Source organism: Tetrao urogallus (genome assembly GCF_951394365.1).
Source record: "Tetrao urogallus genome assembly, chromosome: 11".
Taxonomy (NCBI): Eukaryota; Metazoa; Chordata; class Aves; order Galliformes; family Phasianidae; genus Tetrao; species Tetrao urogallus.
In genome coordinates this window covers 1723616-1794348 of record NC_136824.1, presented here as the reverse complement: position 1 = coordinate 1794348, position 70733 = coordinate 1723616, and the positions used below count along the sequence as shown (strand labels likewise).

Below are 70733 nucleotides of genomic sequence, written 5' to 3'. Positions count from 1 at the left end.
AGGTGCAAGAACGGGTGAGTGAGGGATGCTTTGCCCAGCACTGGCTGCAGGCAATGCTCGTACCTACGGGATGTGCTGGGGAAGGGCAGCAGGCCGGGCAGCGTGGGCAGCGGGTCCCACCCAGCTGGGCTTGTGCCTTCCCGGCTGGGGCTGCTGCTCTGTCTAGACTGGGTGAGAACTTGGCCTCGTGCAGAGTCTGCAGCCCGGGCGATGGGCGAGTCGGGGCTGGGCTGCGGCTTGCAGCCCTGTGGGCAGGAGGCTGTGTCTCTCCTGCAGAGGTCTGGGACCTCAGCGAGCTCTAATTGCCCCGAGCACATGGCAGCTGCTGCCTGGTGATGAGAACTGCCAACCTGTTGGTGATGTGGCCCTGGTGCCATCCTCGGGATAGCATCCCAGGGAAGGGGGGGCTGTCCCCACTGCAGGGCATTCCCACAGCAGGGCACTGTGGCTCCTGGCACGCTGTGTCCCTGTGTCCTTGTGGCATCCTGCTGTGGAAATCCTACCCGACCCTTGTCATTATTTTAAAAATTGTCTATCCTGAGTCATCTTTGCTGGAGTTTTCCTTGTCCTCTCCATCCCAGAGGTGGAGGAGGGAGCACCCAAGCACAATGCTACATGCACCTACTTTGCTGCTGACAATTTTGGTTGGCAGGCTAAAATCAGCAGAGTGGCATCTTCTAAAAATGACCTATAATGGCAGAGATCTCCTGTGCTTTACTGAGTTTCAGTCCCAAAAGGATGTGTGAGGATGAGTTAAGCCCCAGAGAACTGGGATCTCTAGGAAAAACAAACACAAACAGCCTCTTAGCTATTGCAACTCCACTATCAAAACCCCTTTTCAGAAAATGTTTAGTTAAAGATTTTGTTTGGAACAAACATTGTTAAAGCATGACCATTGGGCTGCTTATTGGAGCCAGATGTTCATTACAAAGACATTTGGGCCCATTCACTGATTCTGCATGCCCTGATAGGCTGGGGTGAGCAGGAGGATTTGGGAAGCAGTGACTCAGATCCTCAACTTGCCCAAAAATGCACAACCCCACTGAAAGTGCCTCACCCTGTGCCATTACGGGGAGTTATTTGGTAATGGCCAGCATCGTTTTTGTCTTTGTCTTTCTTATTTATTTATTTTTTTCTTTTTTTTTTTCTGGAACGGTTGGCTTCTCTTGAGTTGTCCCTCTCTATTTTTCTATTAATCCTGCATACTTCTTGAATGCTCTTTTAGGAATACTTCTCCCCAAGGGCTGACTTTCTTAACAATTACAAAACGAGTATCTGTTGACCTAATCCTGCAAGCTGCCGGGGTGTGACCATCCCACGTTAGCGGGTGGAATTGTGCCCTCGGAAGACGTGCAGAAATCCGACCCCCGTTTCCACCCTAAAGGCCACAGAGCTGAAAAAAAAATCCAACTGCAGTTCTGCAAAGCTGATTTAGGTATTTCTTTTTGGAATTGTTTGGTTGGTTTTTTTTCTGCCTGGCTGTTGATTACTGCTCCGGCACAAGGCAGCGATGCGCCAGCCTTTCTTTCTTGCAGACGAGATTCTGATGCACAAAACCTTGTATTTTTTCCATCCTGAACAAAAGGGGGAAATGGAGGAGGGACATGGAGAACAGCAAGGCAGATCCTCACAGCCTCTCCTGCCCTGGTGGTACATCATGTTTCAAGGAATGTCTCCACATTGGATGTGAGGCACTGAGGGATGTGGTTAGTGGGCATAGCGGGGATGTGTGGGGTTGGAATAGATGATCTTGGAGGTCTTCTCCAGCCTAAATGATTCTGCAGTTCTTTGAGTGGGCATGGGGGGTAGATGGGTTGATGGTTGGCCATGGTGATCTCAGAGGTCTTTTCCAACAGTAACAGTCCTATGGTTCTATGATTCTATGGGAAAACTAAGATGAAGGATGAACTCTTGAAGTGATGTGAAAAGGAAGTCTGCACCATCACAGAAACTTGAGTTTCCTTCTAGCAGCACATCGGCTACTGAAATATTTCTTTCACCCTGCAGCAGAAGTGTTTCAGATGGCTGAAGGGCTGGCGTTGGCTACTGGCACCTCTGGTTTCTCAGAGGTCCATCACATTGTGCCTAGGCAGCACGGCAAACTTTGCTCCGTGGGACAACTGTCTGGGGCTTGTAAGAGTTTCCACTGCCCCGATTCTCAGTGATGTGACTCAGAGCTGTAAACATTGGCACCAGCTGCTCTTCCCACTGAAAGCATAAATCCACTGAGGGAAATTCGTTTTCTAAAAATAATCTGATCAATGAAGGGGCTCTCTCAACCCCTCTCCCCTCCCTCATAAGGACTTCCTCAGCAGTACACTGGGTTACAGGAGGGATGCCTCTCAGCAGGACCCCACTGACCCACTCTCAGTCCTCATTGAAAGACACTGGAGTTGCAATATAAGGCCATGTGAAAATATATTTAGAGCTTTGGTGTGACAGAGAGAACTGGGATCACAATCACTGCACGTCGAGGTGAGCATGGCTCTGGTGCATACAGAGGTTCCTAGGTGCAGAAGAAGATTTACAATTTTGGTGTGTTATTCATAAGAATGGTGCCTGCAGGTGGCCAGCGCTGTGAGCTGGTGACACCAGGCTGGGAGCTCTCAGGTGCTTCCAGCCTGGCTCCCTGCCTGCTCTCAGGCAGTCTGGGAAGGGTCAGGCAGAGGCAGAGTCGTTGGCTGATGCTGTGGAATGCCAAATATTACTGTCTGCATGCTAGTAATTTTGGAAAGTCAGCAACAGTCAATCTATAATTTGCTCTTTGCTTAATAATACTCCCCACGACTCACGTCGTGTTGCAAAAGGCGTTGTTCAGATCCTGCTGTGATTAGGCCATGCGAGAAGCTGCTAGAGTAAAACTACTGCTGAGCTCTGCACCAAAGTGTGTGGCACGGGTGGAGGAGCAGTTTGACTCTGACTGACTTCATCCTCCAGAGTTCTGTGCTGGGTATTATCCTTTGCCTTTGGGTGCACTGAGATATTTTCAGAGTGATGCGTGCGTGGTCCAACTGCTGTGAATAGGACATGCTGCTAACAGTCATCTTTGTCTTCCTCCTTGCTCCTCCTAACACCGTTTCCTCACTCTGAATCTACCCCTACCTGCTGCAGGATCAATACCCTTTTAAACAAATAGCAAGTGACCAGCTGGAGCCAGGATCCATGCAGCCATGTGTTGCTGGCTGCAAAGCAGAGCTATGCCACCACTGCTTTCTCCACTGTTGATTGCAATCCCACAAATGTACCTTGGTGCTGCATTTCGTTACTGCTGCAGCTGTTTTCTCCTTGCAGACTGCAGATGTGACCTGTTCAATCTGGCTGTTAAATGGGCATTTTGAAGCATTGCAGAACAAAGCTGCCTGCTGGAAGGAGAGGTGCCAACAACACAGTTGAGGCCACAATGGAAAGAAACTTGGGATAACCTGCTGGTGCCATGGGCTGATCGTTTCATAGGGAGGCCTGCAGGGCTTCCTTCAGGCTGGCATATACACTTCATCCTGGACCGATCTCCTCACCTTGCTCTGATCACATTGCCCTGTACTTTGCTACCTGAGACACTGGAAATGTATTATTTTAATCGACCTGCTCATTTTTGCCTACAATTGGCCTAGGTCAGTGCTGCACAGAGGGCACTTGCCCCTTACCGTGCCTCACAGATAAGGGATTGATGCTTTGGGAAGGGGAACGGTGTCTGCAGCCAAACAGGAAGGAAGAAAAGAGGGAATATGGAAAGAATAGGCAAGTTTCCAAAAGGGAGATGGGAAAGAAAGGGATGTCTGCAGGGAGAGGAGGAGCAGGAGATAGGAGCAGCCATAGGGCAGTAGAGATAACCCGGTGATGCAAGAAGGTACCCTTTGCTGTCCCCAGGCCCATCTGCTGGGGACACAGGGCACGTCCTGAAATGCAATTAAAATTTAAATGTGTGGGTGCACAGCGCACAGAGGGACCGTTTCCATCCAAGTGTGACCGCTGCCGTGGCACTGGCACTGTCCTGCTCCCAAGTCTCACCAGAGATAATTGGTTTATTTTTAATGAGGGCTGAGATTCTAGCAGAATCAAAGCAAAGGGTTTTTAAGATAAAGTAAAAAAAAAAAAAAATAGTTACTAAATTGAGAAACGAGGGCTTGTGATCAGTGGAGACCTCTGGGAAGCTGACATAAACGCATGCTGGGGGTTAAAAGCAGAAGGGAAACAAAAAAGAACTCTATTATTTTTAACTTGTTTCCCCATAGCGAATCAGAGCCGTTCAGCTTGTTCTTTCTGAGCACACGGCCGCAGCTCCCAGCCCGCCCACTGCCCCCGGCTGATGCCGCCGCAGATTTGGGCCGAGCTCCGCAGCGAGCAGCCTCAGCCCTTTCTTCTCTAAACATGTGTGCTTTGAAAGGGAAAAGGTTGCTGCCAGCATGTCTGACTCCTTCGTCCTGACAACATCCGACCATCCACGTTATCAGCCCTTACTGGGACCTATCAAGAGACACAGTTAAACAAGCTCGTGTTTATCTGCGGGAAGCTGTATTAATTGCGCAGTGGGATAAAGAACTGGCCGGCACCAGGCAAATCTCACTGGCATGGGAAAGGGACAGAAGCCTCCGCTTAACAATGGGCTGCAGCAAAAGAAAGTCGCTCAGTGCTGGAGGCTTTTTTTTTTTTTTTAGCTTGCAGACTGCAGTATTTTGTTTAATAGCTCTTACTCCCATGTTTTGTTTGCACATTTTTTAAGTAAGAAAGCTGATAGCTGTGCTGTGTGTGCTTGGGGCTCACTCTGTGCTGAGGGCTCGGGGACCGGGCTGGGTTCGGTTTCCCATGGGGATGCTGGGGATGGGCTGCAGAGCAGTGGTGCCATGTGCCGAGCTCAGTGCTGCAGGGACTGAGATGCTGGGCTTCCAGGGGAGCAGGACCTGTTGTCATCCATGTCTTGGAGCAAGTAGAAAAGGAAGGGTTTGGCAAAAACCCGCCAACTAATCAGAGATGTCCTGTGTGGTTTGTGGGCTCCTGGTTTTGGGCAGTTGTTCATCAGCTACCAAGAAAATCAAGGTGGAAATGACAATATAATGCCAAACGTGAGCTTCCTGCAAACAGCCAGGAGGCATGGGAAGGAACTGCCTAAGAGAGAACTTACGATGGCTGAAACCCATTCAGTTTGGGCACCATTTGCTTATCAGAGGGATGAAGCAAAGCGCAGGCTGCCTGCTGAGAGGAGAGGGAAGCCCTGGTGATGCTGGCACAGGGACCAGGACAGATGCAGGATTGCCTCCCTGCGAAGAACAGGGCTGTTGGTGATGGGCAGCGTTGGGCTGTTGGTGACAGGCAGCGTCAGGCTGTCAGTGATGGGCGGTTTGGGGGTGCTGGTGATGGGCAGTGTTGGGCTGACGATGCTTTGCTCATAGGAAAGGAGAAGCTACCAAATGAATCACATCCCTTCTCTAATCTCATTTTCTTTTGGGGGTGGATTTGGGCATGTTCCAAAACCACAGCCTAATTTAAATCAGTAGAAAGGTGACCATAAAGAGCAGAGAAGCAAGAAAACTGGGAAAAATGGAGAGAAATATTTGTCTTCCCATGAATGAATGTCTGTCCTGATGATGGGAAATGGCCACATCTGGTGATGGAAAGCAGAGGTTTTGTTGAGGCATTAATTGCTCGCTTTTTGCCTGGGACGTGTGAGCCATCCTGAAGGCCGGGCTGTGATGTGAGCGGGGGCTCCGAGCGGACGGCTCCCCATCCCTGCGTCTGCTGCCCTTCCTCAGGGATGCTGACAAACGTCTTGGGGAGATAGCGAGCAGCTTGCAGGAAGGAGCCTCTTCAAAGCCTTCCCTCCCTTATCTCCCCACTGGAGTTGTTTTGACAGCGGCTAGTTAGAGACAGGAGCCCTTGCTGGGATGAAGTCAAGATCGCAAGAAAAAAAACAAACCCAAGAGACTGCATCAGCAGCACACGCCATAACTCTGGCTTGGAGTGGGCAGATGGAGTCTGTGCGATTGCTGCCGGGCCAGGGAGGCTCAGCCAGTCTAAATAGTGCTGGAGGTAACGCGGAAGGTCACCGCTGTAATCAGTTCTGTGCTGCAGGAGCTCAGATCCACAGTTCTGCTCTAAAAGGCTCTGGGCTTCATGGTGATTTCTGTCACACAGATGGCAGCAGCTCTGTGTCCTTCCTTCGGTTTCCCTGTGTCATGGTGCCCAAAGGGGATGGCAAAAAGGATTCCGATGGCCAGGAACAGGGTTTGGGCTTGACTGGCTACAACCACTGGGTCCCTGCACAGACACCCATCTGTGCAAGCACTTCCATCTATAAATGCAGTTAAAACAATAACAAATCTGCACTTCTCTTTTTAAAGCTTTTGGCAATATTTTTAGACCCTCCAGCTATGTAATCACAGCTACATGACACAGAGAGATAAGCTAAGTATTTAGGAACGCAGACGGATCTGGGACAGGGCCCAGCCAACCCCATACCCTCTCTCTGACGGTAGCCAGCAGGAAATGAATCTGAAATTTTTGCAAAAAGGGCAGTAAGGATGATAAGGTCACACAGCTCAATGTCCTGCATCCAAACACATCCCACCACTGCTCCCACTTCTGGGCAGGGCAGTTCTCCTGGCCCCACGGAGCCTTGAACCTATGCAAGAAGTCTTGTGTTGTGATGTTGGATGCCTTGTGGTGTTGGATGCCTTGTGGTGTTGCATGCTGCAGACCTTTGGAGACAGCCAGCACATCATCACCAGGAGAGGTGCATGCCCCCCAGACTGTGCCTTGAAGCCACCTCAGATCTCATAATGCTCATTGAGCTCCATCCCCAGAGGCTTCCAGTGCAAAAGGGTCAGTGGAAGTAATCCTCCTGTGCAAAAGTCATCAAGTACCCTGTGAAATGGTTGAAAAAGTGCTGTTTCCAAGATCAGAGAACCATTTTAGTTAGAAGGGACCCTGAAAGGCCAGCTGGTCCAACTCCCCAGTGGTGAACAGAGACACCCACAGCTGATCAGGTGCTCAGAGCCCATCCACCCTTGGATGTCTCCAGGGATGGGGTATCCACCACCTCTCTGGGCTTCCTGATAAGATTTCTGTAAAGATCCCTAAGGCCTTTGGGTGGTCACAAAATGTTGGCTGATGCCAATGGATCAGTTTTTCCTGCCGGATTATTTCATGTGTTTGTATTACATTCAGAAAGACCTGACAGATGCAATCACAGGCAGAGCTCTCCCTCACGTCTCCTTTGGCTCAAGCCAAACTCTGCTCAAGAAATTCCCCAAATTATTGAATTGATACGTTCTTCAGTGGGAGTTACGCCCTGCTCGTAGCATCCTCACAGAAAGCAGAGCGTGCAAACACAAGCTTTGCGCGCAGGAAGGAAAACACTATTCAGTTTTTCTCTATTTTCAAGTAGCATTGGAGCATCCTTGATGCATCTATAAATAAGGAATTATTATCTAAGGGAACCTTTGCATTAGTGGTTACTATGGCAATGAATCATTCGGTCTCTGCTGGTGCCAGATCGAGCATGAGTGCGCAGCGTTCATCCAAACAAGGCTCAGCCGCGGTGCAGTTAGTTAAAGACTCAGCAGATGTTCTAAAGTAAATTCTGCTCACAGCTGGCGAGGTGCCATTTTCTAATATCTATGGTGGATATGTAAAGACTACCGAATTTCTCCATTAAAAAAAAAAAAAACAACCTTTTGTTAATTGTCTGTACCAAGCCTGGCTAATTAATTGCACGTGGATCTGCCCCGATGTGCAGGGAGAAATGTAAGTGAATCCATTCTGCCACTATTTCCAAAAGTATAATGACTGCATGTTAAAGCTGTAATCACTGCCTGTAATGGCTTCCTAGTCGCAGGCTGTTTCATAGACTATGAAAATATGCTGTGTGGAAATAAACCAGTTGTGCATCGGACAGAATTAAAACCAAATGCTTGAACTTCTAATTAAAATTTTTCTTCAAGTTGCAGAAAGGAAAGGCTTAATTACCATCGAAACGCTCTCCTTTTCTTTCTTTCTTTCTCTTTTTTTTTTTAATTATCTTCTTCCCCTTTTTGTGTCGTTCAGCACATAGCTGTACCCGTAGTTTTTGCACAGCCCATGTCACTGCCCCCAAACCCAGGCTGGCTCCCCAATACCTGCCCATGTGGTCCTCATTCGCTCCGAATTTACTGCAAACACATGGAGTGCTGCCTGCACGTTCCAGATGCTAAGCAAGCTTCAGGAGAATGAAAAAGAGACGGAGAAGAGTGTGTACATGGGGGATAAAGAGAGCTAACGGAGATCCCGTTCCTGGTGGAGCCCCACATGGCTTTGCATCCTGCAGGAACAGCAGCGCTGGGGTCAGGCGGTTCTGTTCTTTCTCCCTATCTTTGCACGCTGTATAACAGAGGACTTTTTTTGAACTTTAACATTTGGACTTCTTCGCAGGCTGCTCTTTAGTGTGGTTTGGGAAGGACAAAAGAAGACTTTTGTTGATTTGGCATAAATTATACAGTGGGTATTTTTGGCATCAGTGTTGGAGCTTGATGCTTTTTTGTTGGTTTGGCAAAATATACCTTGAAATCACAAAAATATGCTTCTAATTACAGAATGTATGTTGCAGTGATGTGGGACAGCAAAGTAAGGAACCTTTCAGTATTTATATTAACCGAATCAAAAAATTAACCTCTTCCTGTTGAATGTTTACAGCTGGAACATGGTCAAAGAATCTGAGGCTGGAGCTAGCAGTGTCTGATACATTCCTGCCTCAGCAGCAAAGATAAGTAATGCATTATTTGGATGCTGAGCCTTCAGCAGGCCAGTCCTTGCTGTTGGAGCTGGATTTTTGGAGGGGCAAGTAGCATGGACCCCAGATTAAACTGTTTTCCTTTTCCTGTGCTTTTCACAGCACGATTGGGTTGGAAGGGACCTTAAAGCCCACTCAGCCCCACTCCCTGCTCTGGGTTGGGTGCCCCCCACCAGATGAGGCTGCCCAAAGCCCATCTGACCTGCCTTGTGCACCTCCATGGCTGGGGTTTTATGAAACCCTACATGAACAGAAGTCTGGCAGGGAAATAAAAAGGTAAAAATACAGTGAGAAAGGGTTCTTGTTCCAGCTGAGCCCCCTCCTGCCATGTTTGTCACTCGAGCATTTCATCAGCTTGCTGGAGCATGACAGCAGAAAGCAAAGCTGTTCTCACTGCCCAGGTAGGGCAGGGGGCAAACAAGCAGCTCCCACAACCCGGGCAAAGCCTGCCTCTGTCAGAGCTCTGCTGCCCGTGGCCCTCCAGCAAGAAAAAACTGAAGAAGTGTTCCATGGACTCAGAGGGGACCCAGCTCTGCAGGGGCAGCACTACTGCTGCTGCAGCAAGGATCATCCCGCAGGAGTCACTGACCCTAATTAACAGCGTATGTCATGTTTTGCCTGAAGAGCTTCCTGCGAGTGGCTCTCCCAGCGTGTCTGTCTTGTTTGGAGATGCTCACTCTGGAATTACCATTAAGTCGTGGCACTGTGGAATTGCTCTGAATGGCTGCAAATGGCATTTAACCCTTTGTGCTGGGCAGGTGGGGTGTGAGAGCCACAGAACTCATCGAGGTGTTGGATTTGTGCGTGCTCTTTGTATGGCAAGAGAGGTTTTTCTGTGTTGCTAAACCAGATTCAAAGTACTGCACAGAAGTGCAAGAACAGCCAATTTAGTGCACAACTGGGCAAGATTGCAATGGTTTGCTTGAGAAAGCAAGCAGCCAACACTTGGGAGTGTCACAGGAAAGCCACTATGCACCCCTGTGTCAGGCCCCTCAAACCCCCCCACCTCGCCCTGCAGCGTACGGGCAGCAGAGCACAGGAGCAGTGAGCGCGGAACCCGCAGAGGTTGTGTCTGTGCAGCCTCGACCTCAGCAAATCCTATCGGCTCTCACGTCATAAAATATAGAAAGGAATAAATGCTTTCCCCTTCCCATTTCTGTAGGAATAGTTATACAATTCCTGTGGTAAAATCTGCTCTGCTGTGCTGGTTGCTAAGATAATCTGATCGTGTTTTGAACATGGGGGAAGCAGTCTTTTTATTACTGTATATAATGGCTTTTCCTGTTTCTTGGTCATGATATTTTAGGTCTCTATTCTTATTCTTTTCTGTTTTTTTCTCCACGTTTCTCAGTCCTTCTGAGACATCCGAGAGTGGCCGGACTGCCAAAGGTAGTAAGAACAAGAGGACACTCAGGGAACACACATAGATAGATTGCTGCCAAAATTTGTCCCCCTAGAAGACCCAAGAAAGTTGTGGGAATGGCAATTTTTCTGTTAGTGGTGTCTTTTTCCTACAAGGGAGGGATGCCATCAGCAGCCACCACATCTACCCCCAGTGCCGGTGTTTGCCATGGTGTTTGCTGTTGGAGGAGTGGTTGGTTTTCCCATTCCCCCCATGTAGGGGGGGACTGTGGGCAGGGGGATGGCCGCCCTCTGGGGTGGACCCTCTGTTCATCTGGATGGATGAGGTGTTCTTGTTGAAATTTCAGCCTTTGGCATCCATCCTTGCCATCAGCGTGGGCGATGGATGGTGACACTGTGGAGGGATCTCAGCTCTCTGCCGCTTTCTCCACTCGGGATGATTTCTCATGGAGATAGGAAGAGAAAAAAGAGATGCGTTTCCCATTCTTTGAAGAGAGAACTTTAACTTCCGCGGATAAAATAATGTGTAAAACAATGTTTGGGAAAACTTCCAGGGGGCTCGTTTGGGCTCTGCAGAGGAACCCTCTGCATTTGAATCCTGATGGGAAGATAAGATAATCCCCCAGCTCTGTTTAGTTATGGTGTGTGGTATAAACAGCACTCCCCATCTCCTGAGAATGCGGCGTATCTGGGAAACACTGCGACCATCAGTCAGGGCAACTGGGATGGACTGCGTGTCCACATGGGAGCGGGGACTGTCCCCATCTCTGCCAATGGCTGCTGGTGTTTGGGCACAGCCTTAAGGAGAAGACCTTGCTCTGTGCAGCGCTGGGCCCTGCCTCCTCCTGCAGCTCCTTACTAATAAGTTTTAAACTACTTCACAGAGAGGTCAGAAGTATTATCCTCATCTAACGAGAGGGGAACTATGACTCATTTCGCTCTTGACATTTCTCTCTCGTTGCCCTTTTGTTACAGAGCCACCTCTCCACAGAGGTCCCTTCCCCTCTGGCATATCTGCAGGCGGGTGCAGCAGCAGCAGCAGCACCGCAGTGCCAGATGGGGACCCGCGAGCGCAGCAGAGCAGTGGTTAAGGCAGAGCCGGAGGGATGTTTTGCCAGTTTGCCTCTGTTATTTTTTGTTTGTTTGTGTGTTCAGCAGAGCACTCTGTTATCTTCCGCCCGTCCTGACGCCATGCTTTTCCTGTTTAAAATTCCTACTTCTGATTTTCCCTTTGGGCTTTTTTTTCTTTTTTCTTTTTTTCTTTTTTTGCTTCCTCAATTGTTCCAGCTTTATGTTCCCAGCTCCAATGACCAGACGATAGCTATGGATGCATTTGAGATCTGGTGCCTCTGCCTCCCTCAGACACTGCTTCCCTGGGAGCAGCTGTCAGCACCTAAAGGTGCTGTAAGAAGGAAGGGAACAGATGGTTTAGCAGGGTGATAGAACAAGGGGAAATGATTTCAAGCTAAAAGAGAGGAGATCTAGACTGGATATAAGGAAGTTTTTGCAACAAGAGTGGTGAGGCAGTGCACAGGCTGCCCAGAGATGTGGTGGGTCTCCATCCCTGGGGACATTCCAGGTCAGGCTGGATGGGCTCTGAGCTCCTGGTGGAGCTGTGGGTGTCCCTGTTCATTGCAGGGGAGTGGGATCAGGGCCTTTAAGGGGCCCTTCCAACTCCAACGGTTCAGTGATTTTATGATTCACTGCACAGTACTTCTTTCATCCCTCCTACTTGCAAGACCCAGGCAGTATTCCTCTGTCTTATTTAACTACATATTACCTATCCACCTTTCTTTGCAAAGTGGGCTCACAAAGCAAATATATGGAGAACAATTTATAGCCACAGGTATATTGCACTAGACAATAGAACTGGTGCACCACTATACGCTGGTGAAGCACAAGCAGTGCTGGAGCTTGGGCCGTGTAGCTGTGCTGTGTATGGTGCTGCTCAGGGCTCACCTTTGTGGTGAGCACAAACCCTTTGCAGTTCCAATCCATCCCCAGATGTCCAGCACTGGAGGCTCTGGAGAAGCTTGAGACTATGAGATCAGCAAGCAGAAGGCACATGGGAGGCTCAGGGAAGGCAGGACCCCTCTGGGTTGTGGCACACGTGGCTTCAGAGCACATCCCTATCCATTGGTGCTGGAGAGGGGCTGCCTGCAGTGAGTGGGGTACAGAGAGCTGTGTGGGGCTCTCTGGGAAGGACGCAGTGCATATGGGAGGGATAGAGGACTGGCTCTAAGGATTTTCTTAGTTGATCAGTCATTCTTTTTTAATGCTCGGGTTATTGCACACATTTCACACATCGTTTTTGTTTTCTATAGAACCAAGTTTCAGGAAGGAAATATTCCGTAAACGTATTTTTGAGGTTAGGCACCGTGGGTTTAGAAGGTTCCTCAGACTGCATCACCAGTCCTGGGTATGATGCACAGCTCTCGCAGATTCGGTACAGTTTTGGCTTCCAGAGGCAGCAGTGACTTCTCCTCTTTGTGTCTGACGATGTCTGTGATGGGTTTAGGACATCTCAATGGAAACAGCATGGCACAGATGTGTGAAAGGCTCTGAGACTCCGCTGTCCGCGAGTGAAACAAGACGTAAGCAGCATTGTTCTCCTAATCCAGGTTCATCAGAAAGACGGGCTGCCGTGGTTTGCAGCTCTGTGCCACGAATACCAACAGGAATGCCAAGGAAGCAGTTCTGTGCTGTGCTCTCACACGCACACAAATACACTCAGTGTTTTGTAAAGATGCTCTTTTGTCCCTCTCTGCATGGGAAAATGTGCTTCCCACCCAAACATAAATTGCTCTTCAGACTGCAGCTTAGAATTCAGAAGTCTGCACTTTTAGTGGCGCGCTGTGCAGACCATTTTGGCACCAGCTCTGAGCAAACACACCAGAAAAAAAGCACCTTGGGTGAGGAGCACAGAAGCAAACAACCTGAGTTCACTGTAATGAACTTTTTTGGAAGTCCCAAAGAACATTTTCACTGTGGGGACTATTTTAAAACACATTCTGGGAAGAGAGAGTTGGGAGAAACATGAAAACCCCCAACACAAACCAAATGCAACAAACGCAACTGCTAAGATCCAGGAGCTTGTTCCCAGATGGTGAATTAATGCCAGGGAGCAGCAGCCCCAAGGAGCTGTGATCCCCTCACCCAGACAGTCCCAGGCATTTCAGGCTCCCATTCCAGCACAGTCCCTGATTTGTGGCGTTGAGCTTTTTATAGTTTTGCTTATCCTAGCATTTAAGGTATTTTCGAACTTTCATACACTTTAATTTGTTATGCTTGGAAGGAGATGTTGGGTTTAGCACATAAAAAGGGTATTTTCGTTGGAGATGTGAGGACCAGTTCGGTGAGGAGGAACTTCTGACCGTGGCGACCGGCCATCCCGCAGGTAGGGCACAGGCAGCCCTGCAGAAGCCCCCAAAAGATCCTGGGGGCAGGGAACACCGGGACCACGAGCAAAGCCCCAGATCTGCTGTTTGCCTGGGACCCAGCTGTCTGGAAGGGATCTAGAGGGGATCCATATCAGGTGAGATCACTGCATCAGTGGATCCCATCCAGTCGTCACTTAGCAGCCTTCACCAGCCCTGAGACGAAAGGTTTTCACCTTGCCAATGGGAAAAAAAGACCATTATCAATGACAGTAAGCTACTGGGGATCGTTAACACAGAATGAAGGAGGAAGCCCAAGGCTCTTCTTGCAGGATAAATCTGGGAAAAGATCAAGTCTAGAGCCTGTTCAATGGGGTGAAGAGCTGACCCCAGCCAAAGACAGGTGCTGACCCAACCAGCAATGCTCTGTGATGGGAATGTGGTTGAAAGGAAAGGAGCAGGGCATTGTGCCTGTGTCCTGCCAGCATCACGGGCACCTGGCACCAACTTTCTTTGCAGGAAACTTGTCTTTATATGTTTGTTTTGCCTTATTTCTAATGGATTCTGTGGTGGTTTAGACCCTGCACTGGGGAATTCTGTCTGCTTTCCTTCTCTGTACCATCCTGGTACACTAATGTCTCTGACTGAAGGATTCAAGCTGTGCTGTGGAACATCCCTATTATTTCAAAGGGACAGACCCTGAGAGGCTTTGGGAGCTGCTGTAAAAAAGCCCCGCATTACCCATTCTGCCATGAAGCACTGAAAGGTTTCCATAGAAAGTTCAACGGAGAGAAGATCATCATTGCGGGGAAAGGGTCCAAACTGAGCCATAAACACAATTCATTCCACTGCTCTGCACTTCTGTGGCTCCGTCCCACATTCTTTAGTCATCTCCTTGCACGGGGTGCCTGAAGTAGAAGTGCAGTTGCTCTTGGCTGCCTCTGTAGAGGAGGAATGCAGGTGAACACCTCCAGGGATTAATTAAGATCTTAAGCAGTAATTAAGGTCTTAGGCAGTGCCCACTGGAGATGCATACAGCTCTCCACTTACTGGGCAGGGAACCTGTACTCACAGCCCTGTGAGATGTCTGGGTATGGTGGGTTGGCTCTTGGCTTCTGAGCAGCACGTTGTCATAAAAAAAGAAAATGCCTCGTGCCAACCCAGCGCTCATCTGGTCTCAGTGCAGTGCAAATGCGCAGTGTGCTTTGCACAACTGTTGCAATTTGCTAAAAAAGAGATTGCTACAGCTTCAGTAGTACACTTCTTGCTGGGTAGAGCAGCCTGCAGTGATCCAGAGCTGGCCAGCGGTTTCCTTCTTGCCTTATGACTCTCCAAATTCCAATTATTCAGGCTCTTTCAGCAGCTATTCTGCTGCCTCTGCATCAGGATGATTTGCACAAAGCCATCACACCTTTCCAGCAAAGCATTCATTATCGTGCCTGATGAACACAATGACAGAGATTGCAAAAACAAATAAACAAGAAAACGAACCTTTAAAGTGGGACAGGGAGTGGTGGCTCTTGAGAAATGATCTTCCATGAGATTAAGAAGTTGCTGCATAAAGATGCACTTTCCCTACAATGCCATTATAATGCAGTGCACCTCGGGCCAAAGAAACAAACTGTGCAGCTATTTTAAGGAAGTGTGTTGGTTTGGGAAAGTCGCAGAGGAATTCCCTTGCTCTCTGCCCCATTACCAAAAAAAATTGTGTGGGTCCAGATTCCAGTTCTGAGCAAGTGCGGTGCTGTGGCTGAGGTCAAAAGAAGCCATTTCCCATTTCTTGATTTGAATTTTCCAGCTAGAGAGCAAGCAAATACATACAAATGTATATGGGATGACCTGTATTCATGCAAATTCCTTCTGCAGGTTTCGTGAAGGATCAGCCCATGAGTACACGAGGATGTTGGATCGGGGTTTGGATGGGGATCTTGCTGAACAAGCACAGAGCAGTTACAAGGCTCTGGGGACAGGAGTGGGAGACATTCAGCCCTGCTCATGTTAGTGGAAGCTTTGCTGCAGGTTAGATGGACTGTTAACTCTTGGAGTTCTTTCTTTACAAAGGATTTTGCTCAGTGAAGAGCTGGTTCCAGGCCAGTACAGGATGATCGCTTTCTACATGCCAAGTGTGAAAATAGGAAACGTTCCACACAGGTGAACTGCCACACACTTGGTTCTCCTGTCTGCACAACGTTAGCCCGTGCTTCTGGTATCATTTGGGATGAAAAGTTCTCCTTGACATCTAATAATTATCAGAATTAGTCATTAGCACTGTCGTCATTGCAAGGAGCTTTGCCACTGATGAAGTAGGATGGGACCAGGACTGGGGCCAGGGTTAGATCAGTGTTAGTGCAGGAACATGTTTGTTTCAGATTTAGCATGCAAAAAATAGAGAAAAGAATGTATCAATCTCCAGACTTTTCTTGGTCTGCTTTCAGAACGGAGTGTCCAAGAGCCCGCCCTTGCTGAAGGATTGTCACTGCTTGACCCAGGATCCAGGCTTTATGTGCACTGAGATAACAGAGTGGACAAAGAGTCCAGTACTCTGTTGAGAAACATGAAGTTTAGAAAAAAGAATGCTGAAAAAACAGTGTTTTTCCCAAATTCCTCCACATTTTCACAAGCACTTACTCGCACACCATTTCTCCCTTATGAACTGAGATGTGTTATTCTATTGGGAATGCACACAGGAGCCTCAGCCCATGGCTCTGCAGTGATTGCTGCTCCGTGGAGCTCAGCAGGAGGAGGTGCCCCATGTGAGGCACAGCCCTGGGGAGCCCTTCTGTCCCATTCCCAGGCGGTGGTGTTCTATGGAGTTACTGGAGATGGGATGGATCATCCATCCACTGGCTGCTTCCAGACTGCTGTTTGTTTGGGAAAGTCACACTGGAGATAAGATGTTAAAACACAGATAACGGCGTTTCCTTGATATGAGTGTAGTTCTCATAGGCTGCTTTGAGTTATGCCCTACGTGCCTCCACAAGGCTTCGTTTCGGGTCTCTGCTGAAAGTGACAGGAGAGTCCTGCAGTGTTGACATTTGCTCTACAAAAACATTTCCAGCTCTTCTTAGGGCCTTTCTCAGCAACAGAAACCAGTCCAACCACTTCCCCACCAACACCGTGTTCCTCACCAGGAGCAGATGGAGCTGGCAGCCATCGTGCCTCTGCCTTTCTCTCATTAACACCTCTTCGTCTCACACTGGGGAAATCTGGAACTTCCATCCTGAACAGAGGGCAAATGGAGCTGTGTGGAGACCCACTCTAACAATGTGCAAAGCCCATGCAAAAGAAAATAGAAAAGCCTTCCTTCGGGCCCTGCTGTCCGTTATGGCAGCCGTGGGGTGTAATAAACTTTTAAGCAGCACTGAGTGATGCAGAGCTCTGTTGGCAATGTTATTCCAGTAACGAATGCTCTATCCCAGCACCCACAGAATTATAGAATCCTTGGACTTGGAAAGGACTTTTAAAAGTCATCTGGTCCAAATCCCCTGCAATAAACAGGGACATGCACAGCTCCATCAGGTAGCCCAGAACCTGCTCCAGCCCAGCCTTGAAAGTCTCCAGGGATGGGGCATCACAACCTCCCTGGGCACAGGGTCAGGCAGCTGAGTACCCAATCCTTCCCCAACCAACAGTAGGACAGGGGCGTTTTGCATGGGGGAAGAAGACACTCTGTGCTCTGCTCTCTGCCCCTGGTTCAGGCTGAGCACAGGGACATTGCTTGGAGAAGAGGCTGCGCGGCACCAGAGCTATGGACTGATTCATGTTAGGCAGAAGCCTTCTCTGCATTGTCATTAAAAGAGTGTGTGTGAGGCTGATGGACTGTGCCATGCAGCTTTGAAATCCGAGCGGATTCCTCCAGGCTATGTTTACGCTACAGCATAATTTGTGTGTGTGAAAGAGCCTCTACTTCTATTTCAGCAACATTACAAGGATGGAAGTCATACCCTCCGACAGCCTCTTTGCTGCTCTGCGGGGATGTCTCAGAGCCTGGGGTGTCTGTGCAGGAGAGGACCTGGCTGAAACACCACAGCAGAACCATGTGCTCAGCAGATGCAGAAACCATCGCAAAGAGCAGCTCCTGCCTCAAAGTCACACACAGAGCCTCATTGCAGTCACAGCCCAACCACAGCCTTGAGATGCAGGCAGGCATCACTCAGACACAAACCTGCATCTGCTTCCAAAACCATCAGCACATGACAGCTCCACGTCCCATTGAAATGTTATCCTTCAGAGGGATAATGTCCTTTGGAGGGACGAAGAGCAGCAGCTCCATGAACCCAAGTGAAGATCCGGTCCCTGCATGTGATTTAATGGGGATTCGGGTGACAATGTGGAAGCACAGTGTGGACAGACAGCCCCAAATCCTTTTAAAACTGGGAGCAGACGTGGAAGTCATCTCAGATCCAGCAGTGACTGTGCTTCCGTTCTTTTTACATTTACAGTAATGGATCTGTGGGCTTCCAAGTGTCCTGCACTATTGATTGTAGATTTTAATGAGCCTTAAATTACCGAAGGGGTTTGTGGGTCGGATGCCTTAAGAACAGGAACTGTTCCCAGATGCTGAATCCGGGGTTCAAAAGGCCCTCCTGAAGCCACGCAAGCAGGACACCCATGGCCCTGCTGCCAAGAGCCTGAGTGCCCTTGCCTTGCCCTACTTATCTGAAGAGCCTGTCAGCATGTTCTATAACCAGTGGAAACCACTTTAGAGCCGGAGCCAGACACCGAGGTGCCGGGGTCCACATTTCATTTCTTTGCATGGGAAAGTTCTGCAGCAGAAGGGCCAGACCCTTCTCTGAGCAGCATTCTTCTGCCTATCTTATTCTCAGCCCTTAGCTGGCATGTTTGAGGATTGACACAGGCTGTGCAGTTTGTAGATTTTTTAATTTTTTTTCTAGGAAAGAGAAAAATGTGGCCATTAACAATTGTTGCAAGAGGTTAAGCTGTAGCAGTTTTTAGTGCAATGTGAGAATTTTAATGGTGTGCTTGCAGAGAATTCAAGCTCCACTGTGGGAAGAGTGTCTCAGCACTCTGTAACCCAAGCTCTTCTGGATTCACCTATTGGATAAATCCACTCCTAGCACAGCCTTGCCCTTGCCACACCGCTCCCCACATCTTGCCCCATTTCCGTCAAATTTTTCCTTCCTGGAGAAGTCCATCAGTTCTGCATTATGCAAGCAGGACCAGCAGCACTTCCCCATTGGGAAGGATGGAGGAGATGGGCATGAAGACTTCAGAGACGTGGGAACAACAGCCCACCAGAACAGCCTCTGAGCAAAGCGGTCCGACAGAAGTGGCCACAGGGTCTCCCCCAGAGATGGGAGAAAAGAGCTCTAGCTCACGGAGGCTCTGCAATGCAGGCGTTGCTTTGTCAGGAGAATGTTTTGCTAAGGACAGGTTCTGCTCCTTAAGAAACACTTCAGATATTATTACTTTACACAGATTCCTGGTTGGGGAAAAACAGTGTTTAAAACCAGCCAGAACTGTTAAAATTTATGGTATCAAAATATATTCTGTCAAAATATTTATACCATAAACCAGCATCGTTAACTGTCCCCTCGTGCTGCTCTTGGGAAAGAGGGGAGAGGAATCTGAGACGTCTGATGTGTAAATTCCTTCGTTTATCACTGTTTTATTGCCTGGCATGGCAACAAAAAGTGGCTTTAGAGTCTGAATGAATCTGGATCTGAAGGAATTCCTGTTGTCAAACAGCCCTTCTGTGGGCTGCAGGGGTGTTTTCTGAGTGACATATTTCCAGAGGCACCTACACACATACTTGGCATCCCAGCCCACATGCCAGCACATGTTGTGAGCCTACAATTACCCTCCAGGAGTTGAGTAAGCATGCTCCCATTGAATTGTCTGGCAGCGGGAAGGGACGTGAGGCTGTGGATGAAGATAGGAGGCTGAAATACATCTGCATGAGACCAGGATGCTCTAAGCTTCGTGGCTGTGCCTTGAGGTTGTGTAAAGTTTGTGCACAGCTGGGTATGGATCCGGCACACCCCATGAGACCCCCATGCTGCCTCTGCTCCCCCACTTAATCCAGCAGTCCCAGGGATCTGCCCATCCCACAGCACTCAGCTCTCTGCTACCTCATTGCTCCAGGGCGAGCGAGCAGTGCTGCAGTCCGTCATAAAAATGAATTGTTCTGCTTCCTGGAATTATTACTTTCCATCGTATCACTTCTCAATTAATTACCCGTGCTTTTGGATGAAAGGCAGCAGATAGACAGGAGCGCATTACGTGCGTGATTGAAGGCGCGGGGTTACGGTGTCGTTCTCTTTTATTATCTCACCAAAGTTTGGGTCTAATGGAGTGGCTGTTAATATTCACGTTCATTTGACTGTGAATGCCTGGAAAAAAAGCATCTATGGGTTTATTTATCTTGGCAAAGGCAGTCCGATACATACAATGCATCTTTAGTTTTTGTAACAAGTTGAAAAACAGGCTGGAAACCGGGATGTCTGGAGAGCACGGTGAAGGGCGTCTGGGCAAGAGCCCCCACTGCAGAGGAGCCCAAGGGAGCTCCAAAGGAATCTGAAGGAGACCAAAGGATCTCCAAGGAGCTCCAAAGGTATCCAAAGGAGCCCAAAGAAGCTGCAATGAGCCCAAAGAACTCCAAAGAAGCTCTAAAGGAGCCCAAAGGAGCTCCAAGGCTGTCCAAGGGAGCCTCAGGGAGGTGCTGCAGTGGGTCCCAGGTTGTGTTCTCTCTCCTCTGCCAACCCCATGCCCCAATTCTGCCTCAAAACCGGACAAATGTGTGTTCTTTTGCATCATAACAAAGCAGTTCTTATTCTCTGCCTCGTCCTTTCTGTGCTATTGGCATTTCTGGGTTTTAAACTGTTCCCTGTAACCGTGAGGGCTACAAAATGTCTTCTGAAAAAACTGAAAGTTGAGATTCTGGTATATTCACAGGTCTCCCAGGACAGAGGCTTTACAAAAGCCATCAAATACGAGGATACGACTGAACAGTTGGCAATAGCAAGGTTTTCATGTCCAAGTGTTTGTGTGAGTGAAAGCCCAGATTCTCATTTGTCTGAACATTATATGGTGTGATAAGGTAACAAAGTGCATGAAAAGCATGGCCAAGAAAAAGCAGCCTGCCGTTTCAAAGACGGGAGGAAGGCACTGTAAAAATGTGTTCCATTAAGTAAATGTAAGAAGGATCTTCCATGTCAGGCAGAGAGCGATTTCTGAGGCATAAGCATGGGGGGAGGCATCCCTTGTAGCATGGGGATGTGCAAGGCACCCTTCAAATAACCTCAAACTTCTCAACCTCAGGTGCAAGTGGGTGATCCAGGCAAACTGTTCCACGCTAGTAAATGAAGAAGAAAATGAATCTGCTCTTTCTTTAGAGAGATGATGAAAACCTGCAGCTCCTCATAGGTGGCAGCAGCGGCTGCATGGCTCCCCAAAATCCTGTTCCCACATTGATTAACCTCAGCAATACTTGCTGTTAGTGATCTGCAAAGCCAAGTTCTGTTGTTGCTCAGGAACGCTTGTAATGGTTTAAGCAGGCAGGGTTTGGATGTCCTCAGGCAGCAGATGTGTCAGGAGTTAGCGATCGCTCGTAACTTTCTGGCACCGTAGCAGTGCCAGAGCTTTTGTTGTGAAATCCAAAGCCACGTGAACCGAGTGTCACCGGCGGCACGGTGAGGTCAGGCTCAGGGAACCGAGGGCACACGGGACAGCCCTGAGCTGCTCTGGGCCGGGCTCCGACTTGCCCGTTTCCGAACCGACCGGTCTCAGGCACTGGCCTCAGCCTGCTGGAAACTGAGGCTGTGCCCAAGTTTTAAGAAGAACCATTAAAAAAAAAAAGAAACAAGTGAAGCATGTGGAAAAGGGGATCCAGGAGCTTTTGCTCTGCTCTGTTATGGCACGGGGCATGGCAGCTATCTCCTGCAGCACTCCTTTGAGATGGCTGCCGTGCCCCGTGCCATAAGCCTAACCCTCACCCTCACCCTAAGCACCCAACTGCTGGGGACATGGGTGACATCCCCAAGTGCTCAGGCTCTGTCCCTTCGTGGTGAGTTTGAGTCTTAAGAGGAAACCTGATCTGAAAAAGCTCTGGCTGCGGGCTGAGCTCGCATTTTTCCTACAAAGAGGCTCAGTGGGACCAAGCCAGCCCTTCACAGCCTGATGTATTTTCTGAAAGGACGTTTGTGCACAGATAAGAACATTTCCAAAGCTATTTATGTCTCAGGCAAAGGGCCCTGCAGTGGGAGAGGACCTGCATTTTATCTCCAGTGGGAAATGAGTAAAATTAGTTTTCCAGGGGGACAGGGTGAGACTGGATGTCGAATAGCCCGTCCCCATGTTACAGATGGAGCCGGCTGGAGGTTGGGCTGCACTGGGCAGGCTTTGCATTCCCCCTGTCCCAAACTGCCCCACTTTGGGTGAGCCAAGATGTTTAAGCAGGAATAACCTGCCAGCCCCCAAAGGAAAACTTTCATTTTCAGAAGGGGGGGATTTTGGCTATCCACTTCCAGCTTGAAAAGTAGGGCCATGTGAATGCTGCCCAATGGATGTTCTTCCATCACCAGGCTGCAAGGTTTAGTAGCAGACAGCATTCGGCCTTACCCAGTCATTCAAAATACATCTTAATTGAAATCAAACTTGGCACTTTCTTGAGATTTGGCCATCGCTAATTATGCCTGCAATTAATGGCCTATTGGAGGCTCCAGGAACGGATTAACTTGAGTCTGCTCCAGGGTCAGGGCTTGGCTTTGAGAAATGTTTTGAGATACCGTTCTTAGGGAAGATGTTTGACTGGGCTCTTCATTTAGGACATATCCTAATGGGTGCTTGGCTCAAGAGAGAACTAACAGCTACACAGACTATTTAAACGTGACCTGCAGATAATAGATTGGCAGTGCATGTTAAACAAAACTATGGGCTTCTGCAAAATGGAAGCAAAACATAACCATGCACCCAAATCGTTACCCCGAAATACAGCGAGACACCGAGCAGTCAAAAAAGCTGGTAGTGGTTCTTTGCTGTCCCGCTATTAAATGTGATGTTTTGCTTTAAAAAAGCTGCCTCTTGCTGGCTTGATTTTTCTAGTGTGATCTTACAAAGCATGGCCCTTCTGCTCTCCTCGAAAAGGCAGGAAGGCATATTAAGAGCACTGATAAAAGGTAAACAAACCAGGAGACACAGAGTTTCTTGATATGCTCTAATTGAGCTCGTTTCCTTGCTTCGGCTTTGAAAAGGAACAGCCATGAGGCATTCTTGAGAGAGCCAAGTGAACTGCTGTTATCTCAAAAAGGTCTCCTTCGTGTCTCGCTCATGGGGCTCCAAGTCTGCTCCGGCCACTGCCTGGAAGTCTAAGAAAAGAAGTCTATGGCCGCTGATAAAGCACCCATTTTTAGGCCTTGGGAAGGATGGGGTTGTTGACAGTTCATTCCTGCGAAAATTCAGCGCGCTCCAGCCCCCGATTGTAAATGGAAGGGATCTATGGCAGCACTAATGCAAAAGGTATGTGATTAGATAGTCCCGCCCGCTATCTGCCCGGCTTCCCGCCGATAGCCGGCCCTGCTGGTGCGAGATGGGAGCCATCAGCATTGCCAGACTGACGCCAGGCCCTTCAGCAGCCGCCTCGCAGATAAGGGGAGAGGGCTGCGAGCCTCACGTAACACAATGTTTCCCCAGTGGGTGAACTTGAGCATTTCTGACTGCATCTTGCGCAGACATCTTGCGGAGCCAGGGAGGGGATAAAATATCATTTCAGACTCTGAGGAGTCCAGAAGTTGGCTGTGAGAGGTCCTGTCGCGGTCGCTGCTATCTCCCAAGCTTCAGCCTTCTCTTGGCTGAGACCAGAGTGATGCCAGAAGGAGCGGCACCCTCGGTTCGTGCTGGTGCTCCATGCTCATGGTGTAGCCTGCCTCGAAGCCTGAGCCCCTCTGGGACAGAAACAGAAAGAAAACTTGCCCTGCAGGGATCTGGATGGTCACAGCAAGAGGTTTCTTCCACTGTGAGCTTCGTTTCGTCCTTGGGGTGAACAATCTAGTGAGTAATCCTCCTAAAGGCTTGCCCATGTGGACACTGGGACTTTTAACAGCTCACGTAAGGCCTTCATAAGACTTTCCTCAGTGAGACATGTTGCAGTTAGGATCTCAGGTACACCAGTTCCACTCAGTGCGCCAGGAAATGGTTGGGAACCACCTCCACGTCGTTCCATCACATGGCAGCTGTTTCCAGGAATGCGCTGCAAGCGCTAGGTAGACCTGAGCACCGCACAGACATTGTGTTTCCTTCTTAAGTCTTATCTTCTCCCACACCCTCAAGGAAACTTAGAGCTTATTCATTCATTAAAACAGAAGGGAACTTTCCTCTAATCTTTTCCTAGTGACTCACAGGCTCTGTGGCTGCCATCAGAGGCGTGACTGGGGTGTGCGTATGTTAACACAACCTGTCTCTGGTCTTCCCATTTTTGGGTGCAGTGACCAGTGATGGGAGGCATACTGGGCTTCCATGCCTGGAGCCAAGCACCATGGCTAGAATACGATTCCTGGGGCTTATGGTGAGGATGTGTGTGCCAACCTTTGCCCCAAGCAGCATCCTTCTCTAGGAAGCATCCCATGGCCCAGTGCGGTGTGACACCACAGGCAGGGAGCTGGGTGGGATGCAGAGCACAACGTGTGCTCCACCAGAGCTCTGTGTGGGCTCATGTTAGTCATTGTTTGCAAGCATCTGAGTGATGGCCAGGACTGATAGACATGTCTGTGGAGCCTTGAAGGCTCGTAACTGTCGGCACAAAAGAGCCTCCTACTGAAAATCCTTAACCCTAAACCCTCAAAGCCAGGAGCCTTTGCTGGCAGCTGTTTGCTGCAGGTGCCTGGGCAGTCCTGCAGCTACGAGTGAGTGTGGAATTCATTTCAAGCAAACAGAGCTGCAAACAGGAGAAAAAATAGGTTGACATTTGCAGCAAACATTGCACTCAGTAAATAACAAGCCCTGGCTCCTTGCGTTGCATTTATGTGACGCTTGTTTTGTTCTCCTCTTCCTGGGTGCTTTTCTTCCTCTGTTTTTTTGCAAAATTTTCTAGTACTTGTTTTTGTTGTGTTTTCCATGGAGAAACCATACCCAGTGAGATGACTGTGAGGTGTCACATGGAGTACGTGTCTGATTTCTCCCAGCTTGCCAATCCAACAAGCTGGAGATACGTCTGAGTGGTTTCTTACAACGTAAAGCTCAGGTGCAATGAATTAATCCTGAAAGAAACAAGCATCGTGCTGGCGGATGGATGGATGGCATGAGCTTTGACATCCTGCTGGCTCCGGGTGCATCATCTCCTGCAGTGTCCAGAGAGCAAGAAAAAGGGAAAACCCATTTCTCCCAAGGCTGCTGCTCTGTGTGAGTCCTGGTCATCACACGGAGCATTTATCTACATGTGCTGGGCCAGGTTCTAGGAGCAGCTGTAGAGTTCAGATGCTTTCAGTTCCCACTGGAAAGGAGCAGGGCGATGTATCTCCTGGGGGATCTGTCCTGACGGACACTGCAGCCCGCCCTACAACTGCTGGCCATCCTGGCCACGCTGCTGCACGGCGTGGGCCTCGCGCTTCTGGGAGCACACTAGAAACCAAGTTTAAACACGCAGACCACTGTTTATTTCAGTGAATCATGCATGCTTAGCACCTGATCCTGCTAGCTCCAGAACATCTCCTGGGAGATCTTGAGAGCTCTCAAGTCCTTACTGATAATGCAATTATCCCTTTTCAACTGAAAATGAAGGCGGCAGCTCTGTTGTTTGGGGAGTTGCAAGAGAGGGCTCCGTGGTTTGGGTTTTGCTTATGAAAACTCATTAGGGGCAAGCTCACACTGTTAATTGCCCAAGTAGCATCTTGCAGCGCACACAGATGTGTGCAAACAAGTGGTTACATGAACAACAGATGCAGTTAAACACACACCTAGCTGCACAGCAAATTGCTTCTGCTTGCTTGCGTACCATGTGCATCTCGGGATGGGTTTGAGGAGCAGGACCACCACGGTTTGCAGCAGCAGGAGGTGGGAGAAGCCGACATCCCATCTCCAGCCTGACACAGCTCAGAGCTGCCAGGGCAGGGCTCAGGGACTCTGCTGGATCCTGAATGCAGCCCTAAGCCATTGGAAGCCATTCATTGCTGCTGTTATCCTGCCAGAGCAGATGTCGGTGTAACCACTGGGCACCATCCAACACAACCAGCACAAGTCCCGCGTGGAGCAAAGCACATGCCTGTACACAGAGGCTTCCCTCCCTGTGCCTCCTGGGAGTTGCTTGGCGACAAGAACAATATTATTACACACACACACGTTCTATTGGGCACTACCTGCGGTTGGAATTTATCGTTTTCCTTCGGCAGGCTCCAGCCCTGCGTGGTGAAGCTCCATACGGAGCGGCTGGCAGAAGGGAAGCAGCTCCCAGCATTAGGGCTGTGAATCACATTCCTACACACTCGGCAGGATTAGACATTTCACTCCTTAATGTCTAAATGGAGGGTCATTAAAACAACACTGTGCTTTGGGGAGGATAGCAGCTCCATGGTGTGCTTAGTTCAGTGGCAAGTGGAAGGCTTGCTTTGAGCCTAAGCTGGTTCATAGAGTGTGAGCTCAGAGCAGCAGAGACATCCCTAGGACCATCTGTGATTCACTCCTGGCCCTGGCAGGGTCTGCCTGGGGCTCAGGCCTCCAAGAGCGTGCAGACCACAGGCTGGATGAAATATGGGATGTGGGAGACACCCATCCACCAACGCTTCAAGAACTCCATGGTGGAAATTGTTTTCACAGCCCAGCATCCCCATGCATCTGAAATAACCCTGTCCCGTACACCAGATCTTGCTTCAATCTGATGGAGCTGTGAGCAACCCATCAACCAAACCTCTGATGGAGCAGTCGGAGCTGAGGGATGGGTGATGAAACGTGCTTCTCTTTAATCTGCCTGGATTAGGTGCAGTTCATTGCTCACTGGGAAGGACATGCAGCAGGATAAGCGATGTTAACAGCAGCTGATCTGATAGTGCCAGAGCAAGTTCCTACAGAGCAGTCACGTGGAGATGGTGGAGAGGCAGAACCCAGCTATGTGAGGTGCGAGGGGAACACTGCTCCAGCTGATGGACACAAGCTATGTGTTCTGGAGGCCGAAGGCAAGAGCAAATCAGCCTGGTGAAGGCGCCAGCCCTGATCCATGGGCACACAACCGTTTAAAAGCAGGGAAGGGAATTGCAGTGACCTACTGCAGTGGTGGTTGTGGTGTTTCCTGACGCCATTAATAGGCGGCTGCATTATCAAATAGAAACATTCAGGTTGGAAAGACCTCTCACATTCCCAAGTCCAACCCCACCGACCTCAACATGCCCACTGCCCACATCCCTCAGTGCCACATTCCATGACGCTTGAAGCATCTCCAGGGATGGTGACCTCACCACTGCCCAGGCACCCTGTGCTGGTGCCCAGCCGCCCTTTCAGAGAAGGTATCTTTCCTAATACCCAACCTGAACTTCCCCTGGTGCAACGTGAGTTCACTACTTCTCATCCTAAATGAGGCTGTAATACCTTCTTGTTAGTGGAGACGTCCGAAGTCATCACATGTCTCTATCCAGGGATTTTAAGCAAAAGGGAAGTCTTGTTTCAAAAATGATTGATTTTTGGCTGGGTTCTATTTTGAGAGGTGGGGAGGAGAGCAGGGGCTGCTTTATGGTTTGTGAGTGCTTGGAGCAGAGCGCTTGGCTGGTTCTGGTTCTTGTTTCACCAAGATGCCCGTTAACTTCCTAAACTGAACCATCCCCAGCCATTTGGTTCATTAACAGCCTGCTTCTGGAGCCTTAGTGACTCCACACAAGGCAGTAATCAAGTATTCAACTTGTGCCCCTTATGACAGCCCTGTGCCTTCCATCACGTTTAGCTCTTTTGTTAATTTTGCCTACAGAGGAAGAATTTGCTGTGAACATCCCTGAGGATGGGGTGCTCGATTCTGAGATGAGTTTGGGAACGGCAGCACAAGGTATCTGCTTAATGACATCTTCAAGATCCGGCAGTTCCAGTAAGGGAGTTTTTATGAAAGCATTAAATCTGGGATAAAAATGGATTATTGGCAGCTCTGGAGTTTGGGGGAAAAGGTTTGTTCTTGCTCTGAATAAAACAAATGGTTTACGATTTTTCTGGGAAATGAGGATTTGAACAAAAATGTTGGTTTGGTTGAATGCATGCTTGGACTTGCTCTCAAAACTTTGCAGCATTTTAAAAATAGAATGAAATGGCATTTAGAAATGGAGATTTTTTTTTTTTTTTTGAGTCGAAGTATCAAAATCTTTCATTTTGAAAGGCTTTGAATTTTCTCCTAGTAGAAATTCAGCATCCACAATACGAGGAAGCAAGCGGCCTTGGGCTGGTGCGTGTCTGAGACAGCTAATTTTGTGTCTTTAGCTTAAAATCACTCATCTGGGCGGAGGAGGCGATGACCCATCGTCTGGGGAGGGCACCAGGTAGGCTGCGAGGCAAACGAACTCGTTACGCCACGGGCTCAGCGGCTGCTTTGCTCCCTTTGAACACCACAAGATTCCTACTTGTTAGTCATCGTGCATGCAGTCGGGCACAGATTCTTTCTTAAACATTCACATATTTTATGAAGTTAGAAAGGCTTTTAAGATGCACAAACCCCAATGTTTTTAATGAGTTTAACAACAACCAGGCGGAGACCAAAGCGCGCGCAGTCCCCTGCTCTGACCCACTCCCAGTTTCAACTTTCCAAAATCTGAAGCCCCTGTTTTCCCTTCCAAACCACGCAAGGCTGACGAAACCAGCTTGCACCAAAGCTCTGTCCATACTTGAAGAGTTTTGGGGTATTTTGGGTCACCCAGTGCCTGCTAACGCACAGCCCATCAGCTTGTGCTGGACCCGCTTTGCTTTGTTTTACAGGGGAACTGTTTTGCTCCAGGTATCCTGTACAGAAACCCTCCTTTGCATGACATTGCATTTAACAGAACAGCTAAATCCTTACTCCATGAAGCAAAATCTTGCAGCTGCCATGCAGCAGAGGCATTGCAGGAGCTCAGAGCCCCATGCAAGGGCAGGAAGATGATTCCAAAACATTCACGAAATGTAAGACAAATTGTAAAATATTCATAAAAAAAAAAACAAACAACAAAACAACAAAGTTTGAATGTTAATTCCCACTCACACATTCTGGAGATGGGGAAATGAAACCACAAACCCAGTAAGCAGTGTGCCTGAGGCTTGGGCCATAAATCAGCCCCAGCATGAGGTCTGCTCCCTGCTCCATCTCTGTGCCCCTGCCGTAAGGCACAGGGCTGTTCCTGAGTGCCACCTGGGAGATGTCATTGTGGAGTGCATGGGGACATGGGGGCTGCTTGTGGGGTGGTGTATGGGGCTCAGTGATTCCATCATGCTAAGGGCTGGGCTCCAAGTGCAGTCCCAGATGTCACACTGAGCCTTGCGTGCTCCTCCTACTCCCTGCTCGTGAGCATTTCATCGTCTTATCGATGGAAACACCCGAGTTGAGTTTGGTTGGGCATTCCATGCAATTAGTGGGAGCAGTCATTGGTGTTAAGAGTTGTGTGCAGAAAAAGACATTTTTAATCTCTTCTTAACACCTTTTTGATTTTGCCCAACTCTTTGCTGATTCATACCCTGGGCAAGACCAAGCACTATGTGCACACCCAATAGCTTGGGAGCCCCACTCCTCCTCCTGGACACAAACCCATCCATCCCCACCTCCCCTTGCATCCAGAGGCTCAGAGCCACATCCCCTCGAGGGATCTGATCCACGGGTGACCCCGTGTGCATTACCACTTGTTACTCATGCTTCCAGCAGGACGCTTTCTTTATCTGCAGCATATCCCCCCCCACTGCCATCCCCCCGGCCCCATCTTTGCTTTATCTCTGCCTGCAGTGGGACCCAGCCCGCCGCGGCCCCGCACCGCCGGCCCTGCGCCTTCAAAGGCAGAACGGGGCTCTGTAACTTGAGTCTTTAACAACACATGGCAGAAGCTACAGGAACTGGCCTGTGTCATGTCTCTGAATGGCTTCATAAATATAACACTGAGGAATTTGGATGCTCTCGGGTGATGGATGTTTGCGTTCTAAGGGATGCGCTTTCTGCCTTGCCCTAGCTCCGGAGCAGCTATAGCCATTGTGCAGCTCCTTATCCCATCCCTACTGCCCCGGAGGGCAGGATTCAGCCCGTGCCACCCATCCCCAACCCACTGCTGTTGTTGTTGTTGACCCTGATTCCCACCCACCCCGGACACAGAAGCCACACACAGAAAGCTCCGATGCAAAAAAAAAAAAAAAAGCGATGGAATGTATTTATCTGCAAACAATAGCATGTCTGGATGGAAAATCAGTGTTTTACACCAGTCATGTGGTTGCTATTACTGTTTTCCAAAACACCCAGAGGTACTCAATGTGTTAAGTATGAGCGGCCCCGTGCTATTTTGCTTAAAAAGCGAAATGTGTGCGTCTGCACCTAAAAGTGCTTTTGCGTTGATGCCCAAATGGCTGCCAGAGAAATTGCCCATTTATCTGCAGGCATGGGGCTCGGTGTGGGAGCAAGATGCTACAGAGGACATCTCCACGGCTCTTTGATGGCGTTTCCATGTTCCTTCGCCATCCCTGGCGCAGGAGAGCGTGGATGGAGCCGGAGGGCTCATTTCCTCGCACAAACCCAAGCCGTGCCGATAGCCATTGAGCGAGGATTTCCATTTTTGGTGCGAGCTCAGCCTTAAAATAGACAGTCTTCAGCGAGGAAGAAACTCTGTTGACAGAACATAGGGAACATTCTTCCCGCGGCTCTCGCGCGGGGCTATCTCAGCTTTAATCTCAGCGCTTCCTGCAGGTCTCCCCGGCCCCACTTCCCTCCCATTGTTGTGGGGTTTGGAAGTGACCTCAGGCTGCAGACGGCAGCCCACGGGCAGTGACTAACCCGCCTGTCTCCATCCCTTGGACATGTCCCATCCACTAAATAAATGACAGGCACCGACACGTGAATAGAAACACAAACAGCCCGACAGGGAGATCTTAACTCTTTGTGGCAGGAAGATGTCCCAGCAGTGCTGGGGAGGGGACGGCAGCGCTGCGTGTGGGGCAGAGCGGTACCAGCTGCAGGGCACCGAGCCCCCGATATTAGCTTTAATTGCTGGGCATTCTTTTCTGATGCTTTTATCTCCACCGCTGCTGTAATTAAAAGCCCGGCCGTGCGTCTGTGTGTCTGTCTGGCTTCAGCATGAATAATTCTGTTGTGAGAGGTAGCACCGTGAGCACACTGCAGCACTGCGACCCTACAGCACATCTATAAGGAACCCTACGAGCAGCCATGGGTCAGCCCACCTGGCCCAGCTATGGCACACACACCACCGTGGGATGCATGGTCCCGCTCCCCCCGCATCCACTGCTGGCAGTGATGGGGACGTTCGCATCGATGCTGCTCCTAAATGGTGAATGTGGTGCCCCATCCCTGCAGTGAGCAAGGCTGGGCTGGATGGGGCCCTGGGCAGCCTGGCCTGGTGGGAGCACACAGCCCACGGCCGGGATTGAACTGGGTGATCTTCAAGGTCCCTTTCAACCCAGCCATTCTGTGATTCAGTGACTCCAAAGAGAATTGGTGCTGGCCACAGTCAGACATCATGACCAAACCCCAACCCCAACGTCCTTCCAGCCAAGTGAGACCAGACCGAGCCGTCCCAGCACGCTCTGCCTTTGAAATCTAACAATAGCTTCACCAATAAGAATAGAATGAGTGTTAATAAGCTACATTTGTGGATTTCTTTGGTTGGAAAAGTAGGAAAGTATTCTCTTTAACAGAATCAAAATCTATTTGAAATGCTGTAATTACAATAATTAATAATGCTGCTTAGCAATTATTAGAGCTCGGTGCATTGTGAGGATGTCTGCGTTAGCTAAGGTTTAATAACGAACTTCATATAAAGCCAGGAGGAGAAAATAATGATATGGGGAGTGGCTGCAGCACTGTGGTCTGATGGCTGCTTGCTTTAATGTAAGTAACAAATAATTCCCTCTGGCTCTCAGCATTTGTGGATAAGGCCATAAAGAAGAAGAAAAAAAAAAAAGAGAGAGAAAAAAAGGAGGAAACCTCAGCTCATAAACATGCCGCCCTTGCTTTATGGCTTCAAGAGAAACATTTGTTGGGCTAACGGTGGTATCAATAATGGGCAGCAGGATGCTGAGTGCCATCCCCTGGTCCTGTATGTGTAACAGTGGGGCTGTTCTTGTGTCACTGTCACTGCCACCCAGCCCTTGTCACAGCGAGGGGAGTTGGAGGAGGACAGCGATGCCCTAACCTGGCTTTGGAGACCGATGTTTCTTTGTGCAATGTGGTTTATTCTCTTTCCTCCCAAATGACTTGCTGATAGATGCTGTTCAACAGAGCTTTCACCTTTGCCCCAGGCCTGGGTGAAACTCGGCAGAGAGACACAGTCCCTTAGAAAATGGGACAATGGCTGTGGGGACCCCAAAGAGTTCTGCAACTCTGCATCCTCAGCTCACTCTATTCAGGGTCAGCTGGATGGGTTCTGAGCACCCGATGGAGCTGTGGGTGTCCCAGTTCACTGCAGGGGAGATGGACCAGGTGGCCTTTAAAGGTCCCTCCTACTCAAACAATTCCATGATTCTACAATCTGACTGGCATAGATTCATCACCACTCACTCGTTAGTTAATATAAGGAGCTGATCCCCACCGACTCCATACACAATTGGGTTCCATCAGGCATCACAGCCAGCTCCAGCACTCCATCTGCTCACCTGCATCCCGGATCGTGATGGGATGGGCTGGTGGGGAGCTCTGGACACCCTTACAGCTCTCACCCCACCATGCCCTTCTGCAAGCAAGCCCTGCAGGACCCAATGCAGCCACACTCAAAGAGAGTTTCAGCACCAAAAGAGATGAGTTTGTGCATTTCAGCAATGACCGCCTCTGATCCAGAGTCAGAGCAGAGCAGACACTCTCTCTTCTGCCCCAATGATTCTCACATCCCCATTTTGAGGCTGCAGACATCTGGGGAGGCACCACACTGCACCGTCCCACAGACGCTCTCTGGAAGCCTTTTTCTGCCCTCGCTGCCTTCAGCCCATGACTCAGTCCCTATTTCTATTCTCTTCCCACTTCTGTTCCTCCTTCCTTAAACTTTCAGTCGGCGGCAGCAGCTTTGCTCCTGTGCTTTGTGGCTGCTCTCACCGGGTTATTATTGGAGACGACTGCGAAATAACAGTGCTGCTTTTTAAGATGCTGCTGCAGAAAACATTTCCCCGCGCCGCGGTGAGCAGCCCTTTGCCGGAGCGCCGGCGTCTGCTCTGAGCAGCCCAGACGCCGGTCACAGAGCTGCTGCAACAGAACAAATTGCCCAGGGCAGCAGATCCCGGGGAGGGAGAAGAGCCAGAAGCCCCGTCTGTCTGTCTGTCTGTCTGTTTTCTAAGGGAGAAAAATTATCTTTTTACAAGCCTGCCCCAGTTGGCTCCGTGCGGCTCTTCCCAGAAAACACCATCGTAAATAGAAGAGCGAACCCTCGCACAAGTGGACAGGTTGCCATTTATATCTGACCTTTCTCAGATCTGCTTTGATGTCTTCCTCAACCTAGCCTTCCTCCCGTCCTGCCCGTGGCACATTTAGCTCCTGCTGCTAGGAGAGCACCGCTGGACACAACAAACCCTCTGCAGTTAATTAAAGCCATTTTGATACATACGTATATATATGTATATATATCCACCTCTACTCCCTCTTTTTTGAACCAGCTCCGAATGCAATAATCCTGGTTTAATCCTCCTCCCCCCGGGAGCTTCCAGTTTGCAAATGGAATGGGTAGATATGGATAGGGATGGGGAGAGATCTATTTTTTAAGGGTGCTGCGCTTGGCACATCACCCAGTGACGTCGGCTGCTTTTCTTCCTTGGACAGACCCGGCTCGAAAATGGCAATTCCCCAACTCTGAGCCAAAACAACAGCAAGGGCGCTGTCAGAACTGGGCGTTATCTGCCTGGAAAGGAGTCCGGCGAGGCAGACTGTCTCCACAGGCTGCTGAACAAATGCTGATAAAAAGGCCAAACCCCTGTGTTTGTTATGGGTGGTGAGGGTTTGCGATGGATCCCCTGGTGGACAAGGGAGGCTGTAATTCCCTTCCTATTGGAACAGAGCATCTGGTTGATGTGATAATGCTAGGCTCCTGCAGCCAGGATGGGACAGACGTTTATGGCTGGCTCTGCTGTGAAAAGTGGGGCTGAGGGAGATGCTTTGAGCTTCTTAGGGCTTAGAGACCCCAGAAGTGCTTTCACTGGAGAGCCTTGAGCTGTGCCCATTTCTTCGGAGAACCATAGAATCATGGAATGGTTGGGTTGGAGGGAATCTCAAAGCCCCTAATGGCCACCCCTTGCCATGGGTGGCTGCCCCCACAGCTCAGGCTACCCAGCACCCACCCGTGGCCTCAGGCCCTGCAGGGATGGGGCACCTGCAGCTCCAGGCGGCCTGTCTTCATCCTCTCTGTCCCCATGCCCCATTTTATAAGGTTGTGAGTGCAAACGTACGTTAAAAATCTCTGTCAGTGGCATCAGGACAGACCCTGGCAGCTCTGGTGAATTAGGAAGAATTAGCATCTGCATTTCATCATTAAGTCCCACATAGGACCCATGCAGGAAGTAAGTCCCTAGCAAAGCCAGAAGCCAATAGCTCCCATCGGGCTTCTCCCTGGCTGTGTGGTGCTGCACCACAATAACCCCAAGTGTCTCTTTGCACACAGCCTGCTATATAGAGCAAGGAAATGTCCTGGTCAAGATGCATTTGGGGTCACTGTGTGTTTTTCTAAGGGAGAAAAGTGTGAATGTCCATCTCTGTGCTATCTGTGCTTCTGAGCCGCTCTCGTCCTGGTTTGTACTGACAAGGAGAGAAGATTTTGGCACTGGATTCAGATGAACGCATTTCTGTTCGACACGGCCTGGGATCCCAGTGCTTGCCTTGGGTTGCATCAGGTCTGATTTGGGTTTGTTTTCCTGTGAAACAAGAGCAGTAACACAGGAGAATCCCGTACTTTAAGGGCATAGACCTGCAGGCTCAGTCCCTGAGCAGGACCTGACCCCAACGCCCCATGTCCTGGAGGTACCATCCTTTCTGGGCTTCAAGTCAGGCTCCTTTCCTGAGTAACTGCTGAATTATTGACGCACGTTGGCCCAGAAGTGATTTAGAGAAATGCACCTGCAGTCCCCTTGAAGTCCCAGGGTCTTCTTGATGTTAGAAGTCACATCCCCACATTCTCACTGAATCACAGATTGGAGAAGACCACTGAGATCATCTAGTCCAACCATCTCCATGTCCCCATGTCCCTGTGTTGCTATGGCCCCATATCCCCATGTCCTCACATCCCCACATCCCCATATCCCCATGTTCTCATATCCCCGTGTCCCTGCTGCATGCCAAGGTCCCCTCCTGGCTCCAGCAGCACTTTGGATGGTGCCATCACCAGCAGGTGAGAGCCTGTTGGGAAATGATTATACCTCTGTGCTTCCAACCCCAGGTTCTGTTCCGAGCCCTTCCCCAGCAACCCATCACGGATACCGACAGGTTGCTTCCAAATAACCCAACAACCCCCGGTTCTGTCGAAGCGTCGTTTCGCACCCCGCACACACGTGAGAACGGCCCCGGGCGCTCGGTGCCACCGCTCCCCCCCGCGGAGCGCCGCGGCGCTGGAAAGTGTGAGTCAGCGCTCCGCACCCGCGGGAGGTGCCGTGGGACGGGCCCGGGGAGTTCCCATTAACCCGTTCACGTTAATTTCAGGGCCGCGGAGAGGCAGCGTTGGGGGAATTGGGGTTTTTCTCCCCCCTCCCCCCCTCCCAGGTGCAGTAGGAAGTTGCGCTGCTCTCTTCCCCGCTCGTCCCCGTCGTTTCTCGGAGCAGAGGAGCGCCCGGACTGGGACGCTCCGAACGCTCGGCCCTAAATGTGCGTGAACAAATGCCGGCAGCGCTGCGCTCAGAGCTGGCTCCGTGCAGCTGCGTGTCCACGGCGGGCACTGCGGTCCCAGCTCGGCACCAGCCCCGTACCGGCATCGCACTGCACGGTGCCGTGGTGGAAAAAGTGGGGAGAAAATGGGCAGGGAGCAAACACAGGTTCCGAACTCCGAGGACGGTGGTGGGCAACAACTGTTGCTTCCCTTCGCAACCTTTTGCATCCCCTCGTATCCCATTGCAACCTTTTCCTTCCCACTGCAACCCCTCGTGTCACTTTGCATTTCACTGCAATCCTCCGCAACCGTTTGCAACTCCCGGCATCCCTTCGCAACCCTTTGCATCCCACCGAAACCCCCTGCAGTCCTTTTGCAACCGTTTGCATCCCCTCGTATCCCACTGCAACCCTTTGTATCCCTTCGCGCCGCACCGCAACCCTCGGCGGCCCTTTGCATCTCATTGCATCCCGCCGCAACTCCTCGCATGCCATTGCGTCCCACTGAAACCCCTCGCATCCTTCGCAACCTTCCGTATCTCTTCGCACCCCTCTGAACCCCCCCCACAGCGCTCTGCGCCCACCGCCGCCCTGCACCACACGGTCGGGCGCAAGGACCCAGCGCGGCGCCGCTGGGCGCCGTTCATTCACAGGCACGCCGCTCCGCGCGAGGGGGGCGGGGCCGGCGCGGCCACCGGGCCAATAGAAAGCGGCGAGAGCTCGCGTCACGCGGTAGTTGACCAATGAGAGCGCTCCGGGCCTGAACTTTTGCCACGGCGGACAAGTTGATACATCGCGGGGGCGTGTCCCGCCGCGGCGTCTCCTGCGGGGGGAGCGGCCTTAACCCCTTCGCCGCCGCGGCGTCGCCGTGACCTACTTTCCCCTCGCGGCCGCCGCGGGGAACGCCGCTGTGCTGCGCGCGGCGCCTTTAAGAGCCCGGCAACCCGAGCCGCTGTTTGCGCAACAATCGGTGCCGCGCGGAGCCGCCAAAGTGTCTAGACTGGCACATGATGGGCGGCAGCCAATCGCGCCGCCGCTCGCGAGGGGCCCTGCGTGCGCGCCGCGGCCACACAAAAGCTGCGCGAGGGCGGGCGCCAGGGAGCGCGGCAGCGGCGGCCCCGGGGCGGCCGCGCGGCGCAGCGGAGCGCGAGGAGAGGAGCGGAGCCTCCGGGATACGACGGGCTGCGTGTGCTGAGCCGAGCCGAGCGGCGTTCTCAACGGGCTTCTCCTTTTTTTCATTCTGATTTTGCTTTTCCAGGGTTTCTATTTTTCGCCTTTCTCATTATTTTTTTTTTTCTCGTCTTATTGCGTTTCGTTTTTTTTTTTTTTTTTCTTTTTTGCATTTTGCTTCTGCGTTGTTTTTATTATTATTTTTGAGGATTTTTCCCCCCGCTTTTTCTCTTCCATTATTTCATTTTTCCACCTTCCTCATCGCCGCCTCCTTTTAATTTCTCCCCACACGTCGTTTTTGGTTTGTTTTTTTTTTTTTTCGTCGCCGGGGACGCCCCCCTCCCCCCTTCTTTTTTCTCCCCCGTTTTATGCCCGGGCGCTGCCCCCCTGCCTCGGCCCCCCCGTCCCCATGGCTCCTTGAGCCCCCCCCTATGCCCCCCGCCTATGCCCTCCCCGCTGGGCGCTCCCCATCCCCTCCGCCGCCGCCTTCCCCCATGGTGCGGCCCCGCCGCGGGCCGGGCGCTGCGGGCGGCTCCGGGGGCGGCGGCTCCGGGGGCGGAGGCGGCGGACGGGCGATGAGGAGATAGAGGCGCGGAGCGGAGCGAGCCCCGGGCCGCCCTCGTATCGTATGTTCAGGTCCAAACGCTCAGGGCTGGTGCGGCGGCTTTGGAGGAGCCGCGTTATCCCGGAGAGGGACGGAGGAGATGGGAACGGCCAAAGCTCGGAGCGAAACGCGACGGCGGTGACGGCCGAGGGACAGCGCATGGCACAGCCGCGCCGGGCGCAGGAGGGCGAGGGCCGCCCGGTGCGCTGCTGCCTGTTCGCGGAGCGGCCCGGCCCCGAGCCGCCGCCTCCTCCTCCACCTCCTCCTCCTCCCGGCGGCGCCTCTCCCCCCGGGCCGGGCGGAGGCGAAGCGCGGTCGCGGTTGGTGCTGCTGGAGCGGGAGCTGAAGGCCGTCACCTACGCGCTGCTGAAGCGGCTGAAGGAGCGCTCCCTGCACAGCCTGCTGCAGGCGGTGGAGTCGCGCGGCGGCACTCCGGGCGGCTGCGTGTTGGTGGCCCGCGGGGAGCTGCGCCTGGGGGGCGGCCAGGCGGCCCCCCCACACCTGCTGCTGGGGAAGCTGTTCCGCTGGCCCGACCTGCAGCACCCCGCCGAGCTGAAGGCCCTGTGCGAATGTCAGAGCTTCGGGGCGGCCGACGGCCCCACCGTGTGCTGCAATCCGTACCACTTCAGCCGGCTCTGTGGGCCAGGTGAGCGCCGGGCCGGGGGGTTGAGCGTGGATTCCCGTCCGTTTGGGGTCTGGGAACGTCGCCACGTGCGGGCGTTGGGAGACGATGCCCCGTTTAGGACCGTAGGAGATGGCTTCTCCCTCCCCCCCACCCCGTTTGGGGCCGTGCAGACGGGGTTCTTCTGCTTCTCTTTGGGGCTGGGGGAGATGTGGGGCCAGGGGAGTGGGGGTACCCTGTTTGGGCTTTGGGCTCATGGGGAGAGAATGTCCCGTTTGGAGCTTGGGGAGATGGGAGATAGGAGGACCTCTTTTTTTCTCTGTCTGGAACTGGAGGGACCCCAGTCTAGGGACCTGCAGAAGCTGTCCCCGAGTTTGGGACCGGGGGAGGTGTGTTGTCCGATTTGGGGTTTGGTTTGGGTACCTGGGGGAGACGGGCGTCCCCCATGTTTGAGGTAAGGGAGATGAAGCTTCTCTGTTCGGCAATGTGGGGCATTCTCCATATGGGAAGAAGATGCCCCGTTTGGGCCTGGAGGAGATGAGGTTTCCCGGTTTGGGGACATGGAGAGCGGAGCCCTCCCCGTTCGGGGCTGGGGCACTCGGGAGGGACTCCCCACGTTTGGTGCTGGAGGAGTTGCAGTCCCTCCGGTTCGGGGCTGGGAGAAATGCGGAGGGGGTCCCCAAACGCGGGGATGAAGGAAGTGGAGTCCCCGCTCTCCGGGGCGATGCTCGGGGCTCGCAGGGACCCGGCTGCGGTCGGGGAATGCCTTACACGAGCTGGGTTCCCAGCACTACTTTTTCTTCCTGGAGAGAAGGAAAAAAAAAAAAAAAAAAAAAAAAAAAAAAAAAAAAATCCTTTGTTTCGTCCTTTTTAATTCTACATTCCTTTTTTTCCCTTCCCTTCTTCCCCTTTTCCCCCCCTCCCCCCGGGTTCCCCCGCCATGCGAGGCCGCCCCCCGCCGCCCGCCCGCCGCCGGCGCCAGCCTGGCTCCCGCCTGGCTCCGCTTATCGCGCCCGGGCGGTCCCCGCCGCGCCTTAAAGCCGCAGCGCCCCGGGGCCGTGGGGCCGCCGCTCGGCCCTGCGTGGGGCTCCGCTTTTAATCAACTTCTCTTTTTTTTTTTTTTCCCCCTCATATTAACACCCCCGGAGGACCTTCCTCCGTGTCCCTTTTTTTTTCTTTTTTTTTTTTTCCTAATTTTTTTTTTTTTTATTTTTCCAATGCTCCTGTTCTGCACCACTTGCTTGAAAGAAAGTTCTGTGCTCCCCCGGAGCAGTGGTGCTACTTCGACTTCGGCAGCCGCCAAACTTTCCAAGCCGCTTTCCTGTAGCAGTTGCTGCCTGGTGCCCCGTATGTGGTGCAGCAAGCAGAGCTTTTGCTGCATCCGCTTTTTGGGGGGCTGTTGAGCCTTCGCAAGCAGAGCACCTTGCAGCCCGCAGGGTTCTCAGTGCATGGCCCAGGAGGAGTGCGGTGTTTTTGGGAAGCAGTAGGTGGCTGCAGAGCAGCGCAGGGGGATGCTGAGGTCGTTTTTAGGGCTGTAACTCAGGGAGCAGCGACTGCATGGAGGGGTCGGTGTTCTGAGCTGCGCTAAAAGCAGTGTGTGCACAGTGCTGATGCCCGCACACAGCTCAGGTGACTGCATCTCAGCAAGTTACAGTTGTGGAAATAAAAACGCTGGAGGACCTTGACCCTGTGCACAGCCCCAACTTGCACCTCACAGCCCCGGCAGCAGCAGCAGCAGCCCAGCTCAGCACAGCGCTGCTCCCTGCAGTGCATGGCAACACAGCACTGCTGCTCGGCGCCGGGCCGTGCGTGGGGCAGCCCCATTGAGCAGGGCTGTGGGGTGGGACGCGGCGGGGGCACCTCGGGGCTCAGAGGGCTTCACTCGTGGCCCAGCCGCAGTGCTAACGCAGAGCTCTGTTTTCCCAGAGTCTCCGCCACCTCCCTACTCCCGGCTGTCTCCTAACGACGAGCAAAAGCCACTGGGTAAGTGCGGCGCAGGGACGGCCCCGCGTGGTTGGGCTGTTGGGGCTGCTCCTTGTTCCTGGGCAGGCGTCAGCTGATGAGCTTTGTGAAATTAATGAACGCCGTTTATCATAGCAAATTGCCGTGCCGACGCACGCACATTTTCCAAAATAAGACGCAGCGCTATTTTTAATGAAGGCGTAATGAGAGGTTGTGGCACAGCGCGGTGTCTGCTGCCCTTCCTGCTGCAGGGCTGGGATGGGGGCTCTTTGCAGGCAGAGCTGGGCGAGTTTGGGAGGGCGTTTTGCTTTTGCAGATTTAAAATAATAAATGAAAGCAGTCGGGGTGGGCAGGCTGGGCCAATGGCAGAGGGTGCCTGCAGTGCTGCTGTATGATGCTCTCCTGCTTGGGGTGCGTGCAGCCCTGCTGCTTCTTGGCCCTGTGTGCTCTGTGCCCATCTCTTGCTGCAGTAAATCAGAAGCAAAGGGCCCAGGGTTTGCATACAGGGTGCAGGGCTGGGCCCCTTGTCAGGACGTGCGAGGGATATGGGAGTGCAATAGGGGAGCGATGGCTGTTGGTTAGGACTGGGGGGGAGAAGAAGAAAAGGGGGGAAAAAGAGGCCCTCATCCCTCCCTGCTTCCCCCCCCCTTCTGAGTTAATTCCCTGCAGGAGTCGCTTGGGATAGATGGGGGGAGTGCCACTTGCTTTGTTAGAACAACAGCCGGGGTTGGTGGTGTGCTCTGCAGGCTGCAGGGCTGGGAAAATAATGGTTAATCTTTGAGCAAACAGTTGAGCACTTAATTAGAGGGGTGTAAGCAAGAGAGAATAACAAAGACTCTTAACTTGTTAAAACAAAGTTTCCTTCGCTTCAGCAAAGAGGAAGGAAGGAAGGAAGCAAGAATAAACAGCTTCAAGAATTTTAATGGTGATAATTAAGTATAGTAACTATGAATTGTTTAGAGGCTTAATGTAACCTTATCCAGTAAGCACCAAGTTCCTACTTGTTGGATCAGCCCCACTGCAGTTCTGTCTGTGGTTGGGGCAGTCGGGGCATTGCTGTGTGCGTTGTGGGGCTGTGGGGGCTGTGGGGTCAAGGGCTGCTGAGCACAGGAGTACTAAAAGGGTTCCATTTGGGTTTGTTTCTTTGCAGATCTCTCGGATTCCACGTTGTCTTACACTGAAACGGAGGCGACGAACTCACCCAACGTCACGCCCGGGGAGTTCTCAGGTTGGCAGATTGTGTGCTCTGTGCCCGTGGGTGCTGTGTTCTTGGGGTGCTCCTTGCTATGAACGAGGGAAGAAGGAGGGGCGGTTGTTCAGAGCCCACGTGCTGCGATGGTGCTGGGGACATCTGTGTGTCGCTGATGTGGTGGCAGCAGCAGATGGCACTGCTGTGGTTGTGCACGTGGTTACAGTGGGATGTGATGGTTTCCACGGTCTTTCCAATCATCGTGATCCTGTGATTGTACGTGGCTGGCGTGATGTTACCTGCAGCAGTTCAGGTTGCTGGGTTGGGTCCCACACTGTGACACCCAGAGCTGGATTTGCCCTCCTGCTGTGCCCTGGGGCTGTGGCTGTCACTGGAGTCTGGTGGCACCTGGGTGGACGTCGGTGCTGCTGCGTACAGTGGACAGCCAGGAGGGACCCGCTGTGGGGTCAGCGCCCATCCGTGTGCCAGAGGTTTGGTTTGGGGCAGAGCTGAGGTCGGGATGCTGATGTGCATGGGGTTGCTCAAGCAGATGGCACTGCTGCGTTGCTGTGTGGAGCACCAAAGCAACATGGCGTGGTGCATCCCTGCATCACGGCACATTTCCCATGGGGGTTTCTCAGCGTCTCCCCATAAGGGCCCCCATTGCAGTGTGTGTGACGGTTGCGTGCTCGGCACAGCCCGCAGCTTTTGTTGTAACCTGATCAGAGCCATTAATGACAGCGGCGGAGTTCTAAAAGCAGAAGTTCCTGAGGATGTCATGGTTTAGCTCCCATGGCCGCTGAGCTCTTTATGGGACATCTGGTGGGTTTTGGGGAGAGAGGAGAGATTTTTAACTTGACTTGAACAATGCAATGATAACATGTGACCAGGACCGTATGAAACCAGATCCCTGCTCTCCCCCGGTGTACTTCCAAATGGTGCAGCTTTTAATAAGAGTCTGGGGCTGCCTGATTTATTTGTCCCCAGTGCTCTGATTGCTGAAAGAGGATAAGAGCTGAGCCAGAGTTAACCCGTGCGTGTCATTGCCAGGGGGAATGAACCTGTTGGGTGCAGGCGTGGTGCTGTGCTCCTGCGTTGGTTCTCCTTGGGTCAGTGATGTGGGCACGTGGCCCTCAGTGTGCAGCGAGGGAACCAAAAGTGCGTTTGAACTCAGGTTCCAAAAAAAGGTGAATTTTGGACCTGGCACGAGGCTGCTGCTATTTATTGCTCCAGCTTTGATCATCAAAAAGGCTTTTCCTACAAAAACCACAGAGTTCAGTTTTGGATAACAAAGAGCCTCATTCTCTGACTCGTTTACTTGATGAACTCTGAGGCAGGAAGTGTTAGCCTGAAAAAAGCTCATCTCAGTGATGTGTGGAGGAGTTAAAGGTTGCTCTTTTTGAAGTAGACTTTCTCAGGGCTATTATGCTGCTCTTAAAACCTGGATGAGCTGTCAGTGAGCTGCTGGGGTGGGACTGGGTGGTTCTGAGCATGGGTGGTGTCCCCAGGTGTGCCATGGTCCTCAACTTTGAGGTCTGCCAAGCAGTGCTGGTGCTGCAGGCACTCGGGGGTGGATCCCCAATTTCCCAGCCTTGAGGTTGGTGGTGTCACACCAGAGCAGTTCCAGCCCATCCCTGGGGACACACTGGGACTGATTTGGGTGTGCTCATGGGACAGACCTGCAGGAGGAACGCTGGTTTATGGAGGGGGTTCAGTGGGCAGACTGGGGACAGCAGGGCACTGCTGGTGGCAGCTCTGTGCCATTGTCACGCTGGGGGACACTGCAGCCCTACATGACCTTTTTAAAGACCATGGAGGATCTCCAGTGTGCAGGATCACTGTGCATTCCTGGTGGGCTCAGCCCCACACATCTGTAAAGATACCAGATGTTGGTATCTTGCCACGTCAGTCGTGGTGACACTGAGTTCTGCAGCAGGAGGTGCAATGGCAGTGCTGTGGGATGCAGTCCCTGTTGGCCGTGGTGCAGGGCAGAGTGACTCCTTTGGAGGCTCTGCAAGCTGATGGAAGCATTGGGGCATTGGTGTTCCTTGAGAGAAATGGGGAGAGTAGAGAGCACTGCAGAGCGGTTTGGAATCAGTTTGTTCAGCCTCTTGAAGAGTTTCAGCCCCATGGGACAGGCTGGTAGTGTCAGTAGGGTGAATTGAGGAGGGGGAGGGGAGCGGCGTGGTGGGGAGAGAAAGAGCCAGGACTGAGTGGGTCAGAACTCTTCAGCATCTCTTGTGCCCAAGGCTTGGGAGGCCAGAGAGCTGCATGGATGGCAGTGGGACACGGGGCTGTCCCCTGGGTGGCTATGGAGGGGGCAGTGCAGGGTTTTCCTGCTCCCAGCAGTGTGTAGGATGAGCTCAAGGAAACATATTTTCAAACCCACTGAATGGAGAAAGTGAACGTCGCTCTTCCTCTCTCCCCAGAAATAACAGGCTGCGAGGATTTATGCTAACAAGGAAATTTATGAAGATCCTCTGTGTTAGGAATAGGAAAGAGGAAAAAAAAAAAAAAAAAAAAAAAAAGCCTATAAATATGTAAGGCGGATGTGTGTGGAAACTGGGCAAACACTGCCCTTTCCAGGCTGGGGGAGGGACAGTGCCATTACCATTCAGAGAAGAGGTGAGATTTTTCCCATGGCGGCTTCTGCTTTGGGACGCTGGTGGGGAGCAGGCGCTGGGCTCAGCTCCTCCTGCCCCCATTCTGCTAAAGGCAGAGCTGGGCGTATCTGCATGGGCAGAGTAATCGCAGACAGATGTTTGTTTGGGCCAGCAGTGCTTTTGGTTTCCTTTTTCTTTCCTATTTAACTGCAGGCTCGCTGGCGTGTCTGACGCGGAGCAGTCTGTAACAATCAGGGTTTGGCGAAAAGCTTCCCTCGGCGGAGCAGCGCGCGCGTTGCCAAGAGCTACTTCTTTGATGCAAAAAAATACATCCTGGAGGTGCTTTGTCAGATGTTTTTATATTAAACATTTTTCCTCCATACTTTTAGTTTGCCAACGGGAAATAAAAGCGCATCTATTTTCCAATGTGCTTTGGAGAGGAGTTGGGGGGGAGGTTTCTCCGCGCGCTGCTGTGGATGCTCTGGTGCGGTGCAGCATCTTTTCCTGCATGCCACCTCCTGTGCTTCTGTCTTGCTCGTGGGGATTGGGGAGCTCAGAGAAATGTCCTTCCTGGGGAGGAGATGTGAAGGTGGATGGTCCCATAGCCGGGTGGGCTTCTCTGGATGCGAGGATGATGGCTGTGTTTCCTCCACCCACCACAGGGCCAAAAACACTGGGATTTCCCAAATGTTTCCATGGAGGCTGTGGTTGACCCATTGGAAAAGCATTTAGTCTGTTCTCTACAGTGCCTGACCCTGTGTGCCCTGCATCCCACGTGGAGGATGCAATTCCAGCGATGGCCATACAGCTCTGGAGGGGTTTTTGGGGCAAGCAACAACCTGTGGGGTTGTGAGCTTGCAGTGCAAGGGTTTTAGTCCTCAAACTGGGAGCTGAGCCAGGTTGACCACATGTGTGGGGAAATGAGTTTTGTGGAGGTTGAGGGAGCTCTGGACAGTTGGCTGCAGGTGGAAAAAGGAATTTGGGTGCAAAGAAAGGGCAGTTTTATCAGCAAGAAAGGGTTGTTCTTGGGGTTTGCAGAGTGATAATGCCCCAGCCTCCCAAAATGTCATGGGAGTTGACTGCAGGGCTGGAAGCGATGTGCCAGTGATGCCTCAGGTAAATGGGGATTGCAAAGCTGGAATCTGCCTCTTGGCTTGCTTCCCTTGGAGTAGCATCCTTCCTCTTATATAGAATGGCCTGTGGTTGAAAAGGACCACAATGCTCATCCAGTTTCAACCCCCCTGCTATGTGCAGAGACTCAACCAGCAGACCAGGCTACCCAGAGCCACATCCAGCCTGTCCTTGAATGCCTCACGGATGGGGCATCCACAGCCTCCTTGGGCAACATGTTCCAGTGCGTCTCCACCCTCTGTGTGAAGAATTTCCTTCTAATATCCAACCTAAACCTCCCCTCTCTCAGTTTAAAACCATTCCCCCTTGTCCTATCATCCACCCTCGTAAACAGCCATTCCCCCTCCTCTTCTGCTGTTCCTGCATCAACCCTCCAGCACAGCACTTGGAAAAGCGTGGATGGTTGGAGGTGTGACTGTTCCAGAAGAAAGGCAGAAGAAGGGAACGGCCGGAGCCTGTGTACTGCACCACGTGTGGAAGGAGGGCAGTCTCATCTGTGTTGGGCCTCATGCGTAACGCAGGGACTACGGCTGCACTGAAATTTGTGTGCATACAACTCCCTGGGACCTAAAGAGTATTCCTTGCAGTGGAGCCAGGAGGGTGCTGTGGAGTGAATGCGCAGGAGTGGAGACATCCTGCATCACCCTGATCCCAATGGGGATCTGAGGCGCGCTGAGATGCTGTGAGGTGAACCCAGGGGAGCTGCTCCCACCTTGCAGCAGGGAGCAGTCTGCAGGGTGACAGCACCAGAGCAGCGTTTTGCTGGGAGCATTGCATTGGATTTTGCATTTCACGCCGCTGTTTGCAGGGGAGGGATGTGCATTTCTCCTCCTGCCCTTACCTGGACTGGGCTGGCTGTGAGCTGCTGGCGGGGCCATTTCTGCATGCAAGCACTTGGAGCGAGCGCAGCGCCTGATAAAATGTGTTTTTGTCTGTGGTTCGTGAGTGGTTGTGATGTTTGGCCTTGAATCACAGAGTAATCACAGCCTTCACTTCTCCGAGCGCATAAGCATCGCACTTTAAAAAAAAAAAAAAAAAAAAAAAAAAAAGGAAAAAGAAGAAGAAAAAAAGAAAAAAACATCAGGAAGTGACTGAGTTACTTAAAAGTAAATTAGTTTAATCTTTGTAGCCAAAACACCACATTCCTGCAGCCTATTAGGAGCGGTGTACGGCTTTCTAGGTAGTAAAAGTGCCTTTGATGTAGCTCCGGTTGTGTCTCTGGGCAGAGCCTATCTGATGGTACGGCTTTGTTTGAACTGTGCTGCTGCAAGGGGCTTGCAGAATCCTGGACACAGAGTATTTATGGCCTTTGAAAGCAGCGAATGTTTTGAAGGGGAATTTTGGCTGCTGACGAGGACCTGTAGAGAGAGGCAGGCATTCACAGTTACAGTCATAGGTTTTTTTATTATTATTATTATTTTTTGCGTGGCTCTTTGATGAGCAAGAGGTGTTTATAGGCTTGATTCATAACCAAGTTGCGAACGTTTTCCACGGAAATAACTTATTAAATCCGCGGCGCTGAGCAAAGCAATTGAAGTCCGTGGGCTGTGTGTGCATCAAAGGCTGCTCCTGTCCTCCCTGCACTCCTGCCCTGCGCTGTGCCTCCGGAGGATGCTCGCAGCCAAGCAGGGGGCTTGGGGTGCCTGGCAGTGGGGGAAGGAGGAAAGGAGTTAGGGAAAACATTGGGGGAAACGTCACCTGTCCTTCAGAGCTGATGGGTAGACCTGCCTTGGTGGAATGCTGCTTGTTTTTGTGCTCAGAAGCAAGAAGCTGTTCCCTTCCTGCTCTCAGGCTGCAAGGTGCTGCTTGGCTGCTGTTGCCTATTTGGCCCTTTCCAGCTGTAGAAAGCCCAGCAGCAACGGTGCAGCTGTACTGCAGAGCCCAAAAACGCTGCAGGTCCTTTTCAGCTGGAGGTGGGAACCATCCCAGGGGTTACCAGACCCAAATTCCCTCACAGAACAAATCCTTCTGCCTTGCGCTTGGGTGCTGGGAGCAGCCTGGCTCTTCGTGATGGATGCCTCAGTCTGTAAAAGCCCGTGAACAAAGCCTGCCAACTAATAACGTTCCAATGGAGGCAAGAAAAGAATCACTGGAAGCTTCTGAATTTTACAGGAGTCCTTTCTGTTGGTGCTTGGATTTGGTAGATCTGCATTGGGCTGTGTGTCTTCGGAGCTGGTGCTTGCCCTGGGCACTCACATAGCTGCTGTTAGCTGGCATGTGGGGGCTAGAGGAGGAACTGGGGGAGATGTCCTACTGCAGAGCAGCCTCGGTGCTGCAGTGCCTGCATCCCATCATGGCAGCCCCATTGGGAACCTCATTGCTCCTTTGTGCACAGAGCTGTGGGGCTCCGGTGTTGGGCAGGACCTGGGGAAGGTTCGTCATTGAAGCACTGCAGAAAGGTCCCAGACACTGCTGCATCAGTTTTATCTCTATATCCCATTAAAAAGAGCAAAATGCACCAGCAGAAGGGCTGTTTTTCAGCTCTTTCCATTTATTAAGCTCTCGTTTGCTGAGATTTTTCCATTCAAGGAGCCAAAGAATGTTAAAGACTTTTTTTCCTAAAGAAGTTTTTCTAAAACTGCTTTACTCCTTTGTACATAGACCAACAGCAAATTGCATCGCTATTTAGTAAAGAACAAAATGCAGTTAGTGGTTTGCAGAGGAGGCAGGCATTGCCTGGGGGGCTGTGAGCACCCCTGGCTCTGCTGCATCCACACTGACCCCACACCATTGTGTCCTCATTCCCATGATGGCCGTGTCTGCCCCATGTGTGGAAATGAGATGTTTGTCAATGGGAGGTCAATGGAAACCATAGCAGAACTCTGCACAAAGGGAAATGGGGGTTTGTGCAATGCTTTGCCTTGCACTCAGTGCTGCGTGTTGCGTTAAGAATCTTCACGCTTGCAGAATGGAGACAAATGGGTAAGGAAAGGTGTTTTTTCACTAATTAAGCAGTAAGGAGGTGTTGTGTTCAAGTGCTGAGGATGCTTGGAGTATCACACAGGCATCAGTAGCTGTACCTGACGGGATGGTGTCCATAGCATCCTCCTCGTGGGCCAGACTGAGTGTTCCCAGTCCCATCTTCAGTACAGGTGGTGTGGTCCTGCTGGGGTTGGTTCATGTTGTTCTGACTCATCCAGAAAGTTACTTTTAAAGCCATGGGGATCCATCCTTGTGCTGTGCCACAGTGCAGGGAGCAGCTGCTGGTGGGGAGCTCTGGGTGTGTGTTCCCCTCCAGGTTTCTCAGGAGTGCTTTCTAAAATTAATTGCTGCCCAAAAAAAAAAAAAAAAAAAAAACAACTGAACTTTATGAATCAACTGGGAAGCCAGTAAAAATTAGCAATAATGAGCTCATTTTAATAGGAATGGGGCGGCTGCTCTGCTGGCTGCCAACCATTTCTGAGGCTGGCATGGTATTGGTGCGTGGGGTCCAGTGCAGGAATCTGATCTGAGGATGGTTTTGCAGCAGTGTGTGATAAAGGGGTTAGTGTGGTTAGATATAGGAAGAGTCTGCCCAGAGAAGTGTCCAAAGCCACTTGGAAGCATCCAAGACCAGATTGGATGGGGCTGTGGACAACCTGGTGTGGTGGGAGGTTTCTCTGCCCAGGGCAGGGTTTGGAACTGGATGGCTTTTAGGGTCCCTTCCAACCCAAACCTGAGGTTCTGAACTGGAGATGCTGCATCCTCTGGGGGACATGGAGAACCAAGGTTGTTTCCCACTGAGCAGATGATGCCTTGCATTTAGAACCAGGTACTGGCATAAATCCTTTTATTGTTTGATCTTCATGTACAGCAGGAGCTTCCCAACACAGGAATCCGTACTAGAATTTCACTCAGAGGCTTGCACAGCGCCGTTGGAAGCTGGTACCATCATTCCCCATGCTGCCCATTGACGGCTGCCTGGGAGCGTGTCCCAGCTCCTTTCGTCCCTGCCCCAAGGGTGTGCAGCCTTACCATGCAAAAAAGAGAGCAGCCCAGTTCCTGCTGTGCTGCACATCGCGTGTGATGTGAGCCAGGGGTCGGTGGAAACTTCCACTGTGGAGGAGATGAAGGAAATTCCTCTGCGAGTACAAAGTAAGGTAAAGATCCTATGTGTGCCGTGAGTTGCTTTTCCCCCCATTGTTGAGCTATTTTAATGAAAGGGAAATGTCAGCAAAAGCGTGTTTTGAGAAAAATAAAAGAAGTGCCACTTGCACGTCGCTGGATTTGGAATAAGAGTGCTGTGGGCAGCATCTTCACTGCTGAAACAGGAACAATCTGAGCCTTTGGTCGTGTGCAGCTGATTACAGCCACCTGTGTTGAAGTGCCTCTCCTACCTGCAGTCATCTGTGCGGGCCTTTGGAGCTGGATTGTGTTGAGCTGCGATGGAATGGATCTGTTCATTGAGGCTTTTAAGGCTTAAGGTCTTTGCGAATGAGTTTTGCTTTTGCTGTGCTGAGTCCGATGGCATAAAAAGCCTTCAGTATGGGTCTGTCTGAAGGGTTTTGCTTTAGAGACTGCCCAGTGAGGTTGTGGATGCTCCATCCATGGATGCATTCAAGGCCAGGCTGGCTGTGGCTCTGGGCAGCCTGATCTGGTGGTTGGCAACCTTGCACATAGCAGGGGGTTGAAACTGGATGATTGTTGTGGTCCTTTTCAACCCAGGCCATTCTGTGATTCTATGAAGTGCTGTCTGCCCACTTCATTGAGACCTGCAGGGAGGGAGAGCTGAGCTCGGGTTTGGTATGAGGCAGCTGGATGCCCTGCACTTTTTCCTTCTGGAACACAGTGTCTGCAGAGGGGTAATACAGAGTACTACTGGTGCCCAGGGCTCCCCAGCCTGCCCTGGGCACAGGGGGATGCTCATAGACTTCATGCAAGCAAGTACATGCAGATGTATGTTGATGTATAGCCAGCTTTTGATTATTCCAGGCAGGACGTGCATACAAAACTGGGCTTACAGTGTGGAGATGAACAGGTCATGAGGTGCTTGTGGCTGGCAGTGCCCTGCAAGTGCTTCTGCATCAATCTCAACTCTTTCCCAGCCTTCTGCCCTGTTCTTGCAGTATCCAGCCCCTGGCTGCAGTCTTCCATTCCTGCTGGGCTAATTTCAGACAGCTGCAGCCACCTTTGACACAGCCATCAGGATGGCTCTGGTCCTGAATCCATTCCCTTCTGACCCCCCTCTGTTTCCTATTTAGTAAGCTCTGTGCTGTTTGAGTTAGGAGCTGGTGGGTTTTGTGCTGTTGGTGGTAAATGCCATTTTTGTAGTGGAAGCACAACCAGCTCACATCGTTGCATCTTGCCCTCAGCCCCTGCTTCTCCTTCTGTTGGCCTCTAGGAATTTTGCAGACCTGGGTCATGTGGATTGTAGCTTGAAATGATCCCTGGAATATCCCATTGCCCTCTGAGTGCTCGGGGGGCATGCGTGGCAGAAAAAGAGTGGGTTTTAAAGGGGGTTTTCTTTTTTGCTTTCATGATAGAATTACAAGCAAAAAAGGACAGAGGCTGCCAACGTGGGGTTGCTCTCAGCCCTCTTGCTTGCTTTGAAAACTGGAGTATGTTGCTTGAGCTGTCTTAAAGGAAATCCACATTTCCATTTAGCTGCCCTGAATGGAAATGCTGTCGTCCTCTGTTTTAAACCGTTGGTGACTTCTTGGAGTATTTCTAATCTAAGTTTACAACAGACGTGCCCACATTTATTCTGGGTCTCTCCCAGTTGCTCTTTTCTTTAGGATCTGCAGTGCAGGGTAGGCAGTGAGCTTGAGGGCAATGCAAGGCACACAGCAAGTCCTGCTGGGTGGGGATGTTGCTTTTCAAACCGAAGTTTTTGGCCATTTTTTGGCCATTGGTCATGTGAGCATCTGAAAGCTTCCCCAGCATCAGGATGTGCTTGCCTTTGTCATTCTGCAGGCATTGAAATGCAGTGGCCAAAATTTCCGTGTCTGGGCTCTTCTCTTTGATGTAATTGCATTGTTAGGGGGAATTGCACGGGGAATTTGGGCTTGTTGGAGGTGTTCTGTGCTGCTGATGGTGAATGTTGGATGACGCAGGCTTCCTCTGTAGCTGGTGGAGCAGCCAGTAGCTCCTAAAGCAGATGGTATGAGGGCAGCAAACAGTCTCAGCTCCGAGTTAGAGCTGTCTAAATAGAACTTGTGAAGTCAGTTGAGTTCCTTTGCATTTCTGGACGGTATTTTGGACAGAAGCTGCCCACCTTTGTGTGCAGTGAGGAAGAATTTTTTTCACAAAAGGAGGAAAATAGGATGGTGATGGGAGAATGAGTACAGGTAGCACACAGCTCCGTTCATGGTGAGCTCCGTGCTGTCCTGAGAGAGCTGTAGAGAGCAGTTTGCCTCCTATAGCAGTGGTCACTGAGGGCGCTGGGGTGGGGAGAGAAATAAAAGCCAGCAGTGCTTCTAGAAATGCCAGGAATGTGAAAATGTTTAAATGATTTAGTAGGAGAAAACTTTTATTTAAACACTGAATCGAAGAGCACCCTTTCATCTTTAAACCATCAGTGTTTGAACTTCCATCCAAGTTTTTTTTTGTTGTTTTTTTTTCCGGGCTTTCTTTGCACTTTGTCATCTGTGACACAAAGCTGTGCTTCGCAATGCCAGTAAACTTCCAGGTCCCCGTTTCCATTTGTTGCCATTGCCTCAGACACACCTAAATGACAGCAAAGGAGAACTGCTACGTGTGTTGGTTAGTTGAGAAGATCCACATTTATTGGTAGAATGTCAGGTAGAAACCACCGTGTCCAAGCAAAGCTCATAAAACTGCACTGAGTTTCCATATGGGAACCACCCTGAGTACGGATGCGTCAGTCGGCGTGATGCTGTTTTTCCATCACAAGGGAACACTCACCTGCGAGGAGGCATCTCAGGTGCTGTGTGTGCAGAAGCCAATGGGCAGAAATTTGGCTTTGGGTTGAAGCTGCCACACAACTGTAAATTGTTTTGTTAGGGGTTATGTGTAGTGCAGCACATAGGCATGCTCTGTTTGAGGGTGAAGGTAATTATTTCCTCCTCGTTCTGGTGCTGGGAAGACCCTGAGCTCCGTGGGCCCTCCATCCCAGCAGCATCCTAGCTGTGCCCACAGTGCAGTTTTAGCATGGGAGATGTCCATGTTTGTGTTCTGAAACATCCCAGCATGTGCCATGCCGATGGCGTGCCGTGCTGCGCTGCTGAGATTTACGCTTCCTAAGTACATTGTAAAAATCTTATAAAGTAGCTTAAATATTTACAGAACAAGCATTTAAGGAAATTCTGTTATGTCTCTGAAGGAGCTGCTGCTGTTGCATTGGGCCCATCAGACCACAGCCATGTGCTTTTTTTTTTTTTGCTTTTTTTTTCTTTTTCTAATCGTCTGACCTCCAGGAATTTCTTCTCTTTTTTTTTTTCACTTCACTGTTTTTAAGCAGACAAACAACTGGAAATTCATGCACAGGAACCAATAAATAATGTTAATGGCCTGGCTTGCATCCTCCAAAGCCAGGAAATGTAGAAGGATGGCAGTGGGCTGGCCTGGCCTGGGCTGGGAGGAGGTGGTGGATGAGGAGTGGGCATTCCAAAGGGGTTCTGTGCCCAGGGAGTGCCCAGGGAGTGGGGACAGGGGCAGCCCAGGTGGGAAACTGCACTCCAGCAGCAGCTTTGGCTGTGGCTTGTAGACCTTGTGGCTGCAGGCTGCCATGGGGAGGAGGCTGTAGGGCCGTGATTGTAGAATCATAGAATGGCCTGGGTTGAAAAGGACCAAGATGATCATCGGGTTTCAACCCCCTGTTATATGCACCAACCATTAGACCAGGCTGCCCAGAGCCACATCCAGCCTGGCCTTAAATGCCTCCAGGGATGGGGCATCCACGGCCTCCTTGAATGGATGATGGAGCTGTAGGGCCGTGATGGAGGTGTAGGCTGCCATGAGGCATCCTCTTCTCAGGGCTGAATAAACCAAGGGACCTCAGCTGCTCCTCACGTGCCTTGCCCTCCAGATCCTTCCCCATCTTTATTGCCTTTCCTTCGGAAGCTTTCTCATAGCTTTCCGTCCTCCCTACATTGCAGCACCCAAACCAGGTGCAGTGCCCTGGGCTGGGCTGCCCCAGGCAGAGCAGAGCTGGATCACACTGGGCCATGCCCTGGGGCAGGCTCTGTAGCACTCAGCTCCCTGCCTGCTTTGCCTTGCAGTTTCCCCATGGTGCATGTTCCTTTTGCCATCAGATTGCATTATTCGGTGCAGTTGAGCAGTGCTGCCCCTTTCATCCTAGCCCTGGTGCTGGCAGCTCCTCACGGGTGCTCCCCAGCAGCACTTCCCAAGATGCACATTTCATTTATTTGCCTCCTGCTTGCACAGCAAACGGATGTTTAGACCCAAAAGGAAATCAGGTCGCTGCTTTCTGGGCTCCGTGTGCAGCAAACAGCCCTTCAAAATAACTGCAGCCTCACCATGCCAGGAAAAACAGCAGAGCCAAAATGTTGCAAGAAAAGAATTGTGCCTTCTGTGAAAGCTCTTGTCTTTTGCTCCAACTCTGCCTATCGGGCCTGTTGTTCCTAGGTTTTGTTTTGAGACTTTTAGCCCCGTGAGCTGTTATTTTCAGAGCAGAGGGGCTCAGCGTGCACTGGATGCCACGTTTTGCCAGTTGCTGTTATGTGGCCAGGTTAATTCCTTGGACGTGGGAGCTTTTGGGTGGGACATTTGATTTCTCCCTGTCAATGCTTGGATTGGTGCCATGCTGGGGTCACATTGGGCGAGGTGAACCTGAGACCCCCAGGTCCCCGCAGGGCTCCCTCTCACAGGGGATTTTTTTTGGCCAGAGCTGTGGGAAGAGCACAGCCTATCCCAAGTGAGTCACCCCGGGCAGGAAAGGCGCTTGGCAGGTTTGGAAAAGTGGCCGGGAGGGCAAGCGATGCCCCTGCCTGCTCCAGCATCCTGAACCACTGGTACCCAGCATGGGGTGGGTGCTGGCCCCAAAGGTACTGCTGAGGTGGGCAGCAGAGGCCTCGCTTTTAAACGTTGTTTTTTTCCTCCCTTTGGAAATGCAGCCTTTTGCAGTCATGCAGTCACAGTTAAAATAAGGTTTAAATTATGGGGCTGGCTGTGGCTTTTTCCCTTTCTTTCAGAATTTTTGCCAACTTGCAATTTACTTAATGAAATCCTGCTATTTCGTTTAACGGGGATATTTTTTGCAGATGTTGATTTAACCCAGCTTTATAAAATATGTGAACTGTGCAGTTTCTTTCCTATTTTTAACAGTTTAAGGATTCGAGCACAGCAACACAACAGAATTTTTAGCGTCCATAGAGTGGTTTGTTTGTGCCATGCAAGGGCTGAGGTTTAAGGCTGAGGCTTCCCGTGTTGCTCCTCCCCATCACAAACAGTCTGAAGTGTTGCAATAATGAGCAAAACGATTCAAAGGAGGAAAGAGCTGAAAATCTGCTGCTCTGTGAATGCATTTCTGCAAAAGATCCAAGTCTGATTTTACGCTCTCATTCTTCAGGCGGTTTTGAGCCGGGGTTTCTTTACATCCAAGTGAATATTTTGTATAGATGAACTCCAGGGGAACAGAAGGAGCAATGAGTCTCTGCAGTGGTTGACAGGCTGTGTTTTTAATGCATTTCCCCCCAAAAGCCTCACTTTATAGCTCCATTTCCCCAGAGGGGAGAAGTATTCTGCATTCCTCCATTAGCACTAGGCTGAGTGTGGGGCGTGCATTCTTGAGCTCATTAACTATAATGAAGCACTCCCATGCACTGATAATCTCCCTGTCTTTGATTTACCAAACAGCCTGACCTGCTCTTTTTCTGTTTTTTCCCCTAAAATGAAGGTAATGGGGGTATCAGTGATAGTGGTGCTCGATGCAGCACACCCCTTCCACTGCAGCATCTCCTGGCCATGTTTGACCATTCAGAGGCAAGCAGGAGTATTAGGGTGGCTGGGATTCGTGCGGCAGGACAGGATTCATCCCACTGACTTGTGTGTATTTTGGTTGGTTTATTCTTTATTTATTTATATATATTATATATATATATATATATTTTTTTTTTAAAAGAAACTGTGGTTTTCTGTAACAAAAACAAGTCCTGCATGGTCAGGGAGGGTAATGAGAGTGAGTCACCTCCGCTCACCCTGCGCAAACCCTCGGTGAGGGATGGGACATCTGCGGGAGATGCCTTCGGGGACTCGGGGAGGCTCTCACTGTGCTGCTGCAATACTGCCAGCATTGTGGGTTTCATGACATGGGAGACAGGAGCAGCCCTGCTGCCTGGCCGCTGGGATGAGGGACCAGCACAGAGCGCAGATCCTGAGATGCTTGAGTCATTGTTTAGTCTTTGCTTGAAGTGGGAGCGAGAGCCTATGGATGCTGGCCACGAGCATGTTGGTGGAGCGAGCTGCTAACTGCAGGGAAGGGCTGGAATGGCCCCAGAAAATGTTTACACATCAATCCATGAAGCGGCTATCGGAAAATCTGGCTGTGTGGGTGCAGACACAACGCACGCAGCCCTCTGCACGTCCCTCCCTGCGCCAGCGTGTGGGTGAGGGAGGGCAGGAGCCGTCCGCATCGCCATTGCTTTGTGTTTATCTCCAGCAGATAACAGCCCCGGCACCTTCCTGGCAGGTTTTATCCCTCCAGCTTGCACACAGCAGAGGCTGTTTCCTTGCAAAACAGAGGCACCCTGGATCTTTCAGTTCTGCAGCAAAAAACTGTGAGAGGAGATGAGAGGAGAGGAGGCCCGGTCTGGTGAGGCTGGCTCAGCCAGCAAGGCTGGGAGCTTTATCTGGGGAAAGATCTTGGGCTTCGGCCAGTGAGAACAAAGCCTGAATTTCCATTCCACTCTCAGCCCCTGCCTGGTTCCCATATATGTAAGGGCACTGGAAAAAAAAAAGAAAGAAAAAAAAAACAGCAACCTATATAAAGGCTGCTGGGGGGAATTAAGAAGGTTGCAGGGAAGTGAAAACCAGAGCCCTTTTGAGGACAGAAGGTGGGGTGGGACGTGGGGCTCACAGCATCAGATTTTGAGGGAAAAACAGAGGTTTTTGTTCTCCCACTGTTCCTGGGTTGGGATCTGGGGGCTGTGCAGGGCCAAACGCTGCTTCCAGCAGCTCTTTCCCAGCCCATTGGGAGGAAAACACTTGGTTTGGCTTTTTTTCCATATCCCCAGTTTGCTTGCAGATGTCACAGTGATAGAGGTGGAGCGGACCGAGGCTGCACTCAAACTGCAGCACGGTTGCAGGCTCTTAAAATAAAGCCAGCAGTGATGTTTGCTTTGGTTTTGCTTTAGTTCTCCTCCATGGGAAGTATCCCCATTATTTCTGTTTCGGAAAAGTAGAAAAGCACGGCAAAGCTATTGCATTGGCATCTGGCTTTGTTTGCCACATCCCGTGCAAGAGTCCTGGCCCATAGATCTCATCTTGTTTGCATTTTGGGGGCCCAGAAGACCAAGCTTGGGGAACCATTGGGCTTTGACCTCCTGGAAAGAGCAGATTTTGGGAAGGGAAGGAGCTGAGCTGCAGTATAGGGCTGGTGATGGTGGGAGATGGATTTTGCCTGGTGTGACTTATGCAGGATGGCCACGTGTAGGCATCCATCAGTCAGAAAGAGGATCCAAAAAAACACCTTTCTTGAAAATATCCACTGGTTTTCTTCTTTAGACATAGAGTCATGGAATGGTTTAGGCTGGAAGGGACCTTAAAGATCATCGAGCTCCAATCTGCAATGTGTAATGGCAGAGGGTTGTGCATCCAGCATCCAGCACAGTCCTGCTGCTGTGCGGGTGCTGCAGGCATTATAGTGAGTGTGGGCAGTGGGAGGTTGGAGCATCCTCAGAGGCTCTCATTGCTCTAGTGCTTTCAGCACATCAGCATCCAGCTCCCCAAAGCAGCTCCATGACCCAATGCCACAGCTGTTGTGGCTGGAAAGCCCCTGGTTTGGTGCTGCTGGGAAGTGGGCAGCGCTCGGAACCGGTCATGGAGCTGTGGGCTCTGCCTGGGGGGCACAACAGAGGAAAGCTATTCCCATTTCTCTTCAGAGGAACCTAGTAATTAGTTCTTGCTTTTAAAGTGCTTTGAAGCTCTTGACTGAAACTGCTCCACAAGCAAAAACTATTATTATTCATGAACGCCCTTTTCCAGTCTGTTCTGTGGGATGCTCTGCGTTGCAGTAGTTTCCAGCTCTGTCTATAGAGTGGATGATTCTCCCTAGGAGCATTGCTGGGGATCTTTGAGAGCACCAGGAGCTGCTCTGACATTGCCAACCTCAAAGCCAGCAGCAGAAATGGGTTTGAAAGTAAGCGGAGCTCAGCAGCATTCAGGATCTGCCCAATTTGGCATCTGTGGTCATTTGAAGAAGAGGAAAACTTGCAAGTGCTGAAACCAAGAGTGAAAAAAGGGATTTTCTTTTCCCCATTTCTTTGTCACAGCCTCTCAGACCCTTTCCTACAAAAGGCTCTCAGGGTATGAGGCTTTTACCCTCATTTGAGCGCATTCTGTGCCTCACCCAGCAAAAGAAAAAGCCAGCCCCTACTGGGCAGGAGTGGAAAGGCTTTCAGCAAATGAATGATTGCGTGGGAGAGTGGGAGAGAGCAGCCCCTAAACCTGGGACTTCGCAGGGCTCGGACGTACCCAGGGCTGGCTTCCAAAAGAGGGGGGAACCTGAGCCAAATTTCAGCTGATGACAGGTCAGGTGCTTTCATAATTGGCAGCAACTGCAGGTGATTACGTTTTGGGCTGCTTTTGAGGAGGTATTTACATTGTTGTGCTAAGCCCTGCGTGCCAGGCACGGCGCGGCCACGTGCACAGCGCAGGAGCTGAGGTTACATTCGACCCAAAGAAATCACCACAGTGTCCCAAAACATTCCCTTCCGAAGTGATGCATAAAAACGTCAGTGAAAAAAAACACGAGTGGTGCTTCTAAATGGTGGATTTTGGGGTTTTCTTTTTGGTTTTTTTTTTTTTGCTTTTTAGTTTTTTTCACCTTTGGCTGAAAAGACCTTTGGAAACTGTGCAGGGAAGGTGGAAAATGGAAAAAAAAAAAAAACACCAACCTGTTGAAATACCTTAAAGCATAGTCTGGAGTGCATATTTAATGGACAGAGAGCATGCATCGGAGAGAAACCACTAGAGTTTAGCTTGAAAATAACCAATGATGCTTACAAATTTCAGGGCAGAACTAAACATGGCATGTGCTTTTCTTTGAAGGATAAGAAATTAGCATGAGCTGATGATTTTACAGAGTGGTTTCTTTTATGCAGAGAAAATTGTTTTCATCCCCATTCTTGGCATTGGCTCCTGTCCTGTGTTGCTTTTGTTTCTCGGGCTGCCATGGAAATGTCCCCCCTTCCCCCCAGCCCTCTCCACGCGCCTCATGCACTGGCTCCATTGCCCGCCAGACCCTATTTTTTGAACTAATTTAATTAATTAACCCAGCGCAAGTGTTCTTCTGAGTTAATCATCTGCTGGGTTAACGAATTAAATCGGCTCATGAAAGAGGCTGGGGGGCACCAAAGCTCTGGTCCAAGGTAAGGGCTGCAGGAGGAAGAGGACATCACCAGGACCTCCAGCTGGGGATGGAGGAGCTGGGACCCTTTTGGCCATGATGGTGGTGACACCGGATGAATCACGATAGCAGATCACACTCTTATTTTATTATGGGCGTAAACAAGGCTGAACCTCTGTATCTCTGCCAGCCTTGCAAACCAGCAGCCTGGCAGAGAGTTTGGTGGTTTTAACATAGGGAAGGTGTAGCATGCTGTCCCTGTATCTGTTGGCTGGAGACCTTTCCAGGGAGTGAGTTTGTCTTGGTTAAAGCTGGGATATTCAAGCACTCTTCAGTGATTCTGGACATGAAGGAGAAAGGTGCAGGAAGAAGCTGACAGCCATCCAACCTCCTTCTTCCATTCTGCTGCCCATTGTCTTCCAGTAGCTTCTTGACTCATCCAGAAAGGGATGGAGATGCTCTTGTTCTCATGTAGACTTCTGTTGGGGACAGACCTGCTGCCTCCATACCTCAGATGCTACAGAATCACCGTGGGATGGCTGCCTCCATCCATTTGCAGGTGGACTTTGGCCATCGCTTTACATACGTATGGTGGAGCCAACATTGGAGTGCTCCTGGGGGCTGATGAAGCAGCTGCTAGCCAAGACATGGAGCACGAAAAGTTGGGAAATTGTCTTCAGAATCCCACCCCAGTGATCCCAGCGAGGGATGGGCAGACAGGACAGTTGGCACAAGGGCTGTCCCAGCCTGGGCATCCTGTTCTGCTGCTGGCTGCAGCTGTGGGCTCGCAGGGGGCTGGGTGACACATTCCAGCTGAAACTTGTAAGGCTGAGGTATTTTAAGTATATTGGCTTAGCGAGAATGGTTGTGAGCTTTGCAGGGGCAGATTGACAATTAATTTTTTTTTTTTTTTTTTCTTTGCAGGGCCATAAAAATTCCATTTATGCTGTGGAAAGTTTTAACCTCTTCCTTACCCCAGGAGCTTGTTTCTAAGGGCATTAATCAGGGCTTTGAGCTGATGGCTCCCCAGTGAACTGTTAAAAGCTTTTTGGGAAATGTGTGTGTTCTTTGTACCAGGCTTTTTATCTGGACCTCGTTCACAGTGAGCCATCCTCCTGCCATGTGCTGGGCTACAAACATGCTCCTGGGCTGCAGGAAAGAAGGCTGAATTTGTATCTGATAGGGCTCATAAAAATGGTGGGAAGATCTTGGTCATTGGGCATCAGGTGTGCTTGAGCCATGGGGCCATGGGAGTGAGTGATTCAGGAGTGCTGCAGAGAGGTGGGATGTGAAGGTGGGACACGAGCAGAGTCCTACGACACGTGTGATTGTCCTGCTTCATCCCCTCAGCAGCCAGCTGGGCTTCTCCAGGTGCCCAGACATGCTTGGAGTCACCAGCATGTTTGGAGCTCGCAGAGAATTTTCTCTGCATGAGTTCCTCTCCTTGGGTGACCTGCCAGCATGTTTTGAACAAGCCGCAAACAAGATGCCGTGGAGGGGAGGCTGCTGCTCTTGGTGGGCTGTATTTGAAAAACCAACCTGTGTGATTCAGGGCTGTTCCATGAGGAATTGGTGTAAAAATAGGAATGTTGCTCAAAGCAGTAAGTGAACAGAATGCCATGGCGTGCTGCTGGGGTGGTACTTGGGGCCGCTGGGGCACCACATCCTTTTTGACCCCTCTTCTCTTATTTGCAGCCATGTATCATTGAGGCCCCGTTGTCACCAAGGGCTGACGCAGCAGGGTTGGTGGGTCAGTGTTTCAGTGGCTCACCTGCTCTGCCCATGGTTCCCATCCTGCCCTTAAGTGCAGCATCATGCAGTGGGCAGAGACTGCGCTGTGTTGTGTTGTGGAATAACCATCTTTCTGTTTTTCTCTTTTAACAAACTGCTTTGAATTGTCTGAGTGGCTTCATGTGCTGTCAAACGACAAACACCCCACACCTCCACTTATCTTCTTTACCTCCACGCTCAGCAGGGAGCAAGCGCAGCATTTGCTTTCTGCATGCCTTCTCCTACCTGGCTCCCATTTGCCTGAGACCATTTCCCCATGAAGTTCTGGTTTTGATTCCCCCGTCTCGCTTCCTATCTTGTTTTTTTAATCTCAGATTGTTTGAATTTCCTTCTGAATGTGCCTGCTGCAAGGCAGTGCTGCAACAGAGGAAATGGTGACTGGGAGGAACGAGCCCATGAGTAAACAAGAGCCAGAGTTTGAGTCTGTGCATGGGATCGATGGAGGTGGCTTTGATGGGGGAGATAGCCCTGACGCCAGCCAAAATGTAGCTGTGAGTTGGAGCTGCCTACAATGATAGTTGTTAGAAATGTGGTGTGTACCATCGAGGGAGGCACGGCAGGACTAAAATGTTTTTCTTTCTTCAAAAAGAGGGGCAACAAGCATGCCTCTGTTCCAGAGAAGGAGGAAAGAAAAAAAAAAAAAGTGTGTTTTCTAGTCTTTGCATAAAAGGCAGCGTGGAAAAAGAGGAGGAAAAATGGAATATTTATTTAAATTGCAGAGGGCTTGCTTTTCTGCCGGCCGCCCCTGCTGTCTGCTGAGTGGTAGCGGCTAATAGCTGGAGGGGAAACTAATACTTGGCAGCGGATAAGACACAGCACAGGCCCCCTTGTACGAGGGGCTTGCTAAAGTGCTTGCTTTATGTCAGGGCTGTAAGATGAGTTCATCTTCCCAGGGTTTGTTTGAGTGCACCAGGAGATAAAAGGAGGTGAGGAACCCAGCCCGGCACCAGGAGGGTCCTTGGGGCAGAGCTTCTCCAATGAGACCGAATGATTTCTTCTCAGAGTGTTTTATTTGTGCACTAATAAAGCATCTCATAGTTTAGATGCATTGAAGCACAAGGTATTAAAAGCCTTTCCCTGGTTTGAGCACGTGATGTATCAGCGTCTTTACCAAAATGTTTGCCAATTCCTGGAAAGCAGATGTGGCACTTTGGGGACACCCAAAGGCAGATGTTCCTGTAGCATAGATGCTGCTTTCCTCCTGCTTTGCTCTCCCCTACTGGGTACCTTAATTCACAAAACACCATGGGAACCACTGGGGTATGGTCTAGGGAGGGACATGTGGGGGTGGGGGAGGGTTGAGGTTGGACCTGGTGATCCTAGTGGTCCTTTCCAGCCTTAATGATTTTACAATTCTACTCCCCTAATTAATTCAACTGATGGGGAAACCTGAGTTTTGAAGTTACCTCATTCGTAAAGGAAAGGAAATTTGGAGACAAAGTGGGAGTTTCTAAAAAGTGGGGTGAGAAAAGAAGACCTCCCTACCTGATGGGCATGTGGGGCTCCATGGAGGCTGGGAGGTTAAGCAAATGCAGAGCTCAGTAATTGCTACCAGGCTTTGGGCCCCAGATGAAACGTTCCAAGCTCATCTGTGGCCCCTCCAGCAACACTTGGATGGAACAGCAGCAACATTTGGCATTTGGGAAGGGTTTGGGAGTGATACTTGGGGCAGCTCAGCTATCTTACGTTCCAACAGAAGGGTGATTGTGTTACGATGTACCTGCTGGTGAAATTTGGGTGCTCAGCACCTTTCCTGCCTGCTGTCCTGCTGTTCTCATCAGTTAGAAACTGTCGAATGTTTCAAAATGTGGGATTACTTGCTTTCTAAAGCACTTTGACATCTGCATGGTGGTAGACCAAGGGTTGCTACTGGTTTTCATCCATGCCAAGCTCTTCGTTTCAGAGGGTTGTGCAGATGTGGCCGAGGACAGTTTTGCTTCAGTCACGTTTAGCTCAGTAAGTCTGTTGGGGTCAGGTTTGTGATAATGCCATCAGTTTGGTAAATGTAGTTTTTGCAACTGCTGTAGAAGTGCTGCACAAAGACTCCAAAACCTTTTGTCACCAGATCTCAGTGCGTCACATGGGCGCAAGGAATCTGGTGTTTCCTAATCCAGAATTAGATGTGACTCTCCTCCTCTAAACCTCCTTGTTCCCGTGGCTGGTGCTTTGCAAGGCAGCATGATGTATTTTTGCAAGAGTCAGATACAGCCAGCACTGACGAGCATCAATTAATTGATGAGCATGGATATGACACATCGATCCTGCAGTTGCCAATCATTACCCTGTTGAGAGCATTGAGTTGTTCACTTGGGCAGCCAAAGATATCTGGGATGGAGAAGGAAATGATAGCTGTTATCTAAAGAGTAAGAAATAGGAAAAACCTTTGTGTTGGCTGATCTTTGTTGTAAGTAGAGGGCGGCGTTTGGAGGAAGTTATTGCAGCGTGGCAGTGAATGGTTTCCAGCCCCTTAGGGAAATGGGTGACCTGTCATTCCCTTATTGCTTTTTCACGTGTTATTGGTGCTTGGGTGCATCACTTTCTCAGGGGTGTTTTGATATTGAACCTCACTGTCCCTAAATAGAGCCCACCTGAAGCATGGTCCTCCTTTATCTTGGCCATCTCTGTAGGGCTTAGCTGCAGGGCACGCATTTTCCCATGGCCTCAGGAGGCACAGCACATCAGCTCCAGTATTAGGGGGCAGAGCTGATGTTTTTGTTCTGTGTGGCAGTTGGGCATAAATGCAAGTAAACTTTTCCCAGCGGGGCTGAAGTCTGTTACTGCTGCAAGATTTCTTTCCCAGTTCTGGAGATAGCACACATCAGAATGGGGCTGTTGGCACTCATATGGGGCTTTAAAAATAGTTGCAGCAGGCAGTGGGGAGAAAGAAGGGGGTCTGGCATTTTAGAGGAGGTTTGGACCGTATGGTGGGCTTGGTTGGGGACCATGAGCATTGCCCACGGCCAAGGGCATCCCGCCAGCTCTGCTGCCTCCTTGCTTGCCCAGTGACCCCACCTCCCTCCCCTTAAATTTGCACAGTTACAACTCAAGTTAAACTCTAACAAAGCCGCTTAATTCAAAGATCGCTAATGGGGAGGAGAGCCCATTACCCTCCAGGGGAATTTGAGCCTGAAAAGAAATGGGGCTGCGGGGATGTGCTTGAAATCCTGTGCGTCAATGGGGTCTCTGAAGCAAAATAATGGCATCACTCCACGTGTGAGTTAATCGGAGCTGATGGCACGGATGCAGAGGGGTCAGCAGGCCACAGGCGCGTGATATATTGTCAGGGAGCTTAATGCAGGGCTGGCTCATTGCAGAGCTCCTTGTTGAAATCCAAGAGCAATTTTCTTTTAACTGGAGGTGGGAGTGAGGCTAATGTCCAGCAAGAGGTTAATTCGCCCTCTCCGGAGCTGAGGTTCCCATGTTCCTTCCGGTGGCACCATAAATACAGCAGTGAGCTCTAAGCAGATTTCTGGCAATCTGTGTCCCTCCCATCTTCCTTGAACATAATTCCTAGAAAGAGAAGATATTTCTTGTTCTGGAGAGAATTTCAGTGGTTCTGTAGGATGACATATATAGTTCAGAGAAACTACTCCCCATTGGCATGAAATGCCTTCTCGAGTTTCATGCTCCCCGTGGGAACACTTGCATTGCTGTTGAAGAATATTGCATAGAGGAGATACTGCCAGGTCATTCATTGAGATATTTCATGGACATCTCCAGCATCATGGCTTGATGAGTGTTGGCCTTTGGAAATGAGGGTGTGGCACCATGGGATGCCATAAGAGCTTAGGGACCTGCCAGGCTCAGGGATGGCTGAGCCGTAGTGCAGCTGTTGGGGTGTCATGGCACTATGGGCCTTCGGTGCTGGAATCTCAGGGGGTGCTGGACACACTGGAACAGGTTGCCCAAGGAGGTCGTGGATGCTCCATCCCTGGAGGCATTCAAGGCCAGGCTGGATGTGGACCAGGGCAGCCTGGTCTGGTGGTTGGAGACCCTGCACACAGCAAGGGTTGAAACTGGATGAGCATTGTGCTCCTTTTCAACCCAGGCCATTCTATGAATTCTGTGAAAGGGGCAAGTCTTGAGTACATGGGGTTCTGAAATACGGAGGCAGGATTGAGCAGTAAATTAGACAGAAGGAAGTGTTGAGCTCCATGGGACCTGGAGAGCGGGCCACGACTTTGCTTGAGCCTTCCTTCCTGGTGGCATTTGCCATAATTTAATAAATAGAAGCTTTGGGTTACGGACAAGCTTTGGGTTAGGATGTTAGTTGATGACGAGCTTTGGGTTGAAGGACAAAAAGCCTTGAGCTGAACTCAAGTTCTGTTCATGTGTACAGAGCTTGTGGGTGGGAATAGCCATGCATTTGTCCTCAATGCCTGTCTAACTGAGGTGTTCAGAGCAAACCTGACCTGCGCTGTTCTTTCCCCACAGATGCCAGCACGTCGCCCGATGCCGTGAAGAGGAGCCATTGGTGCAACGTGGCCTACTGGGAGCACCGGACACGCGTCGGCCGCCTCTACACAGTGTACGAACAGTCTGTCAGTATATTTTATGACCTACCTCAAGGAAACGGCTTCTGCCTTGGACAGCTAAACCTGGAAAACAGGAGCGAGACTGTGAGAAGGACTCGAAGTAAAATCGGTTACGGGATTTTACTCAGCAAAGAACCGGACGGTGTGTGGGCTTACAATCGCAGCGAGCATCCCATCTTCGTCAACTCCCCGACACTGGACATCCCCAACTGTAGGACTTTGATCGTGCGCAAGGTGATGCCGGGCTATTCCATCAAGGTGTTTGACTACGAGAAGTCCTGCCTCTTGCAGCACACTGCAGAGCTGGATTATGCGGATGGGCCCTACGACCCCAACAGCGTGCGGATCAGCTTCGCCAAGGGCTGGGGGCCGTGTTACTCCAGACAGTTCATCACATCTTGCCCGTGTTGGCTGGAGATCTTGCTCAGTAACAATCGATAACAGTCAGCCTCTGACAAAAGGAAAACAAAAAAGAAAGACACAGACTATCCCAAATATCATCTACCTAGATTTAATATAAAGTTTTATATATTATATGAAAATATATATTATACTTGTAATTATGGAGTCATTTTTACAATGTAATTATTTATGTATGGTGCAATGTGTATATGGACAAAAAACAGAAAATGCACTTTGGCTTATATAATTCTTTCAATACAGATTTAAAGAAAAAAAAAATTATACAGCAAAAATAGGAGAGAAAAGCCCTAATTTTGATGTATGGTTTTTTTGAAATATTATTAATACCCAGACAAAAAGCTACTACCAGTCACTCATTGATAATAAAGTATTCGCATTATAGGGGGGGGGTTTAATTGTCTTTTTTTTTTTCCTTCTTTTTTTTTGGTCTTTTTTGGTCTTTTTATTCCCTGACTGAAGCTTAGAGCTGCGTTTGCTCAGGCACTCTGCAGTCAGGTGGGATTTGCAGAGGGGTGACCACCGTCTCCAATCTGAGTCAAGTCCCTACAAAGCTGTACATCAGTGTTTGACAGGCTGCAGTTGTCTCCAGGAAGAAGGAAATGAGGAAAATGAGGACAGTTTGAGAGAAGGGAGCAAGCAGAATGTGAGACAGAAAACTCCCGTAGCTCTGATGACACAAAGCGTGATGGAGACGCGGTGATGATGGAGACACGATAAATAGGTGTGTGCCTGTTCGTGTTGGTGCAAGTCAGTGGGTCACAGTGCTGGTGTGAAGAGCAGAGCAGACAGCCCTAAAGGCTGCCCAGTAGGACCAGTTTGTGACCACCTCCCACAGGTACCACCCCGCTGACTCTAGAGCCTCCTGGACACACTCAGTGGTTGAGAGTTGGGTGGATCCTCACCTGGAGACGTGGTGCAAGCATGGGTACGTTGGGCAGTGCCTGGCCTCGTGTCACTAGTGAAGTTCTTTGCTGTATTGTTTCTGGCCAGTGACTGGTGCTGCCAAGTCTTAAGAGTTCTATTACAAATCCATGGGTGTTTACTCCTCCTGGAGTCCAGTGACTTCAGAAGTACCTTGGCTTTCATTATCAAGGGAGTGGCTTTGTAGCCTTGTGGAGAAAGACGTGCCATGAGACCTCCGTAGTGGCTCAGAACTCAGCGACTAAACCAAGGCCTAAACTTACAGAAGATGGCTCCTGCTGTACCTCAGGGTTCTTCCAGCAGCCACAAATGAGCCAGGCTTGGAAAAGGGACCCACAGGAAAGGCGCAGACCTGGCACAGGCATCGGGGAGAGGCACGAGCAGGAATGGCGCAATGATGTTTCCGCAGATCATTTCTCAAATTATAACCATACTTGAAATGATACGTAATTGGGACCACATTGGTTGAGTTCACGCAGCATCAGTGCTAATGCTGACATCATTAATTTTTGTTTGTGTTACAGCCATTGTTGTCAGGGAATGGTGTCAAAACATGTCACGATCGTTTAAGGCCAGCTTTCAAGAGCTTTGCAGGGAATTTTTATCCCGTGTGGCTTAAATTCGGTGTGCTGTGCCATACCACCTACATCACTCACTGTATCACTTTCATACAGCTGGGGATAGGGTTATTTTTAAGATATTTTTTCCTTTCAGAAAGAGCTTTGTGAACACTGCCTTCATTTTAACTTGGAGGAACAGTCCCAACCTGATCTGCTTTTCCCAGTGCTGCTGCCTTCCTCAGTGCACTGCCACGACCATCACGATGTCCTGCTTTGCATCATTGAGAGGATGGCTCTCGTGTTGAAAGTTCCAGGTTGCCGTTGTGCAATCTATGGATGGTGCTTAATTTTTCTTCTTTTATTACTCATGCACTTCCCTAGGAATAAATCCTGGACTTTTATTTCAGCTGACAGCAAGGCTTTAAAGGGAATAAAGAGGATTTGACCAAGAGGCACTGAAATAAGACATCAAGTATTCGTTTCTACCCCCATCTCTCCCCTTTAATACTTCATTGTAGCTGTTCAAACTTCAGCCCTTTTAGAGAAGCCTTAGGGCCACAAGCAGCACTGTCTACTAGAAGCATTCCTTACAGCACTTAAGAGTAATAAACCGCTCTGCTCATTTCCCACCAACCTAGGTTTGCAGAAGCAGACATTTTCTGCAAAGAGAACTTTTTACCCTGCTGGAGCTCACAACTACCAACGACCCAGTGGGTCCCAGCTGTGCTCCCCAGGTGCTGGTGCTCGCTCGTTTGCCCCAGCTCCAATAGGAAGAGGATGGCAGCCTTGGGAGCTAATGAGGCTGTGGGTCCCTGCTGTGCTCCCCAGGTGTTGGTAATTGCTCATCTGCCCCAGCCCCTATAAAAGCAGGTTGGCTGCAGCTATAGTGCTTTTGAAAGTTTTCTGGTTGCTTCTAGGTCTTTCTCTGTCTTTCTCTCCTGAGATGTTCATGGTTTTTCAACACCCGTGGTAAGTGATCTGTTTTTGTTTGTTTTTGTACTATAAGTTCTTCGTGGGACTGTGCCCTTTTTATGAAAAGATGGGTAAAAGCAAGAGAGTTTTTGTAAAACCAGTGTTTTGCTTGGGGCTGAAGCCTGGCTGTGTGTGGAGTGAGATTCTGTTCCCTATGGAGCCCTAGAGCTCCTGTGCTTTGTGGTGTTGCTGGCTTTGCTTTGAAAGGTTTTTGGGTCAGCTATGAGGTTACTTCATCCCTGGTGCTTGGGTTGTGGGGTCTCGTCCTCCCAAGCAGTGGTGTGCTCAAGTGTGCTTTCTCTAATCCTGAGTCTTATGTCCTTATGGAGCTGGCTTTTGGTCCTTTTGAGTTATACAAGAACTGTTTGACTGTTCATGGAGTATCTGTGGACATGGTGGGACATGGAGATGCTTTAATATGGTGGTCAGATTGCAGGGCTCCATGACTGCCTTCAGTAGAGGGGCTGCAGGTGGGGGCAGGTGCAGACAGGAGCAGTGCTGCTGTGGGGTTGGGGTGACATTGCAGTGCTGAAAGCAACCTAAGTCCTGGATTTGTAGCTGTCCCAGAACAGATCTGAGTCACTGTGGTCTTTGTGTGTGGACTGTGTTTATGAGGTCCTCTTAATTTGAGCAACATTGAGTTTTAAAACTGTGTGCAATGAGGTGGTGAGGAGTAGCTGCTGGTAGATCCTGGAGGTGTATATTGTCCTCGATGTTCACAGCTGTTACAACAGCACATGATCTGCTACTGGCCAGAGCAGAGGAGAAGTGAATGCTAGAGGCAGCTGTATTCAGCTCCTCTTGTAAAGAAAGGCTGAAATTGAGCTGAACTTGATGAGTCTCAGGGGTTCTTTCCAGTTAGAAGTTAGACACTGCCTGTGCTATGGGAGTCCTACTGTGCCATGTTGTTTGCTACTGTCCTCCAGGCTCTGTTAGCCTTTGAACCATTCTTCTCAGGGTTTTATCTCTGCAGTAGAAACGTTGAGGGTGCATGTCTTCAATGCATAATTAAAAGCTGAATACTTCCTCCCTGTGCAGGAGGTGGCAAGAGAGAAAATAAATCACTGTTGGTGTGCAGGGGTGAGCTGCAGGTGATGCTGCTTGAATTCGTAGTCAAGCATGGGGCATGTCCAGCTGTTAGGTTGGGAAGCACAGCATCCCAGGGCTAACCCCAGTGCCATCTATGCAATAGGTACAGCTGCAGAAGAGCTGGGGGTGCAGCAGTTACCTGCAGAGCATCCAGAGTGATTTCCTGTAAGTAACTCCTTTGCTGTTCTCAGAGGCCCCGTGTTCCATTTGGTGTGTGATGGAGCACAGCTCAATGGATAATCCTTCCTATATCCTAATTCAGGAACGTGGTGGTGCAATGCACAAAGTGGCATCTGTGCTATACGCACTGTGGGAACAACCCGAAATTGCTCTGAAACTCAGCTGGCTTACAATTATATTGGATTCTATTAAATTAAAACACATAGCACATATATTACACAATAAACCACAGCTATTTCATGGATCAAATTAAGTTTTATTTGGGCAAATTACAACCTTTCTTACAGTTGGGCCTTTGTGAAGCCATTCCTTTTTAATAAAAGCAGGCATTTTTGGCAAAAACCCTTAAAGCGTGCATTCCCAACAACTGCATATACTGTTGCTATTTTTTTCTGGGATATATGTGGCTAATTATCTGCTTCTATTTAGGAGTGGTTCAAACAAGTGCTATCTTCCCCTTCCTCCTCCCCCACGCCTCCCTTCTGCCGGAGTTTCTTATTTCTGCCCATTTTTTATTAGCTTGGCTGTGGAAGTCAGCAGAAAAACCTCCTCGTTAAAAGCAGGAGCCTATTTCCCGGAATTTCTGGGGAAAATGTGACTCTTGCAGTCAGCTTTGGAGCACAGAATGCAGGAGGGGTGCTGGGCTGGAGGGGAACGCAGCTCTTAGTGTGGATGCTGCTGGAGAGATGAAGATTTGGGGAGGAATAGTGGTGTTTCTTAAGGAACGAGAAGCTGCTGGTGCCTGAAGTGCTGTGGGGTCAAAGTCTTCTGTTGGTTTGGAAGGATGCAGGCTCTGGATTTAAGTTGGGATGTTTCTTAGAGATGCTGTTCAACAAGGGCTTGGTTTTTGCTGCAGCACTGTGGGAGCAGTGAGGTGCATGCAGGTGGCGTGCCACAGCCTACGGAGGGGCTGATGTAGTTGCTCATCCTTGTGTGGATTGTGTTGAAATGGCTCAAAAATGGTGGGCATGGGGCAGCTTGCTCCCACATTTCCTTAGGAAGTTTAATGGGAACACAGACCTCATATCTGTTATTCAGCTCTGAGAAGCACTGCTGTCTGTTTTTCCTGCCTCCTGCTTCGGCTGTGGGGTGGGATCACAGCTACTGATATTTTCTGGAATCACTTTTCTCACTGTATTCTCAACCTGGACCAGGAAGCAGAGGAAATGTCCCAAGTGAGGTCTTCCTTGGGTAACATCAGTGTGACTTTGGGACTGGTGAGACCAGGATAACCACCATCCAAACTTCCATAATCCCAAAGCAAAAGAGCTCTGCAGGTTTTAAGTTAATGCTTTCTCACAGAGCAGCCCCTGTGTAGGATGTCCTGTGGCTCACATAAGCAAGGCAGGAGCAAGAAGTACGTCCTCAAGGATGTGCCACTGGAGTTTTCCATCTCCATACCTTCTTGCAGTCTCGGTAAAACACCAAAGCGTGATGTGTTTGCTCAGCTCTGGCTTTGCTTTGTGTATTTTTGTGCTCAGTTGGGTGTGTGAATGGCTCAGTATCACCTCTGGGTGTGGGGAGACTGGTCAGATGGGGACATGGTTTGCTTTGAGCTGTCACTGTGGCAGAAGCTGTCCTAAGTGCATTGCACAAAGCTTCAAAGCCCTTTGAGTTTTCCAAGTCCTTCTGGGCACTATTGTCATAAGATCAAGAACTATTATTCAACCTCCCAAATAACATCTGATGTTGTTTAAGGAACTGTTTGGCACGATTGTATCTGTGGGAGGGGGTTTGTGCTGGGAGGAGCTGCTGTCCGGAGGCTGTGGGCTGGCAGCCTGTGGTCCTGGTGAGGAGTCCTTGGATCTGATAGTTTCACTACTGCTTTACATCTGCCACCAAGTGCTTGCTCAGAACTTCCCCATCTGTACGTGGTGCTGCAAGGCCAGGTTGGGTGGCAGCCCTGTGGCATGTGCAGTGCTTGGTCTGCATCCTCCCCAGGAGCTGCAGAGAGCAGATAGTGTGACCTGATGCAGGCAGGCTGTGGGTTCCTTTCTAAACAGACTTCTAGAGCTGCCTCTTCTATGCATTTACTTCTTTCTGAAATGGAGGAGATCTCTGACCTGTTGCCTTCCTGGTACAGCC

The 70733-nt window shown here is 50.5% G+C and overlaps 1 protein-coding gene across 1 annotated transcript; it reads left to right on the top strand.

The window, feature by feature from the left end:
* Positions 1 to 37229: 37229 nt before the first annotated feature.
* Positions 37230 to 64944, top strand: SMAD6 (SMAD family member 6; the record flags this gene model as incomplete). The annotated part of the gene is made up of 4 exons (XM_079540888.1): positions 37230 to 37851; positions 39754 to 39810; positions 40940 to 41017; positions 64403 to 64944. The coding sequence occupies 4 exons, from the start codon at positions 37230 to 37232 to the stop codon at positions 64942 to 64944; spliced, it is 1299 nt and encodes a 432-aa protein (XP_079397014.1).
* Positions 64945 to 70733: the final 5789 nt, after the last annotated feature.